The sequence below is a fragment of the Lathyrus oleraceus genome, chromosome 5 (genome assembly GCF_024323335.1).
Source record: "Lathyrus oleraceus cultivar Zhongwan6 chromosome 5, CAAS_Psat_ZW6_1.0, whole genome shotgun sequence".
NCBI lineage: Eukaryota > Viridiplantae > Streptophyta > Magnoliopsida > Fabales > Fabaceae > Lathyrus > Lathyrus oleraceus.
In genome coordinates this window covers 614,062,715-614,134,803 of record NC_066583.1, presented here as the reverse complement: position 1 = coordinate 614,134,803, position 72,089 = coordinate 614,062,715, and the positions used below count along the sequence as shown (strand labels likewise).

Genomic DNA, 72,089 nt, shown 5'->3' with positions numbered 1-72,089 from the left:
TGATGCTGATGTATGAATGCAATGCATTGTGCCATCCTCCCAGTCATCTGATCAACTGTTGCACTGAAGCCTGGATCGCTGAACTGATCACAACCATCTGCGGTACTGAGCAATCACAAATCCGACCCAAGGGAGTTCCGAAATAAACGGAACGGAATGATACATCACCATCATCACCAGAGATTCTCTAAACAGATAACCATAAGACCCTCTGAACCAGCCCAGGGAATCCTGAAATAAACGGATCCCCACTGATAAATACCACAGACAGAACTCCGGCGTCTCGGAAATAAATCCATAAATCCGACTTATAAATAGGACTCTGATCAATAGCTGAACCATTAGTCACCATCAAAGTCACCATCAGAACATGCATCTGCAAGAATCACCCTCCCCTCACAGGTAAATTCTAATCAGGTTATCCTAAGGCGGATAATGGTCTCGACAATCGGGCAAAGATACTCAACGGGTTTGCCCTTTCGGGTGTGCCGTTGCAGCTCTCGTAAGATCGTCTAAACCAAAGATCCGGGAAAGCACGGTCACCGAAGTCAATAGCTCAAAAGAGGTAACTAGACCAAAATGGAATACTCCACAATGGAAGAGCTCTCTCAGATGAACCTCGTCCGGCTTGTGGTATGTCACGTCGCAACAACATGCCCAACCAGCATGTGAGGAACGTGAGACCACACTAATCCTAGGTGTATACTCGGGCCTGGGTTTTAGCCCCACTCAGAACACCCACCCCAAACAGAGGAACCAACCTGTACAGAGGACAGCAACATGATAGTATGATGCATGCAAATATTTATGCAAATATATACAACATAATAATCATAAATGCAATAAATAGAACGACACAAGCAACCTAAACCCTATCCTAGAGAGCGCTAGGAGAGACTCGCTTAGGGAAGATGGACCAGCAAGAGGTCAACTTCTCAAGTCCCCAGCAGAGTCACCAGCTGTCGCATCCGCGAAAAACAACGGGCGGGCTAAAACAAAAACAAACAGAGCCGCCACCTTGCGTTATTTATCCCAAAGAGGGAAAGGAAACGCTCGAAGTAAACCTGGAAAAGACATGGTCTCGAGACCAAAGAGAGATGGGATCGGGAGTCGGTTATGCGAAGGGAAGGTATTAGCACCCCTACGCATCCGTCGTACTCGACGGGATCCACGCTCAAAAAGATAGAAGAAAGGTTGCTAAACACTGCTTGAAAGAATGCACACACACACTGAAAACAACACAGGTGGAAGAAGAGGGGAACGGGCTCGCTAGGATATCGCATCCTATGCCTACGTATCTCATCTGGAATGAGAATCAGAGCTACCGTAGTTCGGCTCACGCACGCCGAAACAAAACACACGCCGGAAACCGACTGCCAATCGCTGGGCTTACGTCAGACTCCACACAATCAGGCAAACATGGAAACCGAATGCCAATCGCTGGACTTACATCAGACTCCGCACCAACAAACACACACTGGAAACCAACTGCCAATCGCTGGACTTACGTCGGACTCCACACAACAAACACCAATAGGATACGGACTGCCAATCGCTGGTCTTATATCCATCTCCTAACACACACAAGAAAGGTTAACCAACAGACAAGTTAATAGGGAGTCTGGAACTCGAGCCTAATAATTGTCAAGCAAACACACACCAAAAAAAAAGGGTGAACACACAGACTAACAGGGAGTCGGGAACTCGAGCCTGATAGCTGCTAAACCAAACACACGCAAAAAAGAAAAGGGTGAACATACAGACTAACAGGGAGTCGGGAACTCGAGCCTGATAGCTGTCAAGCACAACACACACAAAAAAGAAAAAGGGTGCCCGGAGAGATCTCGTACGACCTCCTGCCTACGTACCTCATCTGGTATGAGGATCAAGGCAACATAGTTCCCCTTAATAGGGGAGAAACTTCTAATCTAACCAGAGACTGGGAAATGACAAACTAGAAGGGAGACTGACTCGAGCCTAATAGTTATCATGTAATCCACAATAGTCCTAGGTTGAGGTTTCTATCTAACTTGCACAGGTAGCAAGCTATCCTAAACAGCACAGTCAAACAACACAAGCACAATAAACAATCACACACACTATATGCAATCAATTGGACCCATACAAGGTTAGGCTGTGAAACACAAGCCAACTGGAATCGGGTGTAGTTAGCTCTTAACCCTAACATTGAGAGTTAGGGTGAAGCAGATGAAATGGGAAGTGAGGATAAGACCTCACAGCTCTTATCCCTGGCCTGGGAGAGCTTCAGACAAATGAAAGTGTGGGAGTTCAGAAAGTTGGAACTCTTCTCCACATATGACTGACTCAACATGATCTTGGGTTAATATCCACAATGCATCAACACAAGGTGTGTGAGCAAAGTGGATGACACACTGAATAGCAGGAGATGGATTGCACATCTCTTTTATCTGCCAATTGCCTTATCAAAGGACTTTTCCTGTTTGGCACAAAAATAAACATACACAAGCATTGCCTCTTAAGGAGGGCTTCAGACAGGTGCCTGCCCCAGTAACAGGACAGGTCTTCCAGACTACATGAAGTCAGTGAGTTATACCTCAAATGGTTAAGCAACCAAGCAAAGCAAAAGCAAGTTCACAATGAACTTAAGCAACTAAATGTACCTGAAAACAATCTAACTCAATCAGTATACAACTCAAAAAGTCAAACAGACAACCAATGATCAACAGTCAACAGTACACAATCAAACAAGCAAGGCAACATTGTGCAATGCACAAGCTCAAGCTCAAATGAGCTAACATCAACCTACAAAACAAGTCAAGATTAGTCAACATCCAACAATCAACCATCTCAAGCAAATGAATCAATCCCCTCATGGCCATGTGCTTCTTATCCTGAAAACAAAGCTCAAACATAAGCAACAAACCACTAGGACAAGGCCTAGGGTCAAAGATGGAGAAATAATCCAAAACAGAACATGAAAATTTACATGAAGCAACCTTAATCAATTAAGAACATCATCCAAAAGGTCTCATGTCAATAGCATCAACCAAATTCATTTTACAAATCAATCATGGCAAGGCATACAAGTTGAAACCACATTGAGGCAACAGAATGAACAAAGGCACATTAATTCCAAAATGATTCAATTAATCTCAAGAAAAATCATGGCTAAACAGAATACATAACATGATCAACACACCAAAAATCAAGGCATTTGGACAAGTTTAAGCATGGTAATCAAATCCCATAAGGCCAGGTAGTCAAAATAAGCTCAAATAGGACACAATTTGGTACATCAACTTAGCACAAGCCTAAAACAGAGATGACAAATGATAAAGACCTCAAACCAAAGCCACAATAAACTTAAATATGTCCAGAAACAATGTGCAAAATTTCAAATCCATATGATACACAACCAGCATTTCACAAATCATTGAAGTTCATGACTATCCAAAAGCTCACAAATGGCAATCCAGAAGGAAAAATATCAAACAAATCATAAATGAATCCAAAACTTCCACAAAGAATCATGAGCCATCCTAATATCCAGAAGAAACATCATGCAAAAAATCACATCATTTGGCATTTATTTGGCATGGCAAAGAAATTCATCAAGATGAGCAAGCAAAGGTCTGACACACATTGTCGCACCTACATTCAAAGGATCATAACTCAGCAACCACAAATGAGAAAAATGCAAACTCAACACCAAAATGTCCAGCAAGATGTCTAGTTTAAGCATACCAAATTCCAAAAGCATTGGATGAAAACTCATCATTTCACAAAGCATATGGCAAGGTAGGTCAAGAAAACACACATGTGAACAATCCCTAGCACCAATTTAATTCCAGCCAGGCACAAATTGTGGAAAAATGCTTAAAAAATAGTAGACACAATGAGGAGCAATATGCAAAAAACCACACATTATTTGGATCAACATTAATTGAGTTATGATTTTTGGAAGTGAAGAAAAAATAAAAAACATGAAGCACATAGCATGAATGGCATATGGAATAAATGGATAAAATGCAAAATGCCAATTTTGGAAATGCCTTCGCCCGGATTCGAAGTGAGTTGGATTTTGAAATGTTGAGCGCGCTTCAGTGAAACGCACCGTTTCACTTAAGCGGATGTGGCACCATCAAGCGCTCGTGACCAATCAATGTGCCAAGCAGGAGACACGTGGTCCAGTACATGCTCACAAACAACCAAATTCATGCAAACACGCGCTGCAAAGATCAAACATCATTCTGGAAACGAAAACCTAGCTTCTTCATACACATTCATCATGTTCTTGAGCCTCAAGAACAAAAGTGTCCAGAAATCAAAAATCAACACATCATTATGCTCATCTTTCCACGTACATTAACATGCCATGCTTAATTCGTTCTAAATCCACATATATCAAACGATTCGAGCAAAAGAAGTTTCACATGTCAAACTTAGATCTAGCATATCTCACTCATTTCTGCATGGATTTCATGGATCTAAAGCTCAGCATAACCACCAATGAAAGATCTACAATATGCACATAACTATTTCATGAATTATGAGAGTCGAATTCTGACCTTCAAGAAGATGCAGAAGTGGATTTGGTTGATTCAAGCCTTGCTAAGCACGAACAGATGCTCCAACACTCTTGTATGATTGAATGGATGAATACTCGATGCTTAACCTTGCACGATTTGGCCAGAAACTCCAACTGCCATGGATGAGTGTGAACTTCAACAGCCTCAAATATGCACGAAACTTGATGGATCTTGCTTCAATCTACCTCTCCAATGCTTGTGGATGATGAATCTATCAAGAACCAGGCAATGTACTTGAAGAAAAATGAAGAAAAGTTTGAGAGCACAATGTGAAGAAAATTGTGAAATGGATCTAGATCTGAGAATTATGATGTGTTAATCCCATTTTCTGTTAGGCTTAGACTTATATATGAGCTGTTAATGATGTTTGTTAATCATGCTTAACCAATGCAAGTGTAATTAGTGAAAACAAAGGTGTAATGCAAATTGGCCAATGCACCTCATATGTGGAAAAGCAATGGAACAGTGCACGAAATTCTGTTTTAATCCACTTGAAATGCCATTTTGGAGCCAAAGCAAGTGTTGCCATGTGAAAACAATGAGCCAAATTCAAATTATAACTTTCCCTCCAAAATTCAAATGAAAAGTCAAATATTTTTGTGATGGAAATGCATGGCATATGATGCATGAATTGGATAGTGCATGCCAAGACATGAATGTACAAAAAAGAACCACTCCATTTGGCCTTATGGTTTGAAAGTTATGCCTTCTTGAAGTTCAAATTCACTTGGCAATGATTGATCCATATCTTTTCGACCATACATGAGAAATTCATGATCTTGGACTTTTTGGAAATGGGAAAACAAGATCTTCAACTTTCATGTTGGACAAAATTTCATTTGAAACATTTTTGATGATGTAATCTTGAGGAGAAAACCTTTCCATTTTTGGCAATTTTGAATTACAAGTCACTTTCTATTTTTGGAAAGTTTTGTCCTGACTTTATTTTCTTCAATGTTGATGTTTGAAATGTCAAATGATACTTGTTTGAACATGAATGAAGTATTTCTAATCACTTCCCACCGCCAAATCCAACAGTTGACTTTTGGTTGACTTTTGTTGACTGATAGATGACTTGGTCATGCACAGATGAATTTGAACCTCAATCTTCTGATGAAATGGCTCCAAAATGAAACCCTAGCTTATACAAGCTCATTAAAACCATATGATGATCCCCATCTCAATAAAGACCTCATCTCCTTGCAAAACCCTGATTGGCACAATACAACTGATTAGGGTTGACCAGAGGTCAAAACCCTAATCCCAATGAACATGATCAAGCACAATGAACCTCTTGGTGATGATGAGACCATGATGATGGTGTACCATTTCAACCAAGATAAAGATCAACCTCCTTGAGGAACCAATAAACCCCAATTGAAGCACAAACCCTCAGATGATTAGTGATCAATTCATGAGACCCTCAAGCTTGAATCTTTTAACCTCTTTACCTTCTGAGCAAGACCTAGGAGGATGACTTGCTTATTGTTTCCACATGACATGCAAAGATGCAATGACTAATGACCTAAAAAATGAAATGCAGTATGCTAAGCTAGTCCCAAGAGAGGAGGGCAAATTTTGAGGTGTTACAGAAGGAGAAGACGATAATGGGTGTGTAGCGGTAAACTTGAGGGTTTATATATGACCAAATTCTTGGTCAATCGTCTCTACCTGAAGCAAGCTTTGTATTCATTCAAGATGAGTGAAGACAAATTCTTGGCTGGGCAGTTGGATATGTTCAACAATTTTATTCTTGATCTTGAAAATATCGAGGTTATGATTGATGATTGAGATCAAGTGTTGATGTTGTTGTGTGCTTTACCAATATCTCATGCTCATTTTAAAGAAACTCTCTTGTATGGAAGATATTCATTGGCCTTTGAAGAAGTTCAACCAGCCTTGTACTCTATGGATTTGAACAGATGAAAGGAACACAAGCCACCTTCTATTGGTGAAGGTTTGTCCGTTAAGGGGAATTTTTTTAAGAAAGATGGTAGGTTTACGAAGAATAAGGGTAAAGTTATACATAATTCTCATGGTGGTAATGCTTCTGCTATTAGGTGTTATCATTGTAAAAAGGAGGGTCATACAAGAAAGATGTGCCCTGAACGCCTGAATAATCATAGTGGATAGGATAATTGTAATGCAACCAATGTGAAATATGATTATGAACCATATGATATCCTGGTTGTTTCAAGCAGCAACTCTAGCAAAGAGTGGATTATGGATTCAGGTTGCACTTGGCACATTACTCCAAACAAGGATGTGTTTGAGGAATTATGTAATCAAGATGGTGGTTCACTACTGCTAGAAAATAACAAATCCTTGCAATTATTTGATTTGTAAGATTCAAGCTCCAATGTGAGTCAATAAGGCTATTGACTGATGTCTGGTATGTACCCGAACTTAAGAGAAATTTGATTTCTCTTGGTGAAATCGACAAGAAATGATATATCTTTAAAGGAGAGAAAAGTATCCTAAGGGTAATGAAGGGGCCGAAGGAAGTCTTGAGAGGAGTGAAGAAACAAAGCTTATATACCCTTGAGGTTGAGGTTGTAAGTGGATCAGCATATGTGGCATCCACAAAACCTATGTAGAAGACTGAGTTATGGCACAAGCGATTTGGCCATGTCAGTAAAGAGGCCTGATTGAATTGTCGAAACAAAATCTGCTATGTGGTGACAACGTCGAAAAATTGGAGTTTAGGAATCTTGTGTATTTGGTAAATTTTGTATGGTGAAGTTTAACAAAGGTAAACAAAGAACACATGGATCCCTTGGTTACAGTCATGCTGATCTTTGGGGGACTGCAAGGAATCCTTCACACTCAGGTGCAAAGTATTTCTTATCCATGGTTGATTATTATTCCTGGAAGTTATGGGTATTCATCCAGAAGACTAAGGATGAAACTTTTGAAATTTTCAAAAGTTGGAAGACTCTGGTCGAAAACCAAACTAGCAGGAAGGTCAAAAGGTTGAGGACTGACAATGTTCTTAAATTTTGCAACGAGGCACATCTATTGTGATGCGTCTGGTATTGCAAGGCACAAAACTACTGCATGTACTCCCTAACAAAATGGTTTGGCTGAAAGGTTTAATCGCACCATTCTGAAAAGAGTAAGGTGCATGTTGGATTGTGTGGGATTAAAGAAGGTTTTTTTAGCTGAGGCAGTCATGACTGCAGCTTACCTGATAAATAGGTGCCTCTCGACTTCCTTGGGGATAAAAACACCTAAAGAAGTCTAGTCAAAACACCCACTTAATCTTGACAGACTTAAAGTATTTGAAATGTGTTGGCTTTTTCTCCTTTAAGCTTTTCCAGCTTCTGATTCTAGTGGTTCTTAATCAGATTCTGAAGAATTGGTTCAGATTCTGCCTTTAGAATACTTGGCTTACTTCTAAAGGTCCTTATTAGACTCTGAATAAGAATCTGACTTAGAGCATCAGAGTTAACAGCGATGGAATATTAAATGTAAAAGCAAGGAAAGTAAAAGCAGAGACATAACCGGTTATCCTAGTTGCTCTCATGACTTGAGAAAAGTCCAGTCCCCTTGTACTTCCAAGGGATTTCCACTATAACCAAACTAATTACACATGCTCAAGAACTAAGCAAGAGGAATCCAATGCTCAAGCACACAAGCAAGAGACTTCTAATGCTCAAACCCACAAGTAAGAGACTTTTATGCTCAAGCATACAAGCAAGAGACTTCAAAAGCTCAAGAACTAAAGAAAGAAACTTCTAACTCTATAAAAAAAGGTTAAGAGAATTGGATAACAACTAAACTTGATATACAATCAGAGGTGTAGACATAATGCAACTTAGAAAGACTCTAAGACTTAAGAACTTATAAAATATATAAAGTTTTAAGATGTTCTAAGTCTAACTTGTTTTTGACAGAGTAACTTCTCTTTAAAATGTCAAGGTCCAAAGTCTTGTTATGCAGTGTATTATTTTTATTCTTCTTCTGGACTTCTGCTCCTTATATAGAGAGGAAGAAAAGATACGTTAAAGACTTTCACAAAAAGGTTGGATAACATTTGTACTTGATTAGACACATCAAGAAAACAACTTCCTGCATAAGGAATTATCTGTTGAAGCTTAGAAATCAAAGAAGATATTTTTTCCTTAAGTCTTCATGTGATCAAAAGGTCTATGAGTCTGTCAAAGTTGCCTCAATTGAAGATATTCTGCTTTAGAGGTTGTCTTAAAACTTTTTGCCATGGTTATCATAATCACTAATGGAATCACCTTATTGGGATTTCCACACACCTTTTCGCAGTCCTTGAACCTCAGAATGGGTTGCTCCATCTTCCCATCAGACGATGTGTCTCGCTTCTTGTCTACCACCATTAATTATGAAATTTTTCTCTTCACATTACCTTTAGATGGTGTCTTTTTTTAATGCATGAATCCTCTGGGGATAGAAGAAATAAGTGACATCCTTTAGTGACAAATGCTATGAATGTTCATTTTCATCTTCAAATATCCTTTTCTTCTTCACTATTGTTTTTGCTCTTACTGGTGCATTCAATGGCCTCGATCATTTATCTCGACGGTGTCTTATCCCATCGAGGAGAGCTTTTCTTTCGCGACGATTGGCTCAACCTTCTAGACTTATCGTGGGGTAATATTTATGTCTCATGTAATCTTATTTTTTTCCTTCATCTTTGGAGTATCTTTCATGACTTCCTTTTTAATCAACTTTTTTATCGCATCCTTCAAATGAATGCACTCACCAGACTTGTGCTTATGGATCTTGTGAAATCTACAAAATTTAGGATTGTCAGTTTGTGCTGACTCTTTCATGGAATGAGGTTACTTCACTCGGGCCTATTTGAACTCGATGTTTTCACATTCCTATATAACTATTTCTCTTGAAGTGTTTAGGGGTGTGTTTTGTGAAAAATATAGCATGTAGTCCCTTGGGCCTATCTGTGTATCCGTCCACATGAATATTTTTTTGGCATTGCCTCATAGGTCAAACTTTTCTCGAGGTCTTATTTCTTTCAATATCTTTAGATAAAAACTTCTCCTTATATTTGATGTACAAGTGGGTTCGAATGAGAAGATCATTCATGCTCCATTTGTATTTGAAACCCAATTTCTCCTATAACATGTAGTCAAACCTCAATCATTCGAACTTCATATCATTGTTGGCTCATCCCACTTCAATATCCACCTTTGTAAATCTATTGATGTACTCTATGAGGGTCTCTTTCTTCTTCTTCTAGTATATTCCATTACAAGATTCTACGATATTAAACTGACGTCTTTGTGCAATAAACTATGATGTGAACTTATTGCAGAACTACCTCCAAGAATTCATAGAGTCGTTCTCCAAGGTCTTTAACCACGTCATAATAACTTCTTTGAGATTCAATACAAATAATATGTGTGATGTGTGAGAGTAGGAATGATGAGTGGCATTACTCATTTCCCATTCGAGAACTGTCTGAGGGAGACTTCTCAGGGAAGCAATCATCGAGCAAAGTGTGGATGCAATCACCACCTACATAATCACGAGGAGAAGAATTGCGGCCATTGTGATTATGATGATGTCTTTTTGATAACTCTGTCACACTTTTGTTGTTGCGATGCGACTTTAATTTGAGAAGCCCGCAGAACGGCTCCATAGTGGTTGTGTTCCAGCCCCTCTTGTTGAGTTGTAATTTGAGAAGGAATCTTATGTTGATTATGTTCTAAGCGAATGATCTTTTCATTAAGGAGGTTTAAATTTTGTTGTTTCATTAAGTTGAAGATGTTTGTCACAAGTTTGTTAGCACCATGCATTCCCATTGTTGCTTGGAGTTATTGGAGACTATGTGGGACATTTAAGACTGTATCGGTGGTGGAAGATAAGATTGTTATGAGAGATGAAATGGAAAATGTTGTTTAAGTGGTAGAGGCTGAAGAGATGACTCTCCGATCAATTGAGGAATTAAACTCTAACATGGTTCTATGACTAGTGAAATTATTGAGATCAAATCACCTTGGCGTTGAGGTGGTTCTTCTACCATAAGAGTAAGAACCATCACGACAATGTCTTAAAGCTTTTGAATCATCGATCAGATGTTAGACACATGAATTGCTTTAAGGTGAGTGATAGATCGAGTTGCCTGGGATTCTGCCATTGGAGATGTCAACATGGAACAATTTCAAATAGGTCAACAGTGATCAGAATCTTATAATAAAAACAATTAGGGTGCTTGGAACAGTTAACATAAGAAATTGTGGCGGCACAACGGAATAGATTAAGATAATGTGATGGTAATTCATGAGATTTTAAAAAAAAACAATTTCCACATATGACACCACTATTTCGTAGTGGGACAAAAAATAAGTAGTATGTTGATGGTGACCACCAAGAAAAGGTTTTCAATGCAATGGTAAGTATGTTGATGATTAGAGAGGGGGTACCTATAAGTTAGCACTTCAAAACTCAAGTCAGCAAATTGATATAAATGGAACTTGCAAGTGTATGAATAAATAATACCTCAGTGTGACGTAGAGTCACACTTATATAGGGGTGACAGTTAAAACTATCACGAGTGGATACACACAAGATGCGTGATGTCGTTGGATGAATATCAATAGTTGAGATGAAGGCAATGCCTACTCGAGTGCAGTATTTGAATATGAACATCCTAATGTTCACCAAGTGATTGGGCGCTTGTAATTGGATTGAACCTCTAGATTGACACAATCTTACAATCTCAAAAACACAAACTTTAAAATTAATATAAACTAATTTGATATACACATTGTATAAAAAAAATTAAATTAAATTCTTTAATTTTATATATAATTTAAAATTCTTTAAAATTAACTTGAACAAAATATTTTAAAAATTCTTATCATTTTTAATTTCTTTAGTTTTTCATACAAAAAATAAAATTTACTTAAATACATTTGAATTTACTCAAAAGTTACCTTACCTCAAAACATCCCATCATTCAAATATACTCTAAAACACTTACTCCTTCTCTCTAAGAAAAGGTTTAAGAAAAAAAGTTATTAACTTCAATTAAAAAGTTCTCAAGCTAAAAATCAATAAATAAAAAATGACTAAATTAAAAAAGAACATATTATTTTTGTATAATCTTATTATATGAATAAAAAGAACACTAAATTTAAAAAGGGATTAATTAGAAGAGAGGTGATGATATAGTGGAGCTGTCGATGAGATTACAATCTTCCTTAACTCATGCTTGTTCTTTCAGAATGTAAAAAACAAAGACAAATCAACTTTTTTTTGTCAAGGAGATTGTTTGTATTGCTTTCTTCAGACATGAAGATGAACCTAAATCATGAAGTTTTCGGCTGATAAAAAGGCCATAGACAAATTAAAAATGTTTATCTTTTTTGCAACATTCGAAAAAGGAGTCAGATTCCAATAAAATCTTTGCAGCGCCAGTAAGGAGCCTTTTTTATTTCATGGCCCATCGTCATTTCAATGTTTCAACGAAACGAAACTATCGGTTTCACAATTTCATTTCAATTTCAGTGCGGCTAAAATATATTGTGAATAATTTGATATAGTTCGACTGAGTCAATAGCTTGTGAATAATTTGATATAGTTCGAATGAGACAATAGCTTAATTCAAATGGATTATAAGATAGATAAATAAATAAATTATTTTTAAAAATTAAAATTTTATCAGAGTCATAAATTATATTTCGTCCAATGATCATTTAAAAAAATATATTTTAGTGCATATATATCTATTTATACGGACACAGATCCTCTCCTGTGATTTGTGATTGTACATGGAAATCTCAACCATAAAAATTAATATTAAAAATATAATAAAAAAAATATGTATTAAGTTTAAAGGGTGAGATTTAAATTGCACATAATTCAGTTGAAATTCCCGAGAATATAATCTATTCCCCTGTTTATATTATGATAGGATATGACATCTCTAAAAATTCTTTTACCATGGAAAGAGAAAGACTTACGCTTATGAGCCACTTAATACGTAATAATTACCATAACTTTCTTATGAGTCATTTAAAAAGGCAATTCTTAACTACTACTATAAAATATAACTTTTCAATTTTTCTTTTTTCGATGAGAATTTGAATCGAACTATAATCTCATAAGGGATAGTTTGATATTTCGACAGAAGTTGTGCATGTTGTAGTCAAGGTTTGTTTAAATATGTTGTTGAAATATGTTAATTTGTATTTTAAGTTAGTATGTTGAATTGGGTCTTGTGTTAAGCTCAATTGTTTAAGTTAACTTAGTAGTCTATAAATAGACTAGTTCTCTTAGGTTGTTGGGAGATGTTAGTTGTTAGTATTCACTTGTAATCTTTAACTCTTATTGAGAAAATGAATAGTAAAAAAGTTTTAACCAATTCCTCTTCTTCCTATTTCTCTCTTTTGTAAAATCTAATAAGGTTTCTTGTGTTTATTCAAGAAACTCAATCTCTATCTCAACTTTGTTATGTTATTGACGACATCGTTTCTCAACAAAATTGAGCGGTTAACGTGGAGGGGAAGATGTCGTCAACAAAGTATGAGATTGAGAAATTCACCAGTGTGAATGATTTTGGTTTGTTGCGTTTGAATATGTGAGTCCTTCTTGTTCAACAGAGTTTGTTAGAAGCGTTGAAAGGAGTGAATAAGATGGATGTTGTCCTATCGGAGTAGGAGAAGATAATGATGGTCGAAAAAGCCCACAACGCCATTGTATTGAACCTTGGTGATAAGGTTCTCGGACAGGTTTCAAAGGAGAAAAATGTAGCTGGTGTGTGGACAAAAATTGAAGGTTTGTACATGACCAAATTATTGGTCAATCGCCTCTACCTAAAGCAAGCTTTGCATTCATTCAAGATGAGTGAAGATAAAGCCTTGGCTGAGCAGCTCAATGTGTTCAATAAGTTGATTCTTGATCTTGAAAGTATTGAGGTCAAGATTGATGATGAAGATCAAGCGCTATGTTGTTGTGTTCTTTACCTAAGTTTCATGCTCACTTAAAAAAACCTCTTATATGAAAGAGATTTGTTGACCTTTGAATATGTTCAATTTGCCTTGTACTTTAAATACTTGAACAAACAAAAGGAGAAAAAGCCTTCGATAGTTGGTGAAGGTTTGTCCGTTAAGGAGAAATTCTTGAAGAAACATGATAGGTTTAAGAAGAAGAAGGGTAAAGTTCCACATAATTCTTATGATGGTAATGCTCCTGCTATTAAGTGTTATCATAGTAAGAATGAGGGTTATACACAAAAAGTATGTCTTTATCGATTTAATAGTCATGATGGAAAGGATAATGGTAATGCAACCATTGTGCAAGATGGTTATGAATCATCTGATGTCCTAGTGGTTTTATGAAGCGACTCTAGTAAGGAATGGATTATGGATTCAAGTTATACTTGGCACATGACTCCAAACAAGGATGTGTTTGAGGAATTGTGTGATCAATATGATGGATCAGTGTTGCTGGGAAACAACAAAGCATGCAAAATTACAGGTATTGGATCTATGAGAGTCAAGCTCCATGATGAGTCAATAAGGCTATTGACTGATGTCAAGTATTTACCTAATCATAAGAGAAATTTGATTTCTCTTGGTGAATTCGACAAGAAAGGATATCTTTTCAAAGGAGAGCAAAGTATCCTAAGGGTAATGAAGGGGTTGAAGGAAGTCTTAAGCGGCGTAAAGAAACAAGGATTGTATACCCTTGAGGTTGAGGTTGAAAGTGGTTCAGCAGATGTGGCATCCATAAAACTTATGTCAAAGATTGAGCTATGTCACAAGAGACTTGACCATGTGTTAGCTGAGATTTTTAACAAGGGAAAATTCCTCAACGAACATGTTAAAGGTAGGGACATGTTGATTATTTGATGACGTGTACAAGGTTCTTAAGTCTTAAGTAAAAATAAATTGAGACTTAGTATCTATTGGGAATATTGTGGAAACATCTCGACAAAAATGATTCTCGACAACACCAACTGTGTGCAAGAGGCGGTTATTTGGGCGCACATATGTCACGTTCAAATATGGATAACTACTTTGAAGTTTCATTCTGAAGGAAACATGGAAGAAATGTGAGGGGAAGGGGCATACAGGCTTCTATGTGGCGAAAGTTGAAGATTTAAACATTAAAGGAAGTTATTTCTCGCTAGTTTATATAGGATTTTCATTTATATAATTCGGTGTGTTCATTTTACTACAGAATCTCACTTACACTCGAAGTATCAGCATTAAGAGAAAAAAGTCTTCATTGAGAGAATGTATGAACCATGAAACACCAATCTTTACTTTAATGCAAAAGTTTTTTCAATTCAGTTTATTTTTCTATTACTTTCATCCATACATTATTTTAGTACTTTCATTTTACTCTTGTTATATAACATTATTCCATTATCTTTGTCGAGATCGCACACTTACATTTCAATACAATTGTTTCGACCTAGTCGAAATCGTGTCTTGCTCCCAAAGAAAACCACAAATTAAGAATATTAGCCCAATGTCCTAGGATTTACTAGTCGATCCTATAATATTTAATTAAGAGACTAGTGGTTGTTTATGAAATTCCAACGTAAACATTATGTCAGTGAAAGAGGCCTAGTAGAATTACCGAATTAAAATCGGTTGTGCTATGACAAGGTCGGAAAACTAGAGTTTTGTGAACCTTTTATGTATTAGGTAAATCATGTAGAATGGATTTTAGCAAAGGTAAATAAAGAACACATAGATCCCTTAATTACATTCATGTTGATCTTTGGGGACCTGTAAGGAATCCTTCACACTCAGGTGCAAATTATTTCCTATCCATAGTTGATGATTATTACAAAAATTTATGGGTATTCACTCAGAAAGCTAATGATGAAACTTTTGAAAATTTCAAGTGTTGGAAGACCCTGGTCAAAAACCAAACTATCAGGAAGGTCAAGAGGTTGAAGACCGACAATGGTCTTGAACTTTACAATGAGGCTTTCGACAACTATTATGATATGTCTGGTATTGCAAGGCACGGAACTACTGCAGGGCCTCCATAACAAAATGGTTTAGATGAAAGGTTTAATCAAACCATTTTGGAAAGAGTGAGATGCATGTTAGATAGTACGGGATTGAAGAAGGTGTTTTAGGCTGAGGCAGTCATGATTGCGACTTACTTGATAAATAGGTGTCACTCACCAAATTTGGGGATGAAAACACCTGAAGAAGTCTGGTTGAAACATCCACCTAATCTCGACAAACTTATAGGCTTTGGGGATGAAAACACCTGAAGAAGTCTAGTCGAAACATCCATCTAATCTCGATAGACTTATAGGCTTTGGTTGTCTAGCCTATGCCCACATTAGGCAAGACAAGGTCAAACCTAAAGCTCTAAAATGTATGTTCCTTGGATACCTTGAAGGAGTCAAAGCTTATAGGTTGTGGTTCTTAGAGCCAGGTCATATGAGGTGTATCACAGGTCGATATGTAGTTTTCAATGAAGCTAAGATAGCTTTCAAGAAAACTGATGACGTTGGTCGAAGTACCAAGATTTATGAAGAAGAGCTGGAATAGAAAAAGATTCATGTTGAGGCGGAGTATGTTAATTCTGAATTGCATAACCCATATAAAGTTAAAGAAGAAGCAGAATTGTTGTTAAAGATGAGGAGACTGATAATGAATTCCTGCTAGAAAGAGACAGGTCGAGAATAGTCATCAAGCCACCTCAGAGACTTGGTTATGCATATCTCATAGCATATGCCTTAATCTCTGTAAGTGAGGTTCTGGATGAAGAACCTAGAGACTATAAGGAAGTTATGAGGAGTCGAGATAATATTGAATGGTTGAAAGCCATGGATGATGAGATTAAATCACTTCACGATAACAACACTTGGGAGCTAATTGAGAAACCTGCAGGAGCCAGGTTAGTCAGCTGTAGGTGGATTTTCATAGTTAAGGAAGGAATCAAATGAGTGGTGTCAAAGCGTTTTAAGGCAAGGTTGCACTACGCCAAAAAAGACCTATGAGAGCGCTTTTTTTGGCCTTTAAAAGCGCTTAAAAGCGCTGCCGTAGGTGGCGCTGCTATAGGTTTTAGCAGCGCTTTTTGTTTACTAAAAAGCGCTGCTAAAGGTTGTCAATAGAGAGCGCTTTTTAGTAAAAAGCGCTGCTAAAGGTGGTATATAGACAACCTTTAAGAGCGCTTTTTACTAAAAAGCGCTCTCTATTGACAACCTTTAGCAGCGCTTTTGAGTAAAAAGCGCTCTTAAAGGTTGTCTATATACCACCTATAGCAGCGCTTTTTACTAAAAAGCGCTCTCTATTGACAACCTATAGCAACGCTTTTTACTAAAAAGCGCTCTCTATTGACAACCTATAGCAACGCTTTTTACTAAAAAGCGCTCTCTATTGACAACCTTTAGCAGCGCTTTTTAGTAAAAAGCGCTCTCTATTGACAACCTTTAGCAGCGCTTTTTACTAAAAAGCGCTGTCTTTTCCTCTAGTAAAATAACAAAACGCTGCCTTCAGTTTAAGCCTACCATTTCAACCTGTAATATTTTTTGGGAATAATCCCATAAACCTGTAAATCAAGCCTCTCTAATTCAAGCATTTGGAGTCATAATTCAAGCATTTGTAATTTTTTAAACCAACACAAGCAAACCAACACAAGAATGAACACATTTGGAGTCATAATTCAAGCAAACCAACACAAGGATAGATAGGCACTGAACACATTTGGAGTCATAATTCAAGCATTTGTAATTTTTTAAAGCAAACCAACACAAGAATGAACACATTAATCTATCCATGAAATTAAAGATATCACTAAAATTATAAAGAACTATACACAAGTCAAAACTAATATGTTATACGGCCTATTTGGAGTCATAACTAATCTGTTAAAAATATAAAGAACTATACACTTGCCAACCAGAAGCCATTCTTCATCAAAGTATTCATGTTATTTTGAAACCATTATATACTAATTAATCTTTTCTCAATAAAATATTGACACAATTCCTCCTTGATTTGTTCCAACTGCAGTCTCGTGTAATGAGCACACTTGTATTCATCAAAGTACTACATAACAAAACATAATATGCATGATTTAGTTAAAAGTAATAAATAATATGAAATATTCGATAAATATTAAAACAAATCCTAAGTTATAAATCCATACCGTGATTGGAATCTCTATTTGATTCATATTAATGATTTCCCTCATAAACCTCATTACAAAGTATCCGCAATCGATACCGTTGCGCTGTAGAGGACACTACATAGAAAAATAAATAAGAATGTATAGTTATCTTTTCTTATCAAGTAGCATCACTATTATAAGCAAAATTGTGAAAATTAAAGTACCTGCACTTTTATCCACGTAATGTTGCTGGATTTAGTACGTGGTACTCGAGCTTGTCTTTGAGATCGGAACACTTTTATTGATCTAACAAAATAAAAACATATATTTAGAACAATCTCACATAAATATACACGAATATTTAGAACAGTCTCACTTACGTATCAACTAATTGCTTCATATCCGGATAATTTGTCCATTCACCATCTATCGAATTCAGAAAATATACCACTTCTTTTAAAGGATCAATAGCAAGCAACAACCAGTGACACCTATAAATTAAAACAAAAGTTTATATGGAAATTTTTTACGTAAAAGAAACAATTAAAGATTAGAATAAACTTAGAATTAAAATCTAACCCTGAATTATACGGCCAAAGATACAAGTTGTTTGTACTGCTGGCCATGAATCTCTTGACTAAGTACTCTCTACATGAATCCGGTTCCCTACAAATTAATGCTTTGTTGACCAGGGAGGAAGACACGAAACGGAATCTGTTTGACAATTGATCATTCCCGCGCATGAAATTGTCATACAAGAACCTTCAATAAAAACATAATAAACATTAGACTATTTTTATTGAAATGTGTAAATAAATTGTTCAAGTAATTAAATAATATATAGATCGGATTACCGGATGTATGTGTGTATAACACCGACGCCTAATTCTTGATGCCGAAAAATATGTTCCAGATCTTCTTTTCCGATTGTTTCAGTGCATGAATAACCAAAGATATCTTCCTCCATATCCAGTAAGCGAATAGCACCAGCCGTTGCCATATCTGATGAGTCAACAAGTGTTTCAAGAGATATCTGGTATCGAGGCACAAAAGCACCTTTTTTTGGCAAAGAAGTCACTGGAAGATCCCTTTTGTTTTTCTGTCGACTACCAATTTTCTGGCTCAGTTGTTGTGACCCTTGAGCAAATACCTATAAATCATATAACATAGGTAAATTATAAAATCATGCATTTTTTGATTCGGATCATATAATTAACACTTTCAATATACCTCTTTTTGTGATGCAACAGACTCGTTGTGCCGCAAAATCCCTTTATCCTTAGATGCGGGTTTTGTAGGCGTCTAAAATTACCATGTAAAAAAAATTAACTTAACGGTTCAGAATTGACATTTGAATACTAAAAGATTCATAGTGGTTTTTGAATTCAACATACCTCATCATCAATGAAAATGAGATCCAAGGGCCATGCAACAAATGATCCTATTGCATCTCGCAGCAATGTTGTCTCTGAAACAATGTCAGGTATCGGTAGCAACGCATCCTTATCTAATACAACATCAACCGATACTTTAAGGTGTCCATCCGGGAGCGGTCTATGGTGAAGTAAATCTCCCGAAGTGTTGTGCACTTTTCCCTTGCCAACTAGGCGATAAGTCGGTGACGATAAGTATAGCTGACAAGATGAAATGCCCTAAACCAATAATAAATATGTTACTTTTAATGTGTATATATTTCAATTAACATAAATGTGCTATTTTAATTTCAAAATAACATATATAATTACCTCGGGAAATTTATTTTGACAATTGATACTGGCTTTCTCACTAGTTTCTTTCAACTGTGAACTGCACTTTTCCATACACCTATATCTCTCATTATCCTTTTGCAATTGAAGAACTTGCGCTTGTAATGCCTGCAACGTCTCCATCACTTCTTGATTGCTAGGATTTCTTCTCCTTGGATTCTTATACAAGGAAGTTGGAGTACAACCATGCCCTTTACCCCTCACCCGACCGGGATACTCAGGAACATTTAGTGCTCTACTAAGTACGCTCCTGTTCTCCTGGTCCTCAGCTGTGCTTATCGATTGAGATAGGGTCTCCTGAAATTCATTTACATATCGGAAATTATTAGTGGAGATAAAAAAATTAATTATATATTATTAAACTTTTGATTTAATTAAAGACACAATGTTCTACTTACACATTCATCATAAATATGTTGAACGTCATCCCTAACAGTTCCATCCTTTCCCACACGAGCTTCTTTCCACAAAACATGTGGCGGAAGTGATGTTGCGTCACTTTTCGTCTCGTCTAACTACGCATTGACACAAATAATAAGATAATCAATTATAACACATTGAGACAATTAATAAGATCGTAGCATTTTTGTATACTTACAATTTTTTCCTCTAAGCGTGCATATCCCAAACGCCCTTTTTTGTATGCATACGTGGGATTTGACGCTCTCTCGCGATTTGTGGCACTCACTTTCTTGAAATTTTCGTCTCTTCTTTGGGCTACAAAAGCAACCCATTCTTCTTCTGTAATGAAGATCGCATACTTCACTGGATATTCCGGATCATATTCAACAAAAAAATTTCTTTGTCCTTAAGATACTTGTTTGTTAAAAACGTTCTCCACCCTCTGTGTCTTTTTCCGGCCAATTGAAGTATATACTTTTTTCGGATAGTTGTATCTTCAATGTTAAAAGACCTCTACGAAAAAATATTGGAATAGAGTGTGTTAGTATAAGTAATTTAAACACATTATCGTCAATATAAAGAAAATATAAACAATCATATATTGTACCAGTATCTCAGTCCAAATCTTATCTTTAGCGCTACCCAACTCTTTATTACTCCATCTTGTAGCAGTGATTGGAATGTGCATACGAACAAGTGTACCAATGTAGCTTGCCAACTTTGCAGCATTAGACCCAATTAGTTGGTTATCAGCATTCCAATTTACATTATATGTTACTGCTTTATCTCTATCACGAATGATACTCTTCATAATAGTGATGCCTCGTGTAATTTCTTTTTCTGAAGTATCATCAGGAGCATTTGCATCTTGTGAGTTTTCTTGATCACTAGCCATTTAACCTGTAATAAAGAAAAAATATAAAAATGAAATGAAAAATATAAAAATCCATATATATATTGAATAATATAAAATGACATAGGCTATAATTAAATTTTCTTGAATGACATAGGCTATAATTATACTATTACCTTTTTCAGTAACGTCTCTTTCTTTTCTTGGTAGGAATATGTTCTACTTTTCTTTTAACAACGCGGACGGTTGGATTGATCCAAATACCCTCATTATGATCATTTCTAATACATGATTCATTCTTATTTTGATCATTTATGGTAAAAGATTCAATCTCAACATCAATATCACCTTGATCTCCAATTCTTTCATCAATTACTTTGTTAGATAAAAGCACTATAGACCATTTCGTACTTGTCGGATCAGTGACATAGAATACTTGTTTAGCTTGAGAGGCTAGAATGAAAGGCTCATCTGTGTAACCCACCCTATTAAGATCAACTTGCAAAAATCCTGACTTATCCACTCGTATGCCATTATTATTTTCAACCCACTTGCAACCAAATATAGGAATCTGAAACTTCTCATAATCAAACACCAAAATGCGCTCGATAACCCCAAAATATGACAGATTTGCAAATTTCGGGTTTAAGTCCTTCACACTTGATATGTGCATTGCTTCAGCTACCAAGGTGACACCACTATTTTGCATAGTACTTTTATCATCTTGTTCTTTGGTATAAAATGTGTATCCATTAATTGCGTATGCGCTATAAGAAAACACAACCAAACTTGGACCATATGCTAAACATCTCAACCTTTCTGTTATTGAAGCGGGATCTGAACGATACTTTGAATAAATATGTTCCTTAAACCATGGTATGAAACTTCGATTGTGCTCTCGTACTATCCAATTCTCATTTCTATTCGGATTTAAACCTCGAAGAACACCCTTGTGCATTTCAACATACGGCTCAACCTCAATCTCATTGTGCAGAACATACAAATGCACTTGATCTCGTTCGACCCTTGATACTGTCACAACTTTATTTCCAATTAGCTGTTTACCTTCTTTTTTTTCAACAATATGAGATTTGGGGAGTCCAATTGATTGAACATTTGACAAATATTCTGTACAAAACTCAACCGCTTCTTCAACAATGTATCGTTCGGCAATACAACCCTCTGGTCGACTTCGGTTTTTCACATACCCTTTTAATATTTTCATATAACGTTCAGCAGGGTACATCCATCTCATATAAGCTGGTCCGCACAATTGTGTCTCTTTCACAAGATGAACGACTAGATGGACCATTATGTCAAAAAACGAGGGAGGAAAATACATTTCAAGATCACACAAAGTAACAACTATTTCTTTTTGCAATGTTGGTAAGATCGCAGGATCGATCATCTTACTGCAAATTGACTTGAAGAAAAAACACAATTTAGTTATTGCGCTTCTTACTTTTTCTGGCAGAATAGAACGTATACTTATCGGTAGAAAATGTTCCATTATAACATGGCAATCATGCGTCTTTAAACTCTTTAACTTGAGGTCTTTCATAGACACAAGTCTTCTAATATCTGATGAGTAGCCTTCTGGAACTTTAACTTCACTTAGGAACTTACACAATATTTTTTTCTCCTTTCTAGATAGAGTGTAAACAGCAGGTGGTAGATATGTTCGTTTTCCTTTCTTCACGGGTCCCAATTCAGTTCTCATTCCCATGTTTACCATGTCCTTCCTTACATTAAGGCCATCCTTAGACTTTCCTTGTATATTGAGTAACGTACCAATAACACTGTCAAATACATTTTTTTCAATATGCATAACATCGAGGAAATGTCTTACATACAAAGACTTCCAATATGGCAGTTCAAAAAAAATTGACCTTTTCTTCCACCCACTCTTGACAAGTGTATGTGCAAAAGGCTTGCCAAACTTAGTACTTACGTCCTTCACCTTTTCAAAAATTTGATCACCTGTCAACATTGTTGGAGCTCTACCTTCTTCTGTATTTCCATTGAATGCTTTTCTCCACCCACGGTAGTGATGATTAGAATTTAAGAATCTACGATGACCGAGAAAGACATTCTTATGACAAAGGTCCAATCGCATCGTATCGGTTCCGTCTTCACAAACAGGACACGCTTTTTCACCTTTAATGCTGTACCCTGATAGATTTCCGTATGCTGGAAAATCATTAATTGTTCCAAACAACATCGCCCTCAAGTTGAAACTTTCTTTCCTATACCCATCATAAACCTCCACACCGTTCTCCCACAAAAACTTTAAATCTTCGATTAAGGGTGTCAAGTATACGTCTATGTCATTCCCTGGTTGTTTAGGCCCAGAAATTAACATAGATAACATCATGTACTTACGCTTCATACATAGCCATGGAGGTAGGTTATAAATCATAAGAATCACAGGCCATGTGCTATGCGAGATACTTTGAATACCATGTGGGTTCATTCCATCAGTAGACAATGCCAAGCGAAGGTTTCTTGCTTCTTTTCCAAATTCAGGATAATCATTATCAATTTTCATCCACTGGGGTGAATCTGCCGGATGTCGAAACTTTCCATCAATAATTCTTTCATCTGCATGCCAAGTCAAGTGTCTTGAATCGGTTTCACTACGATACATGCGTCTAAATCTCGGAATTATAGGAAAATACCATAAGACTTTTGCTGGAGACAACTTTTTCTTATATCGAGGGGCACCACATTTAGGACACTCATTTAACGATGCATACTCGTTTCGAAACAAAACGCAATCGTTTGAACAGGCATGTATCTTATCATAGCTCATGCCAATAGAGCACAACATCTTTTTGGCCTCATACGTTCGATTGGGAAGAACATTATCCTCTGGTAGTATATCTTTCATAAGAGCTAATAACTCTGTGAAACTTTTATCCGACCATCCATTGCCCGCCTTTAAGTTGTACAACTTTAATAACGCAGACAATCTTGTGAATTTTGTACAACCATTATACAACGGTTTCTCTGCATCGCTTACCAACCTCTCGAACATTTTGGGACAGTCCTTAAGATCTTCTTCAAGCGCTTCTGCAATCTCTTCGACTCGATCATAATCATATGTATCTGTGCAATCGTCGTTTGAAGCATAGGTCGTATTATACCCCGATTCAACATTCTCGTTACTTTTCTCACCATGCAAATTCCAACATGTATAACTTCTATCAATTCCATACCGTAGTAAATGCGATGCCAACTGAACCGCGTCAACCTGACTCCCATAACAGCAACTCAAGCAAGGACATGTCATTCGATTGGGGTCTTTGGCGTGCGCAATAGCAAACTTAACAAATTTCGATACCCCATTCTCGTACTCTTTCGACAATCGATTGGAATACATCCATGTCTTATCCATGGTTTTAACGCAAAGTAATTAGGGTACAAAACGGTATAACGCGTTTCTGTCAAAACCCAAAGTATACACGGAATGAATACGGAGCAAGAAAACACAACATATTCACGCAATTTCAGACAAATTCATCACAGTGTACCAGTAATTTGAGGAAGAAATTTACCTCAGATTTACCGAACAGCAACGTCGAGAAGGTCAAACTCACGGAAACACAGGGAATGAGCGCTGTACATATAAAACAACATCAAGGATAAGTCATAACGTATAAAACAATTCAAGAAACTTATATGATGCACATGAACAATTCAAGAACCAAGTAATCGATCATTCAAGAAATTCAATTCACAAGTAAGAACCAAGAAATTCAAGAACCAAGAAATTCAATTCACATTATCAATTTTATTAAATTATCAACTCGATGGGGATATAAGGTTAGTGTGTCAATGGACGAACCGGTATATCAATAGTTAAACTACGTGGACTAATATTAATAAAAGGAGTGCTAACAATACCAACTCTAACACTCTTTTATTGGGTGAAACTCGTCTAAGTCCCACTATTTTGAGTCTTTTGTCTGTCTCCTTTCCAAGAACTCAAGAGCTTGTTGCGACCAAAACACAGTTCCAAATATCATAACTGCTTCCTAATGCATAACTAGAGCTAAATAATATAAAACTGTCTAATTAGCTCAGACCAATCACTTTGAACCTCTAGGCCACCACTCATGATCTTTACTAGTAAGAGGTCATATAGATTTAAGACGGAATACATCCCACACAGGCAGTTTAATTGGAACAGTACCACATATAACTGGTTGTACATAGTTACTGGTTGTAAACAGAACTATACTAAGTGCACAAGTACCTGAGTTTGTCGCTTTGAGATTAAAAAATATAGGACAGAACCGGACAGCTACAACAGCTTTGCTTGCGCAGGGAATCTGTATAGCAGGCCTGCATATCAAGGTCAAATAATAAAGCAACATACATAACTAACATATTTTGGTAACTTGATTCATTAGCTTAACATGAATAATTGAACATAATGATTCATTCTAGATACTAAATGATTAAACACATGCTTTGGGTTTGTATAATATCTAAGCTGAAAGACATACCGAGAAAGATCTTTTCTAGAAAATATGTAAGCTGCATTAACAGATTCAGACGCAGTACCGATTTTGTAAGAACCTGAAATGGGCAAAGACGTGAAGTTTTCAATTAGACGCAAACCATGTAATAAAAGCTAAGCAAGAATTTATCTATAAAGGAAGAAAACAACATATATGGTTCCCTCAGATCCTCAAGACCTCCTATTTGCTCACCACGATACTCAACAACCTGCAGACAAGCACATGAAAAATGTACATATAGTCCATCAGGGTTCATTTTACACTACAGTGACCATCTTAAAAATTCACATAATATTAAAACATCATTTTACAACATTAAATAGGATTGCCAAAATATGACTGTAGCAGACAAAGTTATGCCAAAATATGAATGTACATTTTGAAGTTTAACTGTTCATTCAAACCAACATGTAATAGGATTGCCAAAATATGAGACATTGCTCTAAGTTCTTGAAACCATATCACATATATCACTGTAGCAGACAAAGTTATTCCATTTGAGTATCCAACATTTAACATCAAAATCACTTTCTGAAATTTCAGTAATAGTTAGAATATGAGGATACAATGGTGCAAACATATCAGTTCATTCCTTCCTACTTTCTCAGCAAATTTAAACAAATGTTGAAAAGGCACTGATTCTATTAGAACTCCCAACATTATTTCTAAGTCAATGGCGATGCAAGTTACAGAATATCATTTATATCAGAACAAGATGAAACTTTCGGTAAGTTACAGAATATTAAGCAAACATAGTCACAAACTCTAATAATCGATACTGACAAATAAATAACCCATAATGTAGCAATGCAAGTCCATTCAAACCAAAATCGACCACCTATTCTTTGACTTCTAGGGCAAAACAGAAAGACACGAAAACCTAACCTTAAAACGCAATGAGATTTCCAGGTATTGAATCCTTCTCTTTCGAATGCAGTCTCTTTCAAATTTGCAGTGTTTATCGTTGAGATTTCCAGGTACTCTGTGGAATTTTTTCCAGGGCAGCGAGAGCTTCGAACGAGAGAGAGTGAAAGAGGGATTTCTGAAAGTCAGGGATTTTGTAATATTAGATTTATTATAATTTTTATAAATGACCTATGAGAGCGCTTTTACCATGAAAGCGCTTTCATAGATGTGAGACTGAGACCTATAAGAGCGCTTTTACCTTAAAAGCGCTTTCATAAGTCTGAAACCCATGAGACCTATAAGAGCGTTTTTACCTCAAAAGCGCTTTCATAAGTGTGAAACCCATGAGACCTATAAGAGCGCTTTTACCTTAAAAGCGCTTTCATAAGTGTGTGAGACTGAGACCTATAAGAGCGCTTTTACCTTAAAAGCGCTTTCATAAGTGTGAAACCCATGAGACCTATAAGAGCGCTTTTACCTTAAAAGCGCTTTCATAAGTGTGAAACTCATAGATGTGAGACTGAGACCTATAAGAGCGCTTTTACCTTAAAAGCGCTTTCATAAGTGTGAAACCCATGAGACCTATAAGAGCGCTTTTACCTTAAAAGCGCTTTCATAAGTGTGAAACTCATAGATGTGAGACTGAGACCTATAAGAGCGCTTTTACCTTAAAAGCGCTTTCATAAGTGGAGACCTATAAGAGCGCTTTTACCTTAAAAGCGCTTTCTTTACATAGGCGAATTTTTTTTCAAGCTATTACAGCGCTTTTTTTAAAAAGCGCTTTCTTTTTGGTGCTGCCAAAAGCACTTTTTGGCGTAGTGTTGGTTACTTGGGGGTTCACTCAGAATGAAGATATCGACTTTAATGATTTGTTCTCACCTGTTGTAAATCATAGATCCATTAGAGTGTTGTTAGACATGGTGGCGAAGTTCGACCTAGAACTTGAACAGATGGATGTGAAGAATGCCTTCTTGAATGGTGATCTAGATGAAACAATCATTACGAGGCAGCCTGAAGGGTATGCAGAAAAGTGAGAGGAAGATTATGTGTGCAAGTTGAATGGGTTGTTATGGCCTGAAACAATCTCCTCGACAATGGAATAGGAGATTTGACAAGTTCATGGCACACATAGGTTTCACTAGGATCCAGTTCGACCATTAATTTTACTTCAAATTTTAACCTAGAAATTCATTTGTTATTTTGTTGCTTTATGTGGATGACATCCTCATAGCAAGCAACAATGTCGAGGATTTTACGAAAGTAAAGGCTGGACTTGATAAGGAGTTCGACATGAAGGATCTAGAAGATGCCTCCATGATTCTTGGGACTAACATCCGGAGAGATAGAAAGTAGTTGAGATTATGATTATCTCAAGAGACATGCCTGAAGAAGGTTCTTGACAAGTTTGGTATGTCGAACTCAAATCCTGTTGTAACACCGATTAATCCTCAGTTCAAGTTGAGTTCAAATCAAAGTCCTAATACTGAAGTTGAAAGAGCATATATGAATAGCATACCATATGCTAGTATAGTATGTTCTTTGATGTATGATATGGTTTGTGCGAGGCCAGACATAACGTACGAAGTGAGCCTTGTAAGCAGGTATATGGTCAATCTTGGGAAGGTGCATTAGAAAGCATTAAAGTGGACTCTAAGGTACATAAATGGGTCTCTGAACAGAGTAATTATTTATGATAGAGCCTTTGGTGATGACAGCAAAGTCAAAATCGAAGGATGTTACCAAAAGTTAATTGGTAGGTCAAAAGATGAAATTTTCTATGGAATTTGATTTGGATTATTTTGTAATGAACTTTGAAATTTTGTAATGAAAATTGATCCTTGAATTGTACATGTATGGTTTGATTCTTAAGAGAAAATGAATTTCCCTCCAAGATTTGAAAATGACTATTTCAATTTGTATTGACTTCTTGAATGAATCTTGACATTTGCCTTGAATTTCATGTCATGAATCAAACAATAATCAATAGTAATCACTAAGTAAGACTTTATATGAACATGATCACCAAAAGTTAAACTTAAAAATGACTTTCAAAATCAACCATTCCATGATGCAATCCAATCATAACCAAAGATTGTACCAAGGATTAAGGTTTCAAGAGATAATCAACCCAAATCAATGTAATACAATCCCAAAGTTTGATCCCCATATATGCCATGGAAGAAAATCCTAGCCCATGAGACTTGACAGGCCAATTGTCAAGAAACCAGTCTTTGTGTCATAGATAGCAAGAATTTTTTAATCAATGATGTGCATGTAATTGTGAATGAACATCTTATGATGGATGATTATGCAGGTGAACCATAGATCAAAAGTCAGATAAAAGTGAAAAGGGGAGAGCATATTTTGGGGTATGACACATGTTTATAAAGAAAAGTTGTCGAAATGTTAATGGAGATTAGGATATATGAGAGAGACGCGTGATAGGGATGCTAGCATTTTGTTTTGAGAGAGACGGTTGTTATGTATTGTAGCAAGATAACTTCACTTATATATTTTACTATGGTTGATAATAAGAACCGTGATGAGATATTAGCACCTTATACCACGGTTGATGATATGAATCGTGATGAAATACAAGGAAAGGCCATTTTTGTAACAAGAAAATAGAAAATTATTGGTGTTGGGATTCGAACCCTTATATTCTAGGTACATTTCATGACAATTGTTAACATTTACCATAGTGAAATATCGTTTAGTAAATAGAAAAAATAAAAGGCGCCAAAAAATGAGTTATCATTGTGGTTAACAGAACCACCGTAGTAATTTGGTGTTACAAAAGGTATATTTTATAGTAGTGTGAGACTCATGCAAGAAGTTTTTATTGAAGGGATGATTGATGGTCAGGCCAGAGGTCCTCCCAACATTGAACAACCTTTCATTGAATATTAGTGATTATGGCATAAATCTTCCCATTGGGGATCCCTCTTATATTTTTGGAATTTTCATTATTCAAAAACATGATATTATGTTTGGTGAAGTTGATATTGGTGTTCCTCTTAGTTTGCTGAATCTTAGTTATAAGATGTTTGTTCCATATATTGATCTCTACAATATTCCACATTTTGACAAGTCTGATCTAGTTGGTGGTGGAAATGTTCTTGATGCCCCACTCTTGTATGGGCCTATAAGAAATAATCATCTCATTCAAAAGTGTTTTGTTGAGGAGACCTAGAAACCCAATATGGTAAATCAAGATGTTGATAAAGATATGCCAGAAATCCTATCTGACATGTTGATAGAGTCTCAAATTCATAAGGAGAATAGTGATGTGACCCTTGAGAATAATCATGTGAGTGATGATATTCATGCCCATAGAAATGTTGAGGTTGATACTGTTGTAGCCCATGGTAGTGTTGTTAATGATGTTCAAATGACTTCCCATGAAGATGAAGATTTTGATATCATTGGTCTTGATGTGAAGCAAGTTGTTGCTGACAAAACAAGAAACATCATGTTATATGATGAAGAAGATGGAAATTTTTATGATGTTGAAACCTTTGATCTTATTGCCCATCTTGGGGCCATCAAATTGATACCAAGACTATCATCTATTTTGAAGTACAAACTTTATCAGATGGATGTTAAAAGTGTCTTCCTCAATAGATACTCGAATGTGGAAGTCAATCAGGATGTTGGTAATTATGCCACTAACAAGGATGGTGTCATTAAGAAGGATGATTATGAGGAAGTTGATGATGACATTCCTTTTTCCAAAATAATGAAGAGAATCATTGATAATACAACCAAGTCTCAAGACAATTCTACTCAAGAAAAAGATAATATGTTGAATAATGTGAGTGACAACATTGATGATGTTCTTAATGATTTTGTCAGTGCTGGTGAGGATTCTGTCCCTAAATAATGAACTTCAAGATGAGTCTTCTCCTATCAATGAAGGTGTTACTAAAGATGACGGTGGAAAAAGTATTCCTCAAATGTTTATATTTCTCCCTTTGTCAACATGTCTTTCCATTTTAAGAAAAGTGTGATGAAGTGGAAGTGTTTGTATCATAATAGGATAGCCCTTGAAAAGAAGTTGTCAAAAGAAGCTTTGACATTTGAAGAGGTTGTTCAGCTGCTGGAGGATGTTAATGTGAAAGACAGTGAGAATCTTATGATAGTTCACCTCTGTGACATGTCAGACAAGATGGTGGAGCATTTTTTTCAACAAATACAATCTGATTTTGAGTTAAGCATGGTAGAAGGTGTTGCCTACTTTCTTGATTTTCAAGTGAAGCAAATGAAGGACTACACCTTTAATTCCTAAAGTATATATGCTGGAAGTAGTTGCACTCAGTTGTTATGGAGTAACCAAATGCTCAAAGATGGTAATGAAGATGTCAACCAGGATGTGCCAAACAACATGTATAACATGTTGGTGAATTAGTTTCCAACCTAGAGGAAGGATGGGCAGGTTTCCCTTGTTAATTCGGAAGTGAATAGAAAGCTTGTTCAAACAAGTCAATTTGAGAGAGATGTTGGAGTAGATATCCAACATATAAAGTCCATCATAAGGAGAAAGGTTGGTGGAAAGAGGACTCATATGAATGTTGATGATGCTCCCTGGATAATGTGTCATTCCATTATGAAACAAGTGTTCAAAGGTGGAAATATGTTTTCTAAGAAGGGTTGCTTGTGAAAAGAGATAGGTATAAATGCTCTTGATTGTAAAGAGATTATAGATATGATAAAACCTTCTAAGGTAATGAAGATTTAGACTGATATCGATCCTTGCTATGAAAAGTTTGTCAAGGAGTTTATTGTGAACATTACTGCAGAATGTAATGTTGAAAGCATCAAGGAGTATGGAATGGTGTATGATAGAAGAAAGTGTAAAGCTTTAACCTTCTACTATTAATGATTATTTGGGCAGAAGAAGGGTTCCCTCTTTTTGACAAGATTGTGACCAAGGAAGAAGAGGAAACTACAAGTGAGGATGAAGAAGAACATTATGTTTAAGCACTAAAGTATAGCAAAATTGTGGAGTTTCATAGTAATGCTCAGTTGTTGAAGACAATGTTGAATGCTAGAGCTTGTTATCCTAAGTTGATAAAGAAATGTATGTGGTATTACTCTTGGGGTGTTGTATATTGAATGTTGGGAAAGATGTCCTAGACATTGTGTTACACATTTGTGCAGTTGTTGTTGAAACTAATCCAGTTTATGATGGAGAAATATTGGAATTACTTTCACCTCAACTTGTTGTTGCTGCTACTACAAGTGTGAGTTGGAGATGATGATTTGATGATATTCAAGAAAGGATATTGCTTATATTTGGTGTTTATAAGTAGTTGTGTGTTTATGTTATCTAAAGAATAATTGGTAGTATCATGTATGTCGGCTAGAACTACTGCTTGGTTGTTTGTTTGATGGTGGTCCTATGTCTTTTGTCTCTTTTTAGGAAAACAGAGGGAGAAAAATAAAAGGCACACTTGAAAAAGGCACACTTCTTTAAAAAAAAAATTGATAATCTTTGTCTCTTGTGTACTAGTTATGGTGCAATCTTGAAGAAATGTGTAGTCTGTGCTTTGCCTAAAAAACAGCCAAAGGCGAATGTTATTCACTGATTGGCTTATCGTAAAATGGAAAGAAAGATGTTGGGAATATGTTGTGTGATATCTTGGCGTGTGTGCTATACTGGTTGGATTCTCATGCACTTCAAAAAATATTCAAGTTTGTTCAAGTCCAAATTTTTGTTGTTGTTGCTTTGAAAAAATGTTTGGATTAATTAAGAAGATTTACAAAATTGGATTTGCATTGAAGATAAACCTACTCATATGATGATGAAGAGTGGGTGAAGTTTGTTTCATCAGGAGATGTTCTAGCTTCATTCCTGATGTTCTGAATTTTTGCTCAACATTTGTGCTCATGGTTGTTGTTGATAGTTTCTACTCCTTATTTTGTGTGTACTCTTAATTGACAAGTTCAATGATTGTGTTCATGTTTAATATTGACCAAGCTTCTACTAATTGTGTTAATGGATTTTTTCCAAATTGTGGCAAAAAGGAGAAGTAATGGTGTGTGAGGGTAGTGTTTTCAAACTATTATCTATTGGCTTTGTGGTGTATGAGTACTACTGATATGATATTGCCCGGTGTGCTTAGCACTAACTAGTGTGTTTGGTACTAACTGTTCTGAACGGTTGTGTGCTCGCGCCCTGGAGCATCTGGCATGGTATCTGGTCCTTGTGTGAGTTGATCAATTTGTGTTAGTAGTATATGTTGATTCTAACTTGACTACTAATTGTGTTTTCATGCATGAGTGACTTTGTAATTGCATGATTGACTGTTATGGAGCATTGATTGTGTGTATCAACCTTTTGATGTGTTTTCTGTTGTTACTCTGATGTTTGTTGCTACTACAATGTACTTCTATTGTTGCTGATGTTTGTTCTGAGTATAGGTGTCGCATCCGCGAAAAACAACCGGCGGGCAAAAACAAAACAAACAGAGCCGCCACCGTGCGTTATTTATCCCAAAAGAGGGAAAGGAAACGCTCGAAGTAAACCTGGAAAAGACATGGTCTCGCGACCAAAGAGAGATGGGATCGGGAGTCGGTTATGCGAAGGGAAGGTATTAGCACCCCTACGCATCCGTCGTACTCGACGGGATCCACGCTCAAAAAGATAGGATAAGGTTGCTGAAAACTGCCCAAAAGAATGCACACACACACTGAAATGAGACACAGATGGAGGAAGAGGGGAAAGGGCTCGCTAGGATATCGCATCCTATGCCTACGTATCTCATCTGGAATGAGAATCAGAGCTACCGTAGTTCGGCTCATGCACGCCGAAACAAAACACACACACAGACGCTGAGACGTCAAAGCAAACAAACAAACGGAAACAGACTGCCAATGGCTGGGCTTACGTCCGACTCCAAACAACAAACCCACACTGGAAACCAAACGCCAATTGCTGGACTTATATCGGACTCCAAGCACACGACAATAGGATACGGAATGCCAATCGCTGGTCTTATATCCATCTCCTAACACACACAAGAAGGCTAACACACAAACAAGTTACTAAGGAGTCTGGCACTCGAGCCTAGCAACTGTCAAGCAAACACACACAAAAAGAAAAAGGGTGCCCGGAGAGATCTCGTACGACCTCCTACCTACGTACCTCATCTGGTATGAGGATCAGGGCGACGTAGTTCCCCTTAACAGGGGAGAAACTTCTCCTAACCAGAGACTGGGAAATGACAAACTAGAAGGGAGCCTGACTCGAGCCTAATAGTTATCATGCAATCCACAATGGTCCTAGGTTGAGGTTTCTATCTAACTTGCACAGGCAGCAAGCTATCCTAAACAGGACAAACAAAATCACACAAACACAAAAGCAAGCACACACACTATATACAAACAGATGGGCTCACACAAGGTTAGGCTTTAGTCAAGGGGTCATGTCAACCTCGACAAACAAGCCACTGTATCAGGGTGATGTTAGCTCTTAACCCTAACATTGAGAGTTAGGGTGAAGCAGATGAAATGGGAAGTGAGGGGTGTGCCTCACAGCTCTTATCCCTGGCCTGGGAGAGCTTTTAAACAGATGAAAGTGTGGGAGTTCAGAAAGTTGGAACTCTTCTCCACATATGACTGACTCAACAAAGATCTTGGGTTAATATCCACAATGCATCAACACAAGGCGTGTGAGCAAAGTGGATGACACACTGAATAGCAGGAGATGGATTGCACATCTCTTTTATCTGTCAATTGCCTTATCAAAGGTCTTTTCCTGCTTGGCACAAAGATAAACATACACAAGCATTGCCTCTTAAGGAGGGTTTCAGACAGGTGCCTGTCCAAGTAACAGGGCAGGTCTTCCAGACTACATGAAGTCAGAGAAATTATACCTAGGTTAAGCAACCCACAAAAGAAAATGCAAGTTCAAAAGAACTCAAGCAACTAATGTACCTGAAAACAATCCAACTCAATCAGTATACAAGTCAAAAAAGTCAAACAGACAGTTAATAGTCAACAGTCAACAGACATAGTCAAACAAGCTATGCAACAATGTGCAAGGAACAAGCTCAACTCAAATGAGCTAAAATCCATCTACAAAACAATTCAAGATTAGTCAACATTATCCAATTAGTCAACTCAAGCAAGTGAATCAATCCAATCATGGCCATGTGCTTTTTAATCCTGAAAACAAAGCTCAAACATGAGAAGCAAACCACTAGGACAAGGCCTAGGGTCAAAGAGGGAGAAATAATTCAAAACAGAACATGAAAATTAACATGAATCAACTTCAAACCCATCTTGAAACAATCCAAAATGTCTCACATCAATATCATATACCAAAAGCATTTCATGATCAATTGAAGTTCAAGGCAATTTTAAAGCTCAAATGTGACCAACCAGAATGAAAAAATCTCAATTAAATCAGAAATCACTCAAATAATTCCAAGAAAATTCATGCTCATTCACAACATCCGTAATATGCATCACACATAAAATCAGGACAATTGGAGATCATTTGGTATGGCAAACCCATCACATAAGTTGAACATCAAAAGGTGTGACACAAATGGTCACACCAACTTAACATAAGCATAAAACAGAATTGGTGCATGGGAAAAATGTCAAACCAAAGCCAAAATATCCAGCAAAGTGTCTAGAATTAGCATGCAAAATTTCACATTCATTGGATCAAAGACCATCATTTCACAACATGATAACCAAGGCAAGGTCAAATAAGCATACCTGATCACATAACCTAGCACCAAATAAAATCCAGCCACGCAAAAATTTGGAAATTATGATGATAAAAAACTAGATGGAACAAGGAACAAATAGCAAAAAACCAGGTATTTTTTGGATCAATTTTCAATTTAATATGAATTTTTGAAGTTTGGAAAACAATGTTGAAATAAAATGGACAATGCATATGGAAATTGGAGGGAAAGATTAAATGGATTTAAGTTTGAAAATATGCTGCATGTGATACGCGTATGGTGCACAGTGATACGCGTATGGGGCGCATGGTGCCTAGTGATACGCGTATGGTGCACAGTGATACGCGTATGGTGCACAGTGATACGCGTATGGCCAGTGGTGGTTTCCACCATCTTCTTCGCGAAGACGGCGGAGCTACAGTGCATGCGTTCAGAAAATTTCCAGAATTTCGCCAAAAAATTATATCAACAGAAAGCTCTTCCAATGGAGATTACAGATCAATTAACATCTAATCCTAATTCATCAAGATCAAAGAGAAACGAGCAAAAACATTTTGACATGTCAAACTTTAATCAAGCATAACTCATTCATTTCTCATCCATTTCACACGAATTTTATATCAGATTAATCAGCATGAAAAGCTCTACCTAAACATGGCAATGGATTGAAGAATTAAGAGACTCGAGTTTTTACCTCTTGAAGAGCAGAACAATAAAACCAGCGATTCAAGCTCCTAAAGTGTCCAGATCCACTCCTATATTGATGACTTGAAGCTTTATGACGAAATTAGAGCTTGTAATGGCTTAGATCTTGATTAATTTTCCACTTCCATCTTCATGAATTTGCTTGGAGTATGCTTGATTTCTGCTCGAATTCAATGATCCAATGCTTGATTCTTCATCCACTACACACAATAAACCAGAATATGGAAGAAAAATGCTATGCTATGTGGAGAATTTTCAAGTTTTGATTGAGAGAAAATTTTGGAGGGAAAAAGCTTCTAGATCCAAAAATGGTGAAAAAGTGATTAACCTCCCTAATTCTGTTATGATTTGTGTTATATATGCTTCACTAATCATGATTAATTAACCTCTAATCAAATGCTAATGAAAAAATGGTTAATTTGGAGGTGTTTTGCAAAAATTGAGATTTCACCCTTATGCATGGGATGCATGTGAATAGTGCACGAACTTGCAATGTATTTTCACTCAAAATGATATTTTAAGGCCAATGGAATGGATAGAATGTGTAAACAATGCCTTATTTTTAAATTTTAATTTTCCCTCCAAAAATGCATTGAATTTTCAAATATTTATGTGAATTGAATGCATGTCATGTAATGCCAATTTTGGATAGTATATATCAAGACATGAATAATGCAAAAAGAACCACTCCATTTGGCCTTATGGTTTGAAAGTTATGCTCCTTTGAAGTTCCATGTTCATTTGACCAAGATTGATCCATATCTCTTCAACCATACATGAGAAATTCATGATCTTGGACTTTTTGGAAATGGGAGAACAAGATCTACAACTTTCATGTTCAACAAAATTTCATTTGAAGATTTCTTGATGATGTAATCTTGAGGAGAAAACCTTTCCAATTTTGGCAATTTTGAATTACAAGTCACTTTCTATTTTTGGAAAGTTTTGTCCTGACTTTATTTTCTTCAATGTTGATGTTTGAAATGTCAAATGAGACTTGTTTGAACATGGATGTTGTATTTCTAACCACTTCCCACCTCCAAATCCAACAGTTGACTTTTGGTTGACTTTTTCAGTTGACAGATGACTTGGCCATGCACAGATGAATTTGAGCCTCAACCTCCTGATGAAATGGCTCCAACATGAAACCCTAGCTTATACAAGCTCAATAAAACCATGTGATGATCCCCATCTCATTGAAAGACCTCTTCTCCTTGAAAAACCCTGATTGGCATAATTCAACTGATTAGGGTTGACCAGAGGTCAAAACCCTAATCCCAAGGAACATGATCAGGCACAATGAACCTCTTGGTGCCGATAAGACCATGATGATGGTGATGTACCCTTTCAACCAAGATAATAACCAATCTCCTTGAGGAACCAAAAACCCTAATTGAAGCACAAACCCTCAGATGGCTAGTGATCAATTCAAGAGACCCTCAAGCTTGAATCTTTTAACCTCTTTGTCTTCTGAGAAAGACTTAGGAGGATGACTTGCTCAATGTTTCCACATGATATGCAAATATGCAATGACTAATGTCTTAAAAAATGAAATGCAATATGCTAAGCTAGTCCCAAGAGAGGAGGGCAAATTTTGAGGTGTTACAATAGGATGCTTATGATACTCAGTGTGTGTTATGGCTTGAAGAGTTATGCAAAATAACAATGGAATGTTCAAGTTGTTATGAGTATAGGATGCTTATGATACTCAGTTGTTTTGCCAAAATTTTCCAAAGGTGGAGATTGTTGTTCCTCTTGGATTTGTTGCATTATGCAAAACAAAAATGGAATGTTCAAGTTGTTTTAGTGCAAAAGGGACGCATGTGGGACACGATGTTCCTGCATGTGTGTAACATCTGGCCTTTGTTTAGCAGACCAATGTTGTTGCATTTTTTGAGTGAAATTTTGGTTGAGATTCAATCAGACTTGTTGTTATACTTTGGCAATGCGTTTGTGAGATTTTTTGACAACTATTGAAGATCAAATCAATTTAAATTTAAATGGAGATTTAAATTTGAATTTCAATTTTAAAAAAATCTTATTTTTTGTTGGAGACTTTTGTGGAGCAAATCAAATCCAACGGTATCAGCTATAATTCTGGACGAAATCAAATCAAATATCCAAAAGAGAAAAGGCCTGAAATTTCATTGTTATTTAAGGAGACTTAAACCTCACGTTTGAGGGTGTACATGTATTGGAGATTTGTGTGTTAGGGTTTATCCTTTGAGTCTTTGTTTTTGTTGCTAATTATGTATCACTTTATTGCTTCATTTATATATAAAGGCATAAAGTTTGGTTTGTTTAGTTGAGTTTTAATTCAACACTAGAGAATTGTTTATTAAAGTTTTTCGCTTGGGATTAGTAATTAAAAGAAAGTGAGAGGGGTTCTCATATTTAGGGAGAGATCTAAATAAAAAAGTCATTAGGACTAGGAAGAGGCATTAAACATCATGGATTTGATGTTCCTATAAGATTAATTATACTAATTCAAGATAGTGGATTTTCTTTCTTTGGTAGAGTGTCATCCATACATGGGTGTGGTTTCACCGAATTGGGTTAACAATTCTATTGTGTTATTTATTTTCCTTTTGCATTTATCATCTTGCTTGCAAACTGGTTTTTATTCTGATATACAATCTCTCAGACATCGTATATGACATTTGATCCCATAACCTGTTATCTGTTATAAACCAGATGTACATGTTGTCCCATGCATCTGGTCCAACATTTGTCGATGTCTGAATAGAATTTCAAGGTGGTTGATCAAGATCAAGTTATCCTTCCAAATCAAGCTAAAGACTTTTTGTTTAAAAACAATACTTTAGTCCAACAAATTTCAAGTGAAGACTTAAGATTTATGATCACTGGAGATTTAAAACATCTCACATGATGGTTAATAATACAGATATATCTCAAGCCTCATCTAGGAGACTAAAGGCTCTTTGTGTGAATTGATGTCAAATATAATTCCAAGTCTTAAAGCGTCAGGGTGTGAAAGTTAGTTAGTTTGAAAGCTCTTTTAATCGTGTTTATGTGAGTGATCGGTGTATTGTAAATACACAAAGGCATTTTTATAAGTAGTATGACTAAATAACACACACACTTAAAACCTTGAGAAATCTCTGAATTTTTTATTAAAACAACCAAAAAATGTTTTTGGAGCTTAGTCAGTTGATGAGGGAACTGTCTACTTGATTAGGACAATTTTTTGAACTGTCTAATACTAGAATATATGTCTAATTGATTAGATTAAGCCTAATCGAGTCCATAATCAATTATGTCAGTCTCTTAATGATTGATATTGACTCTTTATCTAATCTTTCAATTTGGATAACAATAATTGATTATTACAAGTGTCTAATCGATTAGGTGATTTAAAAGACACATGGATATTTCTTCCAAAATTACACCATTTCTTGGACTATAAATAGAGAGTTTATATATCATTTCAAAATATCCATAAAATGAAAAAACTTCACTTTTCACTTCTTCCAGGATCTCTCTAAATTGTTTGATTTTTATCTCATATTTTAGATATAGTGCTTTGAGAGCGTTCTTGAGTTTAGTGATTATTTTGTTCAGAGTAAGGGATTAATTGTAAATTTATCAAGAGTAGTTTTCTCTTGAGTAAATCATTTTATCTTACGAAAAAACATTTTGGTTTAGAGCTAAACTATTGTAAAAATCCGTTGTTTGTTCTTGGGGGATTAGAATAAGTCTCTGTTTGATTTGTAAGCTCTGACATTGAAGAAAAGCTCTTCTTTTGGGTTCATGAAGAATAACTAGTGAAAAATATTCACAACAATTCTTGAGCTCATCTCAGTCCAAAGCTCTATCGGTTCAAGATCATCCTGGTGTAAAATCTCATTTGGTTTTTTAGTTTAGCATGTGTAAAAGCTCAGTAGGTTTAAGATCAACCTGGTAAAATTCTCATTCGGTTTGTGAATTCAGCATGTGTAAAAGCTTAGTATGTTTGAGATCAACCCGATAAAAATCTCGGTTCGATTCATGGTTACCCCTTGTAAAAGCTCAGTTCGGTTTTGGATGATATCCAACTCAAAACTAAATCTTGGTTCGAGATCAGCTTGTGAAATATATTTGTTTGGCTTAGATACTAACCGCTCGAAGCTTTGTTTGTTTTTTAGTTTGAATACTAACTGCTTCAAGCCTTAGTTTGTTGTTTAGTTAAAAGTTAGTCTGAAACTTCATTTCCTTGTATAATGGGGTTTGTGTACTTAGCCTTCTAAAAACTCTCAAGCATTAGTGGATACTTTCAAGATCAATTCTTGGGGAAATGAGTATGTCAGTTTCTTAAGACCGAGTCTCTATAAATTTTGGTGTTATCTCTCTTCCCTTAACTCTTTTACTTTTTGCTTAATTTCTTTACTTGAAATTTTTGCTGCATATTCAAAGGTTTTTGAAAGAAAAAAAATTCAAACTCTGATTTCAAATTTTTTTTTTTAAATCAACAATTTTCAAACCTTCACAATTCACTTTCTTTCATGTTGTGTATGAAGTCACAATTCACAATGATAATATGTGTTGTAAAAAGAACTGATGCAGGTACAATTAAAAGGCATGCTCGAATGATCAACCTAACATGCAAAACCAATGTCAACGAGCAAAACAAAATTGTTTGAGTTTGATTCAATATCAAAACAAAACACTCCCAGAGAAAAACCATAAAGGAAACAAGAACACTATTTTCGCATAACACTAACAACAACAAAAAGGATAAATTAACACTCGGGCACTAAGGATCATATGATCTACCCCAAACCACAAACGGTGGAGATATTCTCAAAAACGACTTATCAATATTTTCCTATTTAAAGAGGAAAATGTGTCACTTCAATTTATCAACACTTCTAGTTTCTAAAAGGTTATCAACACTTCTGATTTCCAAACGAAACGGTGTTATTGCCAGTGGTAAATGAACCCATGACCACGAGCACGCTAGTGCGGCTACAATATATTATCCGTTTTGGATGTGATAATCCTCACAAATTTATCTTTTAAAAAATATGTCTCGCTGACTTGAGGAGTGTGAATGTTGTATATAAATCACCCTTGATTTTGATTTTCAAATAATTAGAGACTATTTTAGTTAATCCGGTATATTGTAAAAAATTCAAAAGATACTTTTTTTTGTCTCTCTCATATATTTATTAGTGCTATTTTTAATTTTTTAATTTCTCACTTTTGTAAAATTACATAACAAAATTTTAAGATATCCATGAGTCTTGTTATACTCATCTTTTTCATAAATGTAGTGATTCCAATACCTACAAGAATATTCCAATTAGCAAATCTAGTTGAGAGAATAAGATACAAGTTAATAATCAACCATTAAAATTTTCACTAGACTCCTTAAGTAAAAACCTAAAAATTGAAATGTTAACAAGTTAGGCATACTTAAGCATCGAATAGTTCCATGATTTAGCTTTTAAATTGGCTCATTAAGAAAGAAAGTGATGGAATTTAGACTTAAGTGCATTGAAATTAAAGGGATTGGACAATAGATGAAAGAGATGTGTTTCTTACTACTCCTACTACCTTATCCGAAAAGGAAACTCTTGGACACACTTTTATGCTCTTCTTATGAATGTGACCAATTGAAGACTTCAATTTGCATCACCAATCATATACACCACTTATCTATATGTCCAATAATTCTTGTTGGAATTTAAAATAAAACAAAATTAAAAAAAGAATATGACATGATCAATCTGAGCAAAAACAACATCAATTACATGTGTCCATATTCTAGTGCTATAACTAAATGGTGGCCAAATTAATAATTTAATGGTGGCCAAAATTGGTCAGAAAAAAATGTGACTAGATGGAATATGAGAGGCTAATAAAGAGAGAATAAAAAAGTGGTATGCAAAAATCAACACTCAAGTATAAAGGGTAAGATTATTAACTTATCTGAGTAGGATTCCACCATTTTGGTGCACAAAAACTCAATCATTCATTGGCCAATATATTTTTAAATTCTTTTTAAATAATATAAAATATAATTAACCAAGCAATCCATATTTGACTATAATGATTAATTTGCTGATTAATTAACTTTGAGTACATTTTGATGAAAATTAAAGTTAAGTTAACAAGCTTAGGGCAATATTATTATATTACCTACATATTTATCTTTCATTTGACATATTTATTCAAGGGTTAAATATTTCTGATTCTCATAAATATTTTAAATTTTATTTTTAATCTCTCAATATTTTTTTAAATGGTCATTTAAAAGTTTTGCATCCATATTTTTTTGTCTCTTTTTTTTTAATAACGGTTTTACAACTTAGCGATAAAATTAACAACGATTTATTAGTTAGCGATTGAATTAGTATAACTTTAGCGACGATTTTAATATTAAAGACTAAAAATATATATGGAAAATTTTAAAAGGACTATTCTTTAAAAAATATATATATTTTGAGGGATTAAAAATAAATTTTAAAATATTTAAAAAGATCACAAATATATCTAATCATCTATTTAATAAAAAATGTTGCAATGACTTCACCAAAAATATTTTGAGGGACTAAAAGTAAATTTTAAAATATTTAGAAAGATAAAAAATATTATTGAAAAATTCTAAATATTTTGATTGACTAAAAATAAAATTTAAAATATTAAATAAAAACAAAAGTGTAATGCTTTCACCAACAAAAGAATAAAGAAATGAAAAAAAATAATTGAAATTGATGATAGGTAGTAGCTTGTTGTTAATTGATTAAAAGAGTCAAAAGTTTTGGCTATAGTTTGAGGGAGAAAAAATAGTAACATCATAGTTGAGTTTGTGATTCTAAAAATAGCTAAACCAAATTGTTATGGCTTTTTGAATGCGTCGAGTTCTTATTGGTTTAGAGACTAAGAATTTTAGGGTTTATGATATTTTTATTCATAAAGAATGGTTGAGAGTGAATGATTCATGGTTATTCTTATCTATATTTTTGTAGAGTGAGGTAAAGTAAAATTGGTGGCAGTAAAAGTACTCATTCACTATTTGTCCTCTCTTTAAACTCTGCTCAAACATCTATCATTGCACGGATGAATCAATTCATCAAAATCCTTCAAAGTTCAAACTAGTCAATTTCATTAACCTAGCTAGTCTCCTACATTAACAAAATGTTTTGAAATCCATCTTTGGTTAATCAAAATATTTTGAAATTTATCTTTAATATTACGGGCAGATCTAAAACTTTGGCATGTTTTACGAAAAATGAGAACAGGACGAGACGGTGATGTGAGTCTTGCATCCCTAAAAGTTAAAAATTGCTTGCAAAAAAAATTGAACAGACATGTATTAGAGAGTGCGTGTCTAAAATCTTGATTCAGCTTAAAAAAAAGTGTCGACAAAATGGATATGTCCAACGGATCGAACTCATTTTGTCAACCCTAATTGAAAAGACTAATCTCTTTAGTTGAAAAGACCGCAATGGAGGACTAATCGCAATTAACAAGGTCTCGTAAGTTCAATATACTATACGCAATTGATTCAAGTTTAAATTAAAAGTAAAGTTACATATGATCTGAGACACCATAATGGATGGTACAAGATATGTAATGGCAAATGCACTAGTATGTGTCTGTGATTAATAAAGTTTGAATGTCTTGTATCATCATGATTTTTCAGAATTATCATGAACAGTGTCAGGTGGTAGAGAGAGAGAGAAGTTGAGTTGGTGTAATTAGAACAAGTCAACTAAGATGAAAGATACCTATGATTTCACAATGTTTCTGTTCTCAAGTCATAACAAGAACCGTCAAGTGTGAGACATAGCGTTTCAACTTTCACGACAGTGTGTTCCAAACTCTCTTGTCAACAATTAACTTAAACGAATCTAAATCTTCAATCATAAAACTTTAAACCTAACTATTGATAGATCACGAGAGCATTAACTTAAACGAAATTCTTAAGCAGAAACTGAAGTGACATGTTAAAATATAATTGAATATTTTAAATATTTTGGATGAATGGTGATAGAGGGGGACCATAGTAATTAAAGTAGAAAACACACAAAAACATAGGACATTGGATCAAGTTTTTCTTTGGTTCCCTATAGACATGTCATTGTCATGTTTAATGATGTGGTGGTGGTGAATACGTGTTCATTTTGCCGTTATATATACCAATATAACCGTGCTTATATTATATACATACACCATCAACCACTCATCCATTTTTTTTTAGAGAGAGAGAGAGAGATGGAGTTATCAAAGTTTAAGAGAATTTGTGTGTTTTGTGGTAGTAGTCCTGGTAATAAAACTAGCTATAAAGATGCTGCTATTGAACTTGGAAGAGAATTGGTAAATTACTATACTTTACTTCTTATTCTATATAAATATGACTTTTGAGATTCTTGTATTTTTATATGTTATAAGGTTTCAAGAAATATTGACTTAGTTTATGGAGGAGGCAGCATTGGTTTGATGGGCTTGATTTCTCAAGCCGTTTACGACGGCGGTCGACACGTAATCGGGTGAGTTCATATGTTCTGCATGTTTAAATTAACAGTAAATTTGTCAGAATCACGGTTTGGTTTGACTATCCGTGATTTCGACATGCATTACGAGTATTTTTTTCGACTAACTTTCGTTTTTTTTTTCAGAGTGATTCCCAAAACACTTATGCCAAGAGAGGTAATGTTATCAATCTTTAGGGTTAGCTTATTAATTTTGAAGTCAATTTGAACCATTCTTTTGTTATCTTGATATCTAAGTTATGTGTGTGATTAAAAAAAATGCAACTTGTGGTTGCATGATTTTGCATTGAGTGCTAATTTACAAACTTATCCATCAATATATACACTTGTCAATCTAGGGTTTTTTATCCTTAACTATTTTGTCATTCTCTCTATTTTCTATCCTACACTCTTCATATTCTCATTGCCATTATCCCTTTTCTATATTCTTTAGATTCTTCTTGTTTGTTTCCAAACCAAACAAATATCTTACGATAGTCTCTAATCTCGGAATATCCGTCTAGTCTTCGAATATCTGTCGCATTTGATCATTTCACACAGATATATCTTAGTGGTCAACATGAAAGTTGTTTATAACTTTACTATTGTAATATGGTGCAGCTTACTGGAGAAACAGTGGGAGAAGTGAAGGCAGTGGCTGACATGCATCAAAGGAAAGCTGAAATGGCTAGAAATTCTGATGCTTTTATTGCTTTACCTGGTTAGTAAACTCACTTTCTACCTCCAATATTTTTCACATGAATTAGTGACTCATCACTAATTAAACTTGAATTAAGGTTGTTTTATCAAGTTAATACCATTTTTAAAAAATTATAATCATTTTAGTTTAATAACTCAAAATGTCGTGTTTGCTGTATGAATGCGTTAAAATATGTGTTGGTAAATTTTTATGGTATATTATAAAAATAAAAATCAAGAAAACATTTCAAAATGATATTTGGTATTTTAGGAGTATAAGGTATCTTATTTTATTTTGTAAAGTAAATTATTCTCTTTGTAAAAGTCAAAACATACCCTTTTTTCTCTTTTTATTTTAGGAGAATGTATGTAATTTCTTTAATAGTGTTGCACAAAGTTTTCACATGTCAATTAAAAATCATAGTGTTCTTAAAATTAGAGACAGATACTATATATTCTTAAAGTTATTAGTTAAAATAACTTCATTAGAATAATAATTGAAGAAAAATGTGGAGGAAAAGAAATATTTTTTATTTGTTGGAATGCACTTAAACTTTATTTGGAATTAGTGAAAGTGTTGCAAATTTCCTTTAAACTAAAATAAAATAAAACTTTATGAAAAGATAGAATAAAAAGTTCTACCATAAGTGGGGTATAGTCTATAGTCTAGGATGAAAAGACCATATAATGTCCAAAAAGAATTTTTAAATTTGATTATGCACATTAATTATCACATGACAAACATTCTAAGACCAGATATATTTTAAAAAGTTCAAAAGTAATAAAGATTAGATAAGTCATGTGTGGAAAAAAGACGAAAGTGAACATGAGATTTAGATTCTTTCAAATTTTAATTGGACTCACATGAATGTATGGTTTGGATATTTTCAACATCACCTAATTTTGAAAATTACATATTTTTTTCTAAAGATCACTTTCAGATTATGTTTAGTGTGGATAAAATAGAAAATTCAATTTAAAATTAATAATTTAAGTAATTGAAAAATGTAAATGATGACATAAACAAAAAAAATTTAAATAAATATTTATTGTAATAAAATAAGGTAATATTTAATTTAATTTTTTTGGTTTATGATAATGAAGGTGGAAATAAGAGTAAACAATATATTATAAATTATAAGCTAAAATTATATTTGAAGTTACAAGTCAAATAACACAATAAATTATTGAAAATGTGTTATAAACTCACAAGAGAATTATATTTATCAAAAAACTCTACTTTAACCATATGAGTTTATATTATAAACTAGTTATTCAAACTTGAAATAATCAGTTGATTTAAGGTTCAATTTCTAAGAGTATTTTTTTGTAATTTTTATAGTGTATTTTAAACAAATTGATATTTATGATATATTTTTAATTGTATTTTTTCACAATGATAAACTTGAATAAAATTCCATCTTGAACATGGGCAAAAATCATTAATTTTTTGTCATACTAACTGACATGGACATTGCAAGTGGCTTATCCACACAGGCCCAAAGAGACATGGGCCCATAATATTGGCAGCTTTCTCACTCTTGATGAAATCCTTCATGAGCTTAGCCACAAAAACAAAAGACTTCATAGTCTAATTTTATTTATTAAAAAAGAATAATATATATAAAAACAGAGGTTTTTTTGTCTTCTTTCCATAATCTAGGAGGGGTCTCCACATTTTGTCTAAAGGAATAATTTCATAACAACAATGTCAGAAAAAATGTCTTATTCATATATTTTATTATATAATGATTTAAAAAACTGAGTAAATGGCAAAATTGTGTAAAATCAAATGTAAATTTTTTGTTAGAATATTGAAACCATTTTGTCTATTTGTAGTTATATACTTTTTAAAGGGTTTATATTTATGTGCATGAAGGTGGCTATGGTACACTTGAGGAGCTTCTTGAGGTGATAACATGGGCACAACTTGGCATCCATGATAAACCAGTAAAGATTTTAATCCTACACAAATGTTATTATATTAAAAAATTCTCTAAAAATATGCTAAATATTTTGTATTTTTTGTTTGTTTTTGAAGGTGGGTTTGCTAAATGTTGATGGATACTACAATTCTTTTTTGTCTTTCATTGACAAAGCTGTGGAGGAAGGGTTCATTAGCCCCACAGCTCGTCATATAATTGTATCTGCCCCAACACCAAAAGAACTTGTCAAAAACATGGAGGTAATTTGTCATCTAATATCTTTTAAATCGGGTCGAACCAACTAGTTCAAAATATGATATGAATGTCTCACCGGTTCTTTTGGTTTCGCGCTCTTGTAGGAATATTTCCCACAGCACGAAAGAGTTGCCTCAAAGCTAACATGGGAAAGTGATCAGCTAGATTAGATGGTGTAGAGAACAATTGTTAGTGAGAATGTGAGACAATTCAAGGGATTGATATAGTAGAAGATCATAATTTCATGGAGCCAGGATTTTTTGTGTGCTCTTAGATTTCCTTGTTAGTGTAAAACTAAAGATTTGGAATCTAGCTAGCTATCAATGCTAACACTACTATATGCTCAATATGAATTCCGTTTTGTTTTTAAGACTTAATTTGTTGACTTAAAATAAAAATTGAGCACTTAATTTAAGGGTCCTAAATAACAATTTCCACGCAATTTAAAGAACAATCCCAAAAGGTCATTCATAAATAGTTATAATATAATATCTAGGACACAATATAATACGGCCTTCCCTATAACTTTAAGGGTTGCAATCTTTCGCCGCTTGGTATGACACGTTAAGGGTTGCACAACAATACAAGATACGCAACGCTTTAATGGCCATCAAGTGTCGCCAATGACTCGTTAAGGAGCCTTCGAGCTTCTTCTCTTCTCCTACAAAGAAAAGAAAAGAAGGTTAAACAAGGGACAAAATCATTGCCCCTATCAAATTGGGTGAACTATACATTCTTGCAATTTAGACTAATCGTGATTCCAAAGAATTTGTCATTTTATTCATATAGAGTAAATGTAATTTACTAAGAAACACCAGAAATTGTCTTTTGAGGTATGGTAAAGTAAAATGTGAAATGCTATGATTTCTGGTTGTCAAGGTAAAATTAATGTACTTCATTAGAAAACATTTGGCAACTAAATCAGCACAGAAATGACAAGTGATGTTTCCAATTTCTGTTATCAATTTGAACTACATTATTAAAAATTCATGCAGTTTTTAATCTTCCTTCCACGGTTAAATGGAAAAGTGTATGTTGCTGAAACATGAAACAGAAAGAATGAACTGACTCGTGGATTTAGAACTTCGTGAAGGTTGCAAGCATATACCAACAAAAATTGTAAAAGGTTCTAAAATCATAGACAAGAACATTAAGAAAAATATCACGAAATGTGCATACCTTTTTATGTCTTCCACGGCTTGTTTACGGCGCTCTATCTGGAGTTCCAAAATGTGAATCAAAGTTGCTCTAGCCTATAAAGTAAATACATGATATAATGAAAATTTCAGAAAAGGGAAAAGTACCAGAAGCATCCAAATCAAAGGCAAGTATATATAATTCTAGCTGTCTAGAATATTGTTTACCTGGTGAGGACGCAGGGAATTTAAAAGGTGGTGTAAATTTTTGAACACGGTTGAAATTTCTTCAACTCTCCTTGCATATTGTGACGGTCTCTCAATAAGAATATCAGCAAGCTCCAAAACGTGTAATTGCAACTCTCCATTAAGTGACCTCAGCTCCTTCTTGAAATCTATGGAAAGTAAGATGTGAACTATAAGGAGGTAATAATTTATCTGGTCGAGACACTGTTTTTTGTGACTAATTCAGTATTTTCTCACTCACAGAACTATCAAGTTAATAATGTCTACAAGATCAAGCCCACAAGTCTAGAGTCTAGACTATACAATCACATATGAGGTTACAATGTTTATTATACTAAGAATCACTAAATGAAAAATCTGAAACATAAATTGAAGGAGGTTAATCAAAAGAAGCATTTATATAGATAAAAAAATTGAAAAGATTGTGATACGGGACATCCAAAAGACCTCGCTCCCCAAGTCAAAATACCAACGAAGGATTAGTATTGTCAATCGCGCATCACGGGAAACAGTGGTTATTCAAATTTCACTATGCTACAACAGTAAAGTGCCACTGTAGCAGCTATTTGAGAACATTTTTTACTAGCTTATCATTGAACAATAGTGATTCGTTCAAATTCCACTATGTTATAGTGCCTCTATTTGACAACACTACGAAGGATAAGAGTGAAATACGTAATATAAAACCCAAACAATCGGTAACAAACTAACAACTCATATGGCCGGCCACTGTACAAAACTTTGAAATTAAACTGAGCAAAAAAAAAGTTGAAGATAGCCTACCAATATTAGGTCCCTTGGAATAGAGTTGACGCACACCTTGTTCTTCCAAGCTTGGGAGAACATCACTAGTCTGCGTAAAAATAAATAAATAAATAAACAAAATATTAACACTATGATCATGCCAAAGAGGTTTCTACATAAAATCTTAACCACATAAATAGATACGGTCAGAAAATTGCATCTCAAACTAATAAGAAGAAACCCTGTTTTACATGGCTGAACACAATCTGATCTTCAATATAAACAACAAAAAATCCAGTTTGGGCGGTCCAGAACATGGGCAAATCTTAACTACATTACCATGTCGGATAAGATACTTTTCAATTTTTTAAGTGTTTGGGCTTTATAGATGGCATCCAATCACAGCCCTTAAAAATGGGATATCAAACAACTAGATAGTAAACAGAACTCGTGTTTAGATGACGATATTAAAAAATGATTTTGAAAGGGAAACTTTAACGAAATAATTAGAGCTGCTGCCATATATATGCCTATGAGGTCACTCTTTTGAGATGTGAAATCTACCTCACAGATTTAAGCATTCCCATAACACTGATGATGAGAGCTTTCTTTAGCACCATACCCGTTTTGGTAAACATCTTAACTATTTATAGGGTAAAGGGTTATTTAATAAGCACTTATGTATAAGTTATTTGTACAACAACAACCAAGCTTTATCCCACTAAATGGAATCGGTGTATAAGTCATTTGTACAACCAAAATATAGTCAAAATGTTTTCCTATAGGTTGTTTTCATAAGCTATAAGCTATCCTAGAGAGCTTATCGAAATTGGCTTAAAAAGTTAAAATAGTTTATGGACATTCATATTTCATAGGTTTGTGGACATTCACGGATTTAACCATTCCCATAAAACCCTTAAAACCCTGACGATGAGAGCTCTCTCCAACATCGGACCCATTTGGATAAACATCTTAATTGCTTATAGGGTAAAGGGTTATTAAATAAGCACTTATGTATAAGCTATTTGTACAACAATCAAACAAAATGTAATCAAATTGTTTTCCTATAACTTGTTTTCGTAAGCTATAAATTATTCTAGAGAGCTTATCAAAATTGGCATAAAAAGTTAAAATTGTTTATGGACATTCATCAATTGTTTCTTTAAGACCACCCAAACACTCTGGAATATAAGCTCAAAAGAGGTTGTTCATAAGTCAATACAAAGGCAGCCAAGGTGTCCTATTTATTAAAACAACTTTTGAAGCAAATAAAAGCTCTTTTGGGCTTCATTAGATGGCAAAAAGCTCCAAGCTCGTGGAATTACGCACATGCCAAAGATAAAATCAGTAAGAAATAAATACTAATTTCCCATCAAATTATGCTTAATTAAAGCTTATTGATCATTATGCACAAGTGCCTCCTCCAATATGTTTATCCAACTGTAATTAATTGTAATAGCAGGGATTATCTTAGCAATATCATCTCGAATAAATATTTGTCGAGATAGTAATAAGGACCATAATAATATCAAAACCACAAGCGTAAAAACCCTCACAGTGTAAGTGCCTCCGAAACAAATGTAAGTTCCTTCAATTGGTGGTGGAGGCTCTGGAGCAGACTGAGGGTCTTGCGCGTAATTTTTGTAAAGCCTGTAATAAGGTGGTGGTGGTGGATATGTTGCCGTTGCCATAACAAAAAATCTTCCAATCAAAAACCGTTAAAGATCATACATGCATCTCTACTTCAAGATCTGCATCATTAAATTAAAAATAACAAAGCGTTAAATTGTGTTGTTTTTCTTTTTTAGTTTTTGATGAAATTCAATCTTCATGCTTTTCATCAAAAACTGGAATGGAGTTGCAAAACACAGCTGAAATTCAATCCAAATTCATTGTTTGCACTTTGCATATATATAGACATACTACCATAGTTAAGGTTACTCTATATATTTGTTTCTAAGGTTTTGGTTTCTGACTTTTTCCTAATAAACTCATCGGGATCATTTAGATATGTGATCTCTTAGATGAATCCTAGAAGTGTAGATTGCAGCTGCCGAGATTTGCCTAATTATGATAGTTCTAACTTTGGTTATAATCATATCAAAACTGTTATAAGTTTGACCTTTCTAAATAATAGGATGTTAAATCTATTTAGATCATAGATGTAATAACATTCACATATGTATTTATGATCTTCAAATACTCAACTCAATTTTGCTTTTGCAAATCTGTCGACTCATATTAAATCTAAGGGTGATTCATAGTCCATTAGAATGGTGAAAGGAATAATTATGGTAGGAGCTTATAATGTTCGGAATCTGTGTTCAATAATCATGATGTATGGTTGGAGATTCTATCTAACACTTTCTATGAGCACAAGAATACTGAGGAAGCTGCTGCAAACAAAACATTAATTTGAGTTTTGTTCAACAATCTTACAGATACAGGGTTTAAACTTTAAAGAATCAACACTTATACTAAAGGATAGTTTTTTTTTAAACGTTATAGATAGGATTGTAGAAAAATGAAGCATGAATAGTATAGGGCTAAAGAATCAACACTTGGACCAAATGATAGATTGTTTTAAAACATTTTAGATAGGGTTGTAGCAAATGAAGCATGATTAGTTTAGAGATTAGGCTCGAAACCCTAATTCTTACATATATAGGGTTTAAAGGAACAAGATTTGGACTAAAAGGAAATATTTTTTAGAGTTTTAGATAGAGTTGTTGCAAATGAAGCATGAACGGTTTACGGTTGAGCTAAAAAGCTAAACTCTAAACTCTAAACCTTACCGGTATAGTGTTAAAAAAATCAACACTTACACCAAAGGATATATATTTTTGAACATTTTAGATAGGGTTGTTGTAGCAAATGAAGCATTAGTGGTTTAGGTTTTAGGCTCGAAACCCTAAATCTTACCTATAGCGGGTTTAAAGAAACAAAACTTGGACAAAAAGGAAAGATTTTTTGGAGATTTAGATAGAGTTGTAGCAAATGAAGTATGAATAGTTCAGGGTTGAGCTTAAACCCTAAACTCTAAATCTTACCCATATAGGGTTTAAAAAATCAACACTTGGACTAAGGATAATTTTTTTTCACGTTTTAGATAAAGTTTTCGAAAACAAAGCATGAATAGTAGTACTAGAAGAAAGACCTAACTTTCAAATTTTGAAATAAAAACCTCTTTGAGCCTCTACCATGAAATTGAATTCTGAGAACATGATTACAATCTTTTCAAAATCGAAATTGTTAGCATAAGATCGTGATCAAATTTATATGAATCCAATAATCAAACAATCGAAATCAAAGTGATGACAGTTTAATTTAAAATAAAATAAAAAATCACAAAAGTGCAAGGAACAATGGAGTGAGAATAAGGTGACTCACTTGACAGAGTTGTGTAGATGGAGGGCCGGCCGCCGGTGTGATGTCTGCGGCTGAGAAGCTGACTGGTGATGTGCTGGGCAGCTGTCGGCTCGTGAGAGAGGCGGTGATCCAGGCGGAGAGTGACGGAGACGAAGTGAAATCGAGAGAGAGCTATGGAATCAGAATTTATTACTTTTTCTCTTTGTTTATTAGGAAAGTAAATTGAGAATTAAAAAATAATAAGGAAAACCATAAGAAGAAGAAAAAAAGAAAATAGTTTATTTTTGATTTAGTACCACCTCATTCTATTTTTAAGTTAGTACCACTCATTTATTTGAGTTATTTTTGACGATTTTTTTTTTAAATAATTATGTTTTTCAATTAATTTTTTAAAATAATTATAGTTTTAAATAAAATATCAAATTAATTATGTTTTTCAATTAATTTTTTAAAATAGTTATAGTTTTAAATAAAATGTCAAATTAATAATGTTTTAAGTAAAAAAAAAATTATTGAAAAGAGGAGTAGTCACTATGAATAGTGCATGTATGCATTTGTTATACATTAGGGCTATCATGCATGGCACATGCTTCTAGTACATGACACGCATGCATCTTGACACGCATGCATCTTCAAGGAGCATGCGCCAGCACATGCAGTGGCTATTGCATTATTTAGGGTTTTCTATATATACTCAATATCCTCCCATCATTTTTCACCCATTTTCTAAATTTTTCTTTCAATTTTTCTTGAATATGTCATCTTATGTACACAAGAGAAATGTCGATTTGATTTATTCAACAGTAAAGTCTTTGATGAAGATCTGACTCTGGAACACAGAGACATTCGAGCATCTTCAAATGAGCTTGATTAGTTGGTTAGATGGAGACATTGCAGACGGTGTGTGGTGCGGTGAACTGACTTTGTGTTTTTGCTTTGAAAAGTAATGTTGCGGATAGCAAGAGTCGCCACCGACTTTTCTTTTATCCAATAAGGAAAGGCGGAAAAGAACAGGAAAGACCTTGATTAGATTTTGAGTTCGGGAGGTACATTATACAAAGGGAAGGTGTTAGCCCCCTTTGTATCCATGGTTATCCATTGGCTCTTAATTGCTTAACTCACTTATGTTTTCCTTGTTTGAGAAAGTGTTTGAGAAATGTGGTGTGTTTAGAAAATATTTTGAAAGGAGAGTTTAACTTTGTAATGATTCTTGTACGAATGTATACAAAGTGTTTATCTCGTTTGATTTTGAAAGATGTTTAGAAAAATATAACTCGGCGATGATTCTGGTGCGAATGTATACCAAGTGGTGATTTTCTAAAAGATGTTTTGAAAAGTGTGAGGTGTGAAAAGTATTTTAAGCTGTGAGCAAGCATTTAAGAGTTATACCTAACCAAGGTCTTTATAGGTATTTCCTATCCTTGGGAGGGTAAAATTGTCCTTACTATTGAGAAGTAAGTAGTCTTATCCTTTGGATGTAAAGGGACATCGGGGGGTCGTCGATTGGTCATTGAAGGCAACATTTATAAGGATACCTTAGCATTCGAAGGGGCGATCATCATTTAATCGTAGGCTACAACGAAGGGTCATCGAGGGACAAAGCCATATATTCGAAGGCAACGTTCGAGGGACAAGGTCATATATTCGAAGGCAACGTTCGAGGGACTATGATTTATCTTGTAGGGACATTGACCTTTTGATCGAAGGGACTATGACTTATCTGTTTAGGGATGATGATGATTTAATCGAAAGGGTCTTTGCTAAGGGTATCCCCACATTCGCGGGACATGACCGTAATATCGTAAGGCAACAAAGAGAGGGTTACCCTAGAGGTGCAAGTGTGGAAATGATTGGATTCGGATATATTATCTTGAATTAATTTATCTAAGTTCGATTATTTATCTTTCCATGCAATCCTACTAGCATACATCTAGACAGTTATATTTACAATACGGAAAAATTAAAGTGCGAAAAATAAGACTACACTATTACATGGCTTCGGGATGGGGGTACATAATTTAAAAGGGAATATAAAATATTTAAATCTTAATTAACGAGTACAAAGTTAAAAGGGCATACAAAATAATAAAACCTAATTAAACTAAAAAGAAAGAAATAAAAGAAATTTAAGAATGAATTAAGAATATTTTTAGTCTTTAATAATAGAAACTTTTTTTTTATGAATTTATGAAAAAAACTTAGACTAGATTCATAGAAATTTTAAAAGAAAAGAGAAAAAAAATATAATTAGATTTTTATTATTCAAAATAGTCCATTTTAATTAATTAAGTGATATATGAAAATTTAATTAATAAACTAGATTAAATTATATCCTAGTTTAAATAACTAATATAATATATTAATTAGAAAATTAATTAATGGGTTTTATTTTAATAATAGAAAAATAGTGGTGAATTAATTATAGTGGAAAGGGAGTAAACATAGTAAAAACAGGACCTCTACGTTGCAGTGAGGGGGGAGCTACCAACGAGCCATGCTGGTCCATTCGTTATTTATTCGCCTTCATTAAAATATATATTAATTCTACATGGATTTTTCCATTTTGACACAACACCACCATGCATGTTACAACTTTCTCTCTTACGGCAAGCTACTTTATTTTTTCTCATGCTGTTTCTTTCATGTGAATACAACAAGCCTGTAACTTCATTGGGGATTTGATTCTTCTAGCTTGCTCACTGTATGTGTGTTGTTCTTATTCAGGCTATGAGTGCTTTATGGTTGATTCTCTTTTCCCTGCCCGTGAATCTTCTTGCTTCTGCCTTGCCTTGTGTATCTTCTTCTGCTGTATCTCTCCTCTTTTTCGTCTCCCCCCTCTCGCTGCAGCCATATGAAGTATTTATAATGGTGTGGATTAGGGTTTAACCTTGCTAAATATTTGGATCTCTTCCTATACTTTAGGAGAGTTAGGGTTTAACCTTGCTAAATATTTGGATCCCTTCCTATACTTTAGGAGAGTTAGGGTTTAACCTTGCTAAATATTTATTAAATACAAATATTATTATAAATAATGAATAATTTAAATAAAAATTAATTTAAATTTTAGTTACATAATTGAATTAAAATTTAAACCTATTTCTATTTTTACTTTCATCATTTAAAAAAAATCAAAATTATTATTACTTATTTCAACCAAAATTATTTTATAATTTATGGGCTTTTAAAAAAATGTTACTCTTATAAATAAATTTTATTAAGTAAAAAAACGTGAATTACTAAATAAATACTATTTATAAATAATGAACAAATGGAACATGAGCCACTAAATTATAAAAAATAGTTATTATAATTTAATGAGCTTTAACAAATAAAATTAATTTAAAATTTTAATTATACAATTAAAATTCAAATCTATTTTTATTTATCATTAAATTAAAACTATTTTATTTATATATATAACATTTATTTATATCATACAGATAACTAAAATTATTATTATTTTTTATATCTGTATCACATAATAAATAAATTAAAATTTATAATTTATATGAGAATGTATGCTAATGAATGAATGCAAATGTGAAATGAATGTCATGCATGAATCAATTTATCATAAAAATTAACAGGCAAATTTTGGGGTATGACAGCTGCCTCTGTTCAATATTCTTAAACCGAGAGAATTAGAATGGTATGTACGTCATTCGTGATCTGGAGGTGGAAGATTATTGAACACTTAGAATGCCCCAAAAATTTGCACTTGTTAATTAAAAGATAGTCTTGATGGAGATGGGCTTAAAGATGCCATCCAGAAAGTTTGATGATAAGAGCTTCAGAGTGCGTCGTACATTAGACCATATCTGAAGACATGGGTGTCACACTGGGTCGTACGCTAGACCGTATAATGAGTCATCCATTAGGTGATATTAGGGTGAGCTGAACCTGATGAGATAAGGATCAGAATGGGTCATACGCTAGACCGTATCTGAGTAGCAGAGTGAGCCGTCCGTTAGGCTGTATCTGGAGAAATAAAGATCAGAATGGATCGTACGCTAGATCGTATCTGAGTAGTAGAATGAGTCGTCTGTTAGGCTGTATCTGGCGATAAAAAGTAGTCGCACGCTAGACTACATTTCAGAATGTATCGTACGCTAGGTAGTATCTGATGAGAAGAGCCAGACTGGGTCGTATACTAGACTGTATCTGAGTTGCAGAATGAGCCGTCCATTAGGCTGTATCTGAGGATAAAAGATCAGAATGGATCATACGCTAGATCGTATCTGAGTAGCAGAATGAGTCGTCCATTAGGCTGTATCTGATGATAAAAGGGGTAGTCATACGCTAGACTACATTTCAGAATGTACCGTATGCTAGGTAGTATCTGAGGGGATGAATATCCAAATGGGTCGTACGCTAGACCGTATTGGAACAGTTGAAGGAACCATACGTTAGGCTGAATCAGAATGAGTCGTACGTTAGGCTATATCTGATAATATTTGTATATGTTGTATTTGCAATAAATGTCTGGGATGGGCTTAAAGATGCCATCATTAGGAGGATATCAGAATGCCTGTCAGAATGAATATTCATATGGATTATATCTGAAAGATGTATCTGAATCTTGAATGTAATCGATAAAGATATCCGTCTGAATGAATCTTTATTTTGACTGTATTAGGAGGATAATTAACTTGGAAAAAAAAGAGTTAGCCTCATGCCATGTCATGATGCATGAGATGTTTTATGCTCTTGAAAATAAATGCGAACATTGCATGCATGTATATGCTGTGAAATGATGCATGAATGAATTATGCGTCTGAAAATTTTTGCCATGGGAAAATAAATCCCGATATTCTGGTTGGAGATATTTGTATTGATGACCCTTTCTTAGCTGGGGATATTTGATTTCTGTCTGATGGTAGAAATATTCAACAGAACCTGACTGGGGATAAAAGAGATGACCAGTCTGTCTAGTAGTGCCAATTTCTTCTGGGAATAACTGGTTTTGCTGGGAAATAGGATTTGCAATCGGATTTGTTAGAACGCATGGTTAAACCTTATCCTTGATCCTAAAGTCTTTTAGTAATTGCTATTTCTATTTTATGCATGTATTTTCGGTAAACATCAATCATATTCAAATGCATATATTAATTCGAATTAAATCAATGGTTGTTTATGCAAACAAAACGGAGAAAGTAAAACAAAAGTATCTTTTTGGAAATAAAATTGTATTGATTTTGAAAGAGGGCCGATAAACAAGCAATTTTAATACAAGGAGACAGAAATCCTAGTAAGAGGAAATTGTCAAGAAAGCAAAGAAAAAACAGCTATGAAAAAAAGTCCTATTGATTTTAATTCTACTACTGCTATTATGTCTTCAAGCATCTCATCTCTTGCTGTCAGATAGAAGTGATTGGCTTGTTCAGTCTCTTTGACTTTGGTGAAGCTGACCGAGAACGGGACTTAGTCATACGCTTTAATCCCTAATTTTTGCCTGGACCGCCTTTTCAGGTTTTCAGTCCACCAGGATACCCTTTTTTGCCCAAGCCGCCTTTTCAGGTTTTCGACTTGCCGGGTGTACATTTTTATATGTTTATCCCTAATTTTTGCCCGAACCCATTTGGTTCGCCGGGATGCCCTTACTTTTGCCTAGATATGTCGACCTAGCGGGTCTCTTTTATGCGTAGTATTTTTTAACTATGTCTGCGTTCACGGGATGCGGGAAATCTTCGCCATCCATTGTAGCAAGCATCATGGCTCCACCAGAGAATACCTTCTTAACTACAAATGGCCCTTCGTATGTGGGAGTCCATTTGCCTCTAGGATCACCTTGTGGTAGAATGATACGCTTTATCACCAAGTCGCCAATTTGATACACCTGTCTCTTGACTTTTTTATTAAATGCTTGGGTCATGCGCTTCTGATATATCTGCCCATGACAAACAACCGCAAGTCTCTTTTCATCAATCAAATTTATCTGATCGAGTCGAGTCTGAATCCATTCATCTTCATCTAAGCCTGCATCTTTCATAATTCTTAGAGAGGGAATCTGAACTTCCACTGGTAAAACGGCTTCCATTCCGTAGACTAAAGAGAAAGGAGTTGCCCCTGTCGAAGTGCGTACTGAAGTGCGATAACCATGAAGAGCAAATGGTAACATCTCATGCCAGTCTTTGTATGTTACTGTCATCTTTTGTATAATCTTCTTAATATTCTTATTAGCAGCTTCTACGGCGCCATTCATCTTTGGCCGGTACGGAGAAGAGTTATGGTGTTTTATTTTGAACTGCGTGCAGAGTTCAGTAATCATCTTGTTGTTCAAATTAGTACCATTATCAGTGATAACTCTTTCAGGGATGCCATACCGACAAATAAGACTATTCTTGATGAACCGTGCCACCACATTCTTGGTGACAGAAGCAAATGAGGCTGCCTCTACCCACTTCGTAAAGTAATCAATAGCAACAAGAATGAAACGATGTCCATTAGAAGCAGTAGGTTTAATCTCTCCAATCATATCAATGCCCCACATTGCAAAGGGCCAAGGGGCTGTCAACACGTTCAATGGAGCAGGAGGTACATGTACTTTGTCCGCATAGATCTGGCACTTGTGACAAGTTCTGGAGTGATGGTGGCAATCAGCTTCCATGGTAGACCAATAATACCCTGATCTCAGAATCTTCTTGGCCATCGTATGTCCACTAGAATGAGTCCCAAAAATACCGTCATGCATGTCTTCCATAATCTTTTCTATTTCCTTTTTATCCACACAGCGAAGCAAAGTCGAATCATGATTACGTTTGTATAATACTCCATTACTCAAAAAGAATTTAGCGGAGAACTTCCTCAGAAATTTTCTGTCATTGATGGATGCCCCTTCAGGGTATTCCTGAGTTTCTAAATATCTTTTTACTTCGTGGAACCAAGGTTTCTCTTCTACTTCATCAGCATTAAGTTCATAACAATATGCTGGTTCATCTAATCGTTCAATGGTGATCATGGGAGCTTCATTGTCCCATCTGACTCTGAACATAGATGACATGGTAGCCAATGCGTCTGCCAACTGATTCTCTTCTCGTGGAATATGTTCGAATGTAATCTCTTCAAAGTATGGGATTAATGTCAACACCCGCTCTCGATAAGGGATGAGATTCGGATGTTTAGTGTCCCATTCTCCTTTGATCTGACTGATTACTAAGGCTGAGTCTCCGTACACACTCAAAAACTTGATTCTCAGGTCTATAGCAGCTCTGAGTCCCAAAATACATGCTTCATACTCAGCCATATTATTGGTACAATCAAAACATAGTCTAGCAGTGAAAGGCGTATGGCAACCCTTGGGAGAAATAATTACAACACCAACACCATTGCCCAATGCATTAGAAGATCCATCAAAAACCATAGTCCATCGGGATCCCAGTTCGGGTCCTTCATCCGGTCCAAGTTCTTCATAATCAGTAACAAGCATAACATCCTCATCAGGGAACTCAAAATTCATAGATTGGTAATCATCAACTGCTTGATGAGCCAAATGATCAGCTAACACGCTTCCTTTGATTGCTTTTTGGGTAGTATATTGGATATCATACTCTGTTAAAATCATATGCCATCTTGCTATTCTTCCGGAGAGAGCAGGTTTCTCAAATATATATTTGATAGGATCCATCTTAGAAATCAATAAAGTGGTATGATTCAACATATACTGTCTTAGTCGGCGAGCAGCCCAAGCCAAAGCACAGCAAGTTTTCTCAAGCAGTGAGTATCTTGTTTCACAGTCGGTAAACTTTTTGCTAAGGTAGTATATTGCATGCTCTTTTCGACCAGACTCGTCATGTTGCCCCAGCACACACCCCATTGAATTTTCTAACACGGTCAAATACATGATTAGAGGTCTTCCTTCAACTGGTGGCATCAGAATTGGAGGTTCTTGGAGATACTTCTTGATTTTGTCAAAAGCTTCTTGACATTCATCATTCCATATTATCTCTTGATTTTTCCTCAGTAATTTGAAGATGGGTTTGCAAGTAGCAGTCAAATGGGAGATAAATCGGGCAATGTAATTCAAGCGTCCCAAGAAACCTCTGACTTCTTTATCTGTACGGGGAACTGGCATTTCTTGAATAGCTCTCACCTTAGCCGGGTCAACCTCAATTCCTTTACCACTGACAATAAAGCCCAAGAGTTTACCGGATCTTACTCCAAAGGTGCATTTGTTCGGGTTCAATCTCAACTTGTATTTCTTCAACCTCTCAAACAGTTTGTATAAATGATCGAGATGTTCTTCTTCAGTATGAGATCTGGCTATCATGTCATCCACATATACCTCTATTTCATGATGGATCATATCATGGAACAAAACCACCATAGCACGCTGGTATGTTGCCCCTGCATTCTTTAAACCGAATGGCATTACTTTGTAACAGAAAGTGCCCCATTGCGTCACAAACGTAGTTTTCTCCATGTCTTCAGGTGCCATCTTAATCTGGTTATAACCTGAGAATCCATCCATGAATGAGAATACCTTGTGTTGAGCGGTGTTATCTACCAGAACATCAATGTGCGGAAGTGGAAAGTCATCTTTGGGACTTGCTTTATTCAAATCTCTGTAATCTACACACATTCGCACCTTACCATCCTTCTTTGGCACTGGTACCACATTAGCAACCCATTGAGGATAAGAAGTAACAGCTAGAAAACCTGCATTAAATTGTTTCATAACCTCGGCTTTGATTTTCTCAGACATTTCAGGACGCATGCGACGAACCTTTTGCTTAACAGGATGACAATCTTCCTTCATCGGCAAACGATGTACTACTATATCAGTATCCAGTCCTGGCATGTCTTCATAAGACCAAGCAAAAATCTCTACATAGTCATGTAACATCTGAATCAATCTTTCTTTGACACTGTTTTCCAAGCCTGCTCCTATTTTGACTTCTTTCTTGTCTACTTCAGTACCCAGATTTACAATTTCAATTGATTCCTCATGCGGCTGTATAGTCTTTTCTTCTTGCAGTAACAGTCTGGCAAGCTCTCCAGGCACTTCGCAATCTTCCTCACTTCCATCCTCGGCTTGGTAGATCGGATTTTTAAAGCCATAATTAACAGTAGCAGAATTATTATCAACAGGATCCAGAGTGGATATGGATCTGCAATTTGTTACGTGAGTGTGTGTAAGAAAACATAGCTTATTTGAAAGATGACAGGAAAGATAAAGAGCGCAATATTTGAATGCAAAAAGTCCATTGATTTATTGAATGTGAATATGCTTATGAAAATGACAAAACCCTTAACAAATTAGCTATTGTGCCCCGGGCATAGACACAATGCTTTAAGAAGTTCAATTGTTCATAATAAAAATTACAAAATTTGAAACACTAAAATAAGCAATAACAATTACTCCTGACTAAAGGAAATCGGGATAGTGTCTTCAGCCTTCCAATTATTGAGTCCGTCACCAATTGTTGGGAAAATCCAGCTATCCAAGTCGCAATCGCTATCAGCATCTTCTACAACATTAATCTGATCTTTGACTATCTTTTCAGAGCTAAACCCCAGGCCAAATTTATCAGACTTGTACGGTACATCGATCAGTTGACCCCAGCCAGTACGACCACCATCTTCAACCACGGCTTGAGCATCTTTCAGAGAAATCATAGCAGGAGGAGCACGAATAACCTTGGGCACACGGGAAGTTGGCTTAAGGACAGGACTGGTCGGAGGAACTACTTCAAATGACTGAGAAGGAGTCTCAAAGAATTCACCATCCATCTCGACGTATCTGAAGGTATGCACACTACTGACAATATACTCTTCTTCTCCACACACAGTGACAATCTTGCCCTCTATTGGATACCTCAGCTTTTGATGGAGAGACGAAGCTACAACACTTGCCCCATGGATCCAAGGGCGTCCCAGCAAGCAGGAATAGGCAGGACGAATGTTCATTACGTAACAGGTAGTGTTGAAGACTTGAGGTCCTATCTTGATAGGGAGAACCACTTCACCATGGACAACACTCTTCGCACCATCGTAAGCACGCACCACAACGTCACTAGGTTTCAGTTCAATGCTTTTACAGTCAAGCTTATCGAGCACAGCTTTCGGTAGCACATTCAAAGAAGAGCCATTGTCGATCAACACATGAGACAAGGTGATCCCCTTACACTCAATGGAGATATGCAGAGCTTTATTGTGATTCTTTCCTGCTGGTGTCAGGTCAGCATCAGAAAAGCCTATGCCATTATCAACAGCCAAGTTAGCAACATAATTTTCTAACTGATCGACAGATGTCTCCTGAGGTACATGAGCGGTCTTCAAGAATTTTATCAACGCATTGGCATGAGATTCAGAAGATAACAACAAGGATAACATCGAAATTTTAGACGGAGTATGCCCCAACTGTTCTACCACATCAAAATCACTCTTACGGATGATTTTCAGCATTTCTTCCATTTCCTGCTTGGCAACATCTTCGGTAGTAACTTCGACTGGTGTCTTTGACTGAGAAGGATTGATTACTAGTCCCTTTCCTCGAGTTTCAGGGGCGGGAGGTGAGATTTCTAGAGAGAAGATCCTTCCACTTCGAGTAATTTTACTAGTCCCAACAATGTCAACGTCATTAGGATTAGCAGAATTATCATCTTGCTTTATGTCGTGGATGTAAACATCACCTCCATAATTCCACGGAATGGCTTTGCTTGAGGAATACGGTATTGGGCCAGGTGCAGTAATAATTAGGGGAGCTACCTTGGGCTCAGCAGTAATCTTCACAGGCACTCTAGTAGCGGTAATCTTCACTGGAACTTTGGACCTAGCAATCACAGATAGGGTTTTCCACCTTAGGAATCTTTTCAAAGAGAATTGTATGATCATCCATCAGCCGTAATACCATTCCTCAACTTCAAGCAATCATTGGGTCAGAGTATACAGAGATCGCAATTTTCAGCACAACCTGGAAATAAACCAGCTTGCAATAAATTATTCTTGATGATCAGGAGAGGAGATGCTAAGTCAGCTACATTAGTAATGTGAGATTTGTCATCCACAACATTAACAGTCTTGTCATGATTAGGCATAGGAGCAGTGATGACATTAGGAGTCTCCGGAGGATCAAATTCAATTTCTCCAGCGTCGATCATATCCTGAATCTTATTCTTCAACAACCAACAATCGTTTGTATCATGCCCGGGGCTATCGGAGTGATATGCACACCTGGCATTGGGATTATAACGAGGAGAAGTAGTGTTGGGATTTGCAGGAGGATCTTTGAGGGTAATTAAATTTGCTTTTAGCATACCCTGCAGTGCTTGTGCTAAAGTCATATTGATCTTGGTAAACTGCCTTCTTGGCGTGTCTTGTCTGTGTTGAAAGTTTTGAGATGGCGGTGCTGCAATCGTAACTGCTCCAACAGTATGGTCACGATTTTTCTTGTTATGACCCCTTTGACCGTACACAACATTTGATTCATTCTTCCCCTGATAGGACTTTTTGGTGCTTGCAGAGGTAGCCGCCTGTATCTTTCCACTTCGAATGCCGCTTTCAACACGTTCACCCGTCAATATAAGTTCAGTGAAACCCGATGAGGAACTTCCCAATAGATGGCTGTAGAATGGGCCAGTCAGTGTACCCATGAACATGTCCACTAATTCTCGGTCAGTCATAGGGGGTTTGACTCTGCCAGCCAAGTCTCTCCATTTTTGAGCATATTCTTTGAAGCTTTCTTTAGAGCCCATAGTCATATTCTGCAGCTGTAGCCGAGTAGGCGCTAATTCAGAATTATACTGGTAGTGCTTGTAGAAAGCTGTCGCTAAATCAGTCCAGGTGCGGATGTTAGAGCTCTCGAGCTGATAATACCACTCTAACTGTGTGCCAGACAGACTCTCTTGGAAGAAATGGATCCATAGCTTCCTATCAGTGGTATACGGCTGGATCTTTCTCACATAAGCTTTCAGATGCATCTGAGGACAAGACGCACCATCATACTTAGTGAAAGCGGAGACCTTGAATTTGCGAGGAATGACCACATCAGAGACCAGACCTAAGCTTTCGAAATCCAGATCGGGCGCCTTCTGACCCTCCATAGCTAGCATACGTTCTTCCAACAACTTATACTTATCATTTTTCGGAGAGTACTGTTCATTTTCATAATTTTCATAGTCGTCCTCAGGGTTGAAGGGATCAACATTCTCATCTTCCGAATCATTTTCTGTCTCATCTTCTTTATCCTTAGGAATTCCAATCTTGACTCCTGAAGCCTGTCCTTTAAGCCTTCTTCCCGGGTTAATGTAACTCACAGATTTCTTGTCTTTTTTCTTCTCGAGCAATAGAGTCTTCAGTTCCTCCTGCCCCTTGGATAAGTTCAAGATCATCTCCTGGAATTGAGCATTCTGAGCCTGGAGATCCTTGACAGTTTGTTCGAGGGCCATTTTTCTGTTTGAGAGGAAGACCGTGAGAACATTGATCCTTTAGAGTACCTGTTATGCAATGTTATGTTATGCTATGCAATGTATGAAATGTTTTCAAGGACTTTTGGAATTTAACTTTGCGTAAACCACCAAAAAGGGGAACTTTTATTAATAATTTCTTTAATCAATGTTCATTACAAGAAAAAATGAAAGCTCAAGTCTCCCAGGGACGGCTTCTTTTTGGGCGGAGATATGCATTGAGACTTCGTTCCTCATTAAGTTGGCTGGTGAGCTCTAATACTTTCTTCCTTTCAGCATAGAACTGAGCTTCAAAAGTATCCCTTTCCTCTCTCAACTGGATCCAAGATTTCTTCAATTCTTCAACATTGGTAGGCATATATGGATAAGGAATGATCTAAGGGTTACCTCCTTCAACTTTTGGTTCAACAATCAGAGGTCCGATTGCAAGATATGGCATGATAAGCTCACGAGCTCTGGCGCGTACCCATCTGAGATAAGGTTCCATAGGAATAGAGTTTTTTTGTCCTAAAGTACTTCTTTTCACCATGCCCCAAGCTCGTACAAACCTTTGACGGAGACCTTGAGAATCGTTGTCATAGTCAAACACAGTGCCTTGGATAATTATTTCATGTGGACCATCTCTTCGAGCATAACCAAACTGACGTAGGGCTAAAGCAGGATTATAAGTAATACCTCTTCTTATCCCCAGGAGTGGTACGTTAGAGAATTCTCCACAACGGTCAATGATGATAACATTTTCTTTGGGTTGGGGACACCAATGGATGTCTGAATGGGAGAGCGACATTATCCTTTGAGACCATTTCAAATTTTGCTCATTCTTCAAGCCTGATTGAGGAAGGTGCAAAATAAACCACCTAGATAATAAAGGTACGCAGCACATGAGAGTCCCTTGCCTTTTCATAGTACGAGTGTGAAGGGAATGCAAAATGTCTCCAAGCAAGGTGCGCACAGGGTTATGAGTGAGAAATATCTTAACAGCATTCATGTCTATGAATTGATCCGGATTAGGAAATAGCACCAAACCATAGATTAGTAATGCTAGAACATCTTCGAAAGCGTGGACACTCATAGCTTTTAGGAATTCTCGGGCCTTATTTATCAGAAATTTGGCAAGTAAACCCTTAACTTCACTTCTTGTTACCCAATTAGTTTCAATGTCGGACTTTGTCATGTGTAAAGCCGCGGCAACCTCTTCAGACCTCGGAATCTTTTCTAAACCACTGAAAGGTGTTTGATCAAGGATAGGTATCCCAAGCAACCTGGAAAATTCTTCTAATGTGGGTACCAACTGATAATCTGGGAAGGTGAAGCAATGATGTTTAGGATCGAAGAACTGGAATAGAACTCTCATCATATCTTCCTTGAAACCGGTGGTAACTAAATTGAGGATATAACCATGTTTCTTGATGAACTGAGCATGATCGGGAAGTTCCGACACTAAATCCTTGAGTTGAGGAGAGGTCGCTACAAAATTGATCCGGATGGTCTTCTTGGAAGCCATAGCCCTACAAAACAGAGCAAAGTTAAATCCCTAAGTCCTCGAAATGGTTAGTACAATGCCATGATGTTATGATGTTATGATGTCAAGTAAGTAACAAGCACAAACAAGTCACACCACAATCATTCCTAGGTTTTAAGGCTTGCATGAATTCCATAGGTAAGTACCCTCCCCACTGAAGTTTGGTTGGTTCAACCTGTCCTAGAATAGTAACCGGGTTCTAGAAGAATCTCAAATCATTGGCCTTTCCTTAAGTCCACTTCAGTGCAACACCAAGCGGTTGACCAAAATTTCCCTAAAGTCCAATCTCAAAGAGTGTAGTATCGAGTATCAACCAACCCTAGTCGGAACCGAAGTCAGTTATCTCACTACTTTCTAATCGCTAGGATGAGTCAATTAGGGTTCTAAAGGTCTGGTTAATGCTTTGATGACACCACGCAGACGCCAAATTTTTCCTCAAGTAAACATGAGGAACATCAGGACATCCAAAGTGTCACATTAACCATAGCCATCATTTTAACCATTCCAGTATACGCCGGACAGTCGCGATGATCTCTTGCTACTTACCTAAGGTACACTAGATCCGGGTGTATGATCTTTCACTCAAGCATAGAATACCCAAATAATCCCTTAAAAGTAAATCAGACAAAGAAACAATTCGAAAACATAAGTGATCTTATCTTTAAGGTAACCTCTCTTTTTAAGATTCCCCAACAGAGTCGCCAGTTCTGTGATACGGTGAACTGACTTTGTGTTTTTGCTTTGAAAAGCAATGTTGCGGACAGCAAGAGTCGCCACCGACTTTTCTTTTATCCAATAAGGAAAGGCGGAAAAGAACAGGAAAGACCTTGATTAGATTTTGAGTTCGGGAGGTACATTATACAAAGGGAAGGTGTTAGCACCCTTTGTATCCATGGTTATCCATGGGCTCTTAATTGCTTAACTCACTTATGTTTTCCTTGTTTGAGAAAGTGTTTGAGAAATGTGGTGTGTTTAGAAAATATTTTGAAAGGAGAGTTTAACTTTGTAATGATTCTTGTACGAATGTATACAAAGTGTTTATCTCGTTTGATTTTGAAAGATGTTTAGAAAAATATAACTCGGCGATGATTCTGGTGCGAATGTATACCAAGTGGTGATTTTCTAAAAGATGTTTTGAAAAGTGTGAGGTGTGAAAAGTATTTTAAGCTGTGAGCAAGCATTTAAGAGTTATACCTAACCAAAGTCTTTATAGGTATTTCCTATCCTTAGGAGGGTAAAACTGTCCTTACTATTGAGAAGTAAGTAGTCTTATCCTTTGGATGTAAAGGGACATCGGGGGGTCGTCGATTGGTCATTGAAGGCAACATTTATAAGGATACCTTAGCATTCGAAGGGGCGATCGTCATTTAATCGTAGGCTACAACGAAGGGTCATCGAGGGACAAAGCCATATATTCGAAGGCAACGTTCGAGGGACAAGGTCATATATTCGAAGGCAACGTTCGAGGGACTATGATTTATCTTGTAGGGACATTGACCTTTTGATCGAAGGGACTATGACTTATCTGTTTAGGGATGATGATGATTTAATCGAAAGGGTCTTTGCTAAGGGTATCCCCACATTCGCGGGACATGACCGTAATATCGTAAGGCAATAAAGAGAGGGTTACCCTAGAGGTGCAAGTGTGGAAATGATTGGATTCAGATATATTATCTTGAATTAATTTATCTAAGTTCGATTATTTATCTTTCCATGCAATCCTATTAGCATACATGTAGACAGTTATATTCACAGTATGGAAAAATTAAAGTGCGAAAAATAAGACTACGCTATTACATGGCTTCGGGATGGGGGGTACATAATTTAAAAGGGGATATAAAATATCTAAATCTTAATTAACGAGTACAAAATTAAAAGGGCATACAAAATAATAAAACCTAATTAAACTAAAAAGAAAGAAATAAAAAAAACTAAATAAACTAAATTTAAGAATGAATTAAGAATGTTTTTAGTCTATAATAATAGAATTTTTTTTTTATGAACTTATGGAAAAACTTAGACTAAATTGATAGAAATTTTAAAAGAAAAGAGGAAAAAAATATAATTAGATTTTTATTATTCAAAATAACCCATTTTAATTAATTAAGTGATATATGAAAATTTAATTAATAAACTAGATTAAATTATATCCTAGTTTAAATAACTAATATAATATATTAATTAGAAAATGGTGAATTAATTATAGTGGAAAGGGAGTAAACATCAAACCCAGGACCTCTACGTTGCAGTGAGGGGGAGCTACCAACAAGCCATGCTAGTCCATTCGTTATTTATTCGCCTTCATTAAAATATATATTAATTCTACATGGATTTTTCCATTTTGACACAACACCACCATGCATGTTACAGCTTTCTCTCTTACGGCAAGCTACTTTATTTTTTCTCATGCTGTTTCTTTCATGTGAATACAACAAACCTGTAACTTCATTGGGGATTTGATTCTTCTAGCTTGTTCACTGTATGTGTGTTGTTCTTATTCAGGCTATGAGTACTTTATGGTTGCTTCTCTTTTCCCTGCCCGTGAATCTTCTTGCTTCTGCCTTGCCTTGTGTATCTTCTTCTGCTGTATCTCTCCTCTTTTTCGTCTCCCCCCTCTCGCTGCAGCCATATAAAATATTTATAATGGTGTGGATTAGGGTTTAACCTTGCTAAATATTTGGATCCCTTCATATACTTTAGGAGAGTTAGGGTTTAACCTTGCTAAATATTTGGATCCTTTCCTATACTTTAGGAGAGTTAGGGTTTAACCTTGCTAAATATTTATTAAATACAAATATTATTATAAATAATGAATAATTTAAATAAAAATTAATTTAAATTTTAGTTACATAATTGAATTAAAATTTAAACCTATTTCTATTTTTACTTTCGTCATTTAAAAAAAAATCAAAATTATTCTTACTTATATCAACCAAAATTATTTTATAATTTATGGGCTTTTAAAAAAATGTTACTCTTATAAATAAATTTTATTAAGTAAAAAAACGTGAATTACTAAATAAATACTATTTATAAATAATGAATAAATGGAACATGAGCCACTAAATTATAAAAAATAGTTATTATAATTTAATGAGCTTTAACAAATAAAATTAATTTAAAATTTTAATTATACAATTAAAATTCAAATCTATTTTTATTTATCATTAAATTAAAACTATTTTATTTATATATATAAAATTTATTTATATCATACAGATAACCAGAATTATTATTATTTTTTATATCTGTATCACATAATAAATAAATTAAAATTTATAATTTATATGAGAATGTATGCTAATGAATGAATGCAAATGTGAAATGAATGCCATGCATGAATCAATTTATCATAAAAATTAACAGGCAAATTTTGGGGTATGACACGGTGAAAAGGTCGGAAGAATTCAAAGACTTGTTATGGTGTAAATCGACAATGCAGAAAGTCGTTTATGGGACTCAGTTAAAATTGATAGAGATTATCGTATTATGATGCATAGTAGTGAGGAAATTATCCTGATGGTTGTAATCGCATAGATATGTTGTTTAGTTGTTGTATTTGTTTGTATTGTTGTTTAGTTGTTGTTTAAATTATTGTTTAGTTGTTATTTAAATTATTGTTTAATTGTTGTTTAAATTGTTGTAACTGAATGTTGTGATATTTATGAAATGAATATTGTTTTCAATATCAGATAAAATGGTTACATATGAAATTATCTTGTGATGCTTGGTCCAACATTGGGACATTTTATACGATTGTGTATTGGCTGACGATATGAACTACATAATCTAACCATTTTGCTCGCTGTATCCATTTCGGTTCAAATACGTATGTTGTTAGGATGACCCTTTTTCTTTCTTCGCATATTTACATTGTGCCAAAGTATCTATCTTTGATATGCAAGCCAACAATCCTCATTTGCTATCACTGGAAAGTTATTATTGTACATATTGCATGGGTTTATGACTTTGTAAATGGCAAACAATGGAAGGGTCATGTTGAGCCTTTGAACACACTGCAATAACATGGGAGCAAGGCATACGGAAGGCTTGGAACTTTTCGCAATCGCACCAACTTTTATCTAGTTCGACTCGATAGTGTCCTCTTAGTCTCCCCTCATTATAGTTCATTGTCTCATATTCATTGGGCCAACCTTTACGATGGTCAAGCATTGTGACCACATGTGTGTTAACTTTAACAACCTCCTCCTTAATGAATTTCATTGAAATTTCACTGAACAACTGTCCTGATTGTAACACTGAACTCCATTTTGAACGCTTGACCCCAAACAATGACCCTAACCTAAAATAGGTTTCTCTCACCAAAGCGGTTATCGGTAGGCTTCAGATGCATTTGAAGTCAAAGTTCATTGATTCCATGAGATTTATTCTCATGTGGCCCCATCGTTAACCATTTGTTGAATGCCCTTGTCCACTTCTCCAATGGAATATTATCAATCCACCTTAGTGCATCTGCATTTCTCAATCTAATCTCTTCGTGGTAGTGTTTGAAGGAAGGTTTTGTTAATGCATACCCTACATTCACAATCTTCTTCCGTAATGTCTTGTCTTTGATCCCCCACATGAAATTTTGAGCGATATATCTAATGCAGTAGACATGCGTAGAATGAGGATCTTGCCAATTACTATCAAGGTTTTTATAAGCACTCTCAATTAATGGATGTTTGTCTAAAATCAAGCATAAGTTAGGCTAGGGAGCAACGTGTAATCAGAGATTTTTTAGGAAAAAAAACTATATCCACCAGCAGTATCCCCTTCAACCAGAGCGAAGACGATTGGAAAAATGTTGTTGTTGCCATCTTGTGCCACTGCCATGAGTACTGTTCCTTTATATTTATCATACAACCATGTTCCATCAATTTGTATAATAGGTTTACAGAAAGCAAAACCTTTGACGCATGGTTCATACGCCCAAAAGAGTCGGTTGAATATGCCATTGCCACTAACACAAGTCTCGTATGGGGTATATGTCAGCAAGGTCTCTAAAATGGCAACAGTTCCCGGAGCATGATGATTATGTGCCATCGGGTATTATGGAAGTTCTTTGTACGAATCCTCCCGATTTCTGAATACTCGTTCAATCGCCTTAGTTTTAGTTATACATGCCTTCTTGTACGAGATAATATAATTGTATCATGTTATAATGTGCGAGATTATTGTACTCACCTTCAATGACAGATCATTTCTAATGACAAACAAAAGGTCATCGCATATTAACTAAGAGCTGAGTTTGCAATGATCCTACATCGGATTGGTGATTATACAAGTGTGAGTTAGATCCATAAAACCTATCTCTCAAGAATCACTCCTCTTCTGGTAAGATGATGTCAGATGGAACATGCATATCACATTATAACACAAGATTTTGTACCTCATCACATTAGTTCAACCGATAGTATAATCAACTGATATTTCCATGTGATACTTTTTAATAACTCTCACACAGACTTCTTTTGTGAGAAACTTATCTCTCATTTTTAAAGATCCTTCTGTCTGTATATACAGATTGTAAAATATATCTGACGATGGTTCATCTGCATCCAAGTTCAAGTTTGTCATGTGTTGAGGCGGACAATACACATGACCAGAAGGTAATGGCTTTTGCTCATGGTCGACAATGACATCGTTCACCATTTGATCAACCAATATTTCTTCTGCTTCTTCTTCCTCATCAACAACATCGACGTTGGCTTGTTCAATGACGTCAGTTTTGCAAAAAATTATGACAGATCAACAATCTGAGACAATTGATCTTGTTGTAGTATAATATATAAATC

At 35.4% G+C, this 72,089-nt stretch overlaps 3 protein-coding genes across 3 annotated transcripts; 1 reads left to right on the top strand and 2 right to left on the bottom strand.

Annotated features, from left to right (window-relative positions):
• Positions 1-17,388: 17,388 nt before the first annotated feature.
• LOC127082419 (uncharacterized) lies at positions 17,389-26,188 on the bottom strand. Its single transcript, XM_051022658.1, has 15 exons — positions 26,087-26,188; positions 25,187-25,409; positions 24,934-25,022; positions 20,430-20,722; positions 20,019-20,335; positions 19,819-19,935; positions 19,400-19,717; positions 19,049-19,306; positions 18,885-18,956; positions 18,509-18,804; positions 18,234-18,416; positions 18,035-18,145; positions 17,879-17,960; positions 17,694-17,789; positions 17,389-17,409 (listed from the first exon to the last, which is right to left on the bottom strand). Exons 7-15 carry the CDS (start codon positions 19,541-19,543, stop codon positions 17,389-17,391), a joined length of 1,263 nt encoding a protein of 420 aa, XP_050878615.1. The 5' UTR covers positions 19,544-19,717; positions 19,819-19,935; positions 20,019-20,335; positions 20,430-20,722; positions 24,934-25,022; positions 25,187-25,409; positions 26,087-26,188.
• A 17,473-nt stretch (positions 26,189-43,661) lies between these two features.
• On the top strand, positions 43,662-47,240 carry LOC127087063 (cytokinin riboside 5'-monophosphate phosphoribohydrolase LOG1). Its single transcript, XM_051027910.1, has 7 exons — positions 43,662-43,836; positions 43,912-44,009; positions 44,139-44,169; positions 44,613-44,712; positions 46,570-46,640; positions 46,732-46,875; positions 46,975-47,240. Exons 1-7 carry the CDS (start codon positions 43,735-43,737, stop codon positions 47,038-47,040), a joined length of 612 nt encoding a protein of 203 aa, XP_050883867.1. The 5' UTR covers positions 43,662-43,734; the 3' UTR covers positions 47,041-47,240.
• A 72-nt stretch (positions 47,241-47,312) lies between these two features.
• LOC127087064 (mediator of RNA polymerase II transcription subunit 7a) lies at positions 47,313-52,599 on the bottom strand. Its single transcript, XM_051027912.1, has 6 exons — positions 52,387-52,599; positions 50,553-50,747; positions 49,036-49,105; positions 48,235-48,401; positions 48,050-48,123; positions 47,313-47,531 (listed from the first exon to the last, which is right to left on the bottom strand). The coding sequence occupies exons 2-6, from the start codon at positions 50,685-50,687 to the stop codon at positions 47,471-47,473; spliced, it is 507 nt and encodes a 168-aa protein (XP_050883869.1). The 5' UTR covers positions 50,688-50,747; positions 52,387-52,599; the 3' UTR covers positions 47,313-47,470.
• Positions 52,600-72,089: the final 19,490 nt, after the last annotated feature.

Bases quoted from the DNA above. Each gene is read 5' to 3' on its own strand.
- LOC127087064 (XM_051027912.1), bottom strand. From the start codon at position 50,687: ATGGCAACGGCAACATATCCACCACCACCACCTTATTACAGGCTTTAC. The intron at 48,402-49,035 runs GTAGGCTATCTT...TACTTTCCATAG, and splicing joins TTCCAAGGGACCTAATATTG to ATTTCAAGAAGGAGCTGAGG. The intron at 48,124-48,234 runs GTAAACAATATT...TTTACTTTATAG, and splicing joins ATTCCCTGCGTCCTCACCAG to GCTAGAGCAACTTTGATTCA.
- LOC127087063 (XM_051027910.1), top strand. From the start codon at position 43,735: ATGGAGTTATCAAAGTTTAAGAGAATTTGTGTGTTTTGTGGTAGTAGT. The intron at 44,713-46,569 runs GTTAGTAAACTC...ATGTGCATGAAG, and splicing joins TGCTTTTATTGCTTTACCTG to GTGGCTATGGTACACTTGAG. The intron at 46,876-46,974 runs GTAATTTGTCAT...GCGCTCTTGTAG, and splicing joins AACTTGTCAAAAACATGGAG to GAATATTTCCCACAGCACGA.
- LOC127082419 (XM_051022658.1), bottom strand. From the start codon at position 19,543: ATGGAGACGTTGCAGGCATTACAAGCGCAAGTTCTTCAATTGCAAAAG. The intron at 18,417-18,508 runs GTAATCCGATCT...TTTTTATTGAAG, and splicing joins GTTATACACACATACATCCG to GTTCTTGTATGACAATTTCA. The intron at 17,961-18,034 runs GTAAGTGAGACT...TTATTTTGTTAG, and splicing joins ATGAAGCAATTAGTTGATAC to ATCAATAAAAGTGTTCCGAT.